Below are 72,089 nucleotides of genomic sequence, written 5' to 3'. Positions count from 1 at the left end.
GCGTACGTTGGTTATGGGTAAGAATGGCTCAAAAGCAATTTCGGTCTACGACCGTTAATGGGATGGCTCAAAAGCAACTCAAGTCTGCGACCGCGAGTAAGATGGCTCAAAAGCGACCCTGGTCCACGACCATGGGTAAAATGGCTCAAAAGCAACTCCGGTCTGCGACCGTGAGTCAGATGGCTCAAAAGCAACCCTGGTCCACGACCGCGGGTAATATGGCTCAAAAGCAACTCCGGTCTGCGACCGGGAGTAAGATGGCTCAAAAGTGACCCTGGTCCACGACCGCGGGTAATATGGCTCAAAAGCGACCCTGGTCCACGACCGCGGGTAAAATGGCTTAAAAGCAACTCAGGTCTGCGACCGTGAGAAAGATGGCTCAACAGCGACCCTGGTCCACGACCGCGGGTAAAATGGCTCAAAAGCAACTCCGGTCTGCGACCGTGAGTCAAATGGCTCAAAAGCAACTCAGGTCTGCGACCGTGAGTAAGATGGCTCAAAAGCGACCCTGGTCCACGACCACGGGTAAAATGGCTCAAACGCAACTCCGGTCTGCGACCGGGAGTAAGATGGCTCAAAAGCGACCATGGTCCACGACCGCGGGTAATATGGCTCAAAAGCAACTCCGGTCTGCGACCGTGAGTAAGATGGCTCAAAAGCAACTCAGGTCTGCGACCGTGAGTCAGATGGCTCAAAAGCAACTCCGGTCTGCGACCGTAAGTCAGATGGCTCAAAAGCAACTCCGGTCTGCGACCGTGAATCAGATGGCTCAAAAGCAACTCCGGTCTGCGACCGTGAGTTAGATGGCTCAAAAGCAACTCCGGTCTGCGACCGTGAGTAAGATGGCACAAAAGCGGGGATTGTCTTTGGATTCTTTTACAACACTGTTGTCTGTATTTTCTTACTGGAGCTAGCATCTCGGAGGTTTAATGGGAACATGTTTTAGTCTGAAATGATATAGACTAATGATTGTTTTTCTGTTGACTGTCATCTGTATTTTGACTGGTGTCACTGTTCTATAAAAATTGACTATTGTCTGGAGTTCATATCTTGACAATATTGGCTGCTGTCTGGGAGAAATGCAGGCTGAAACGGACTGCAAATCGGAGGTCTGTGCACCTAGTAATTAATTATTTACTTATTTACCTTTATGTCAAATCGTACATTTTTCACTATTTACGGGAATGTCATTCCCTCTTACTATATAAGGTGGTGGGGTTTCATTTCAACCCCACACCTTCTCTCTCTTCTTTCTCTCTCTAGACTTCGATTTGGATTATCCTCGGGATGGATTTGGATGAATGCGATGGCACGAGAGGCATGGACGAGGTTTACGTAAACCTAGATAGAGTGGAGCCCTTCCACGACCCTACGACGCATCTGAGCCGGACACACTGCAACGAGGTAAGTAATTTCTCACTTTTATTTGATTCAAACTCCAGGCTTTAGCATTCCTATCCGAACATGATTTGCATGCTAACTTTTAGATTGCCTTAGAGGACTTTAGCTAGAAAACATGAATTTCTTCACTTACAAGTAACACTTGTTTATTTCTGTGTGAGAATGCGCGCTATATGCATGTGAATAGTCACACTACGAATTTATGCATGCTAACAGTAAAAATAACGTGAATAGTAAAAACGTGAATAGTGACAACTCAACTAATGCACGTGAATAGTGAGAACTTAACTAATGCATGTGAATAGTAAACTTAACTAATGCACGTGAATAGTAAAAATGTGAATAGTAGAAACGTGAATAGTGAAAACTTAACTAATGCACATGAATAGTAAAAAAACGTGAATAGTGAAAACTTAACTAATGCACATGAATAGTAAACTTAACCTATGCTCCTTGTCAATGCGGACGAGAGTGGATTAAAGAATTAACTAAACCTTACATGAGCGACCCTAAGGAAGAGACTTTTACAGAAAGTTGGCCCTAATTGACCAGATGTCTCTAGGTTAGATAATGAAAGAATGCCTAGTCTTAACGCGTCCTCATTAATTGCATGCTTTAGGAACTGTATTTAAATTTTCTTGTCTTGTTCTTTCTAGTTTATTGAGATTTCTGGGACCACCGCCGAGATCCACTCGTGGTATGCTAGGCTGGGCGCCGCGGCGAGAGCCCGCGTGCGCGAGTTGGGCTTCGAGCCTTTTATTGCAGCGTTGCCCCGCACCAACGGGGTATGCGACCGCTTTGGCTTATGCGCCTTATGTGAGCGGTGGGTTGACTCGACCCACACTTTCCACCTTTCTTTCGGGGAGATGACCATCTCGCCCAGAGATTTTTCACTGTTGACAGGATTACGAGGGAGCAGCACTCCCGTTCCCTTTCATTTCGATATGATGCGACCACGGGTCGACCTCGCTAGGCTCGCTGCTTTGATTGGACCGGGAGTTCGCCCATGCGCCAAATCTACTCCAGCGAAGTTTATTTCCACCGCGAGCCTTTTGAGTCGGCGAGATTTTTGCGAGACCGACGATACCGACTTGGCGGTTCGTAGCTTCTTGGTATATACTCTGAGTGAGACGATTTTCCACACGAAGGGCGGGAAGGTACACGCGGGTCTCATTCAGGCACTCAGCGATCTGGATGCGGCGGCTTCCTATGATTGGGCGGGGGCAGGCTTAGCCTTTCTCTACAAGTTTTTGGATCTGACCTGCCGGAAGCGCAAGGATTTCGGTGGTTACACCTTCGCTTTGCTGGTACGCGATGCCTTTTTGACTTGCCCGTCTTATCTTCTTTGCGTCTTTCACACTCCTAATCCTTGTTTTTACCGCAGGTGTGGGCATATGAGAGGCATATTCTTCCCAGCCGGTCTCGACCTCGACCGAGAGTACCGAGGCCGCCTTTCATGACCCGATGGAGAGATTTTGACTTGAGCGCCGAGAGGAGTCGGATGGTGCCGCGGCTCCTAGATTGGATCGACTCGCTGACCCTCAGACAGGTAGATTTTGCCTAGTCGTGCGAGATTTTTGTTTGAGTCTTTCTGACTTTCTCTTTGTGCATTTTTTAGATTAAGTTCAGGTGGGACGACCTCGACTTCGGTCCCGATTATACGTATGTATCTATGATCCAGGAGCAGCAATGTGTGCTCACCGGCCCCTGCGTGCAGGCGTGGTATTTGTGGGACCGAGGCATCACCGGAGTTAGTGATGCATATTGGACACCGGGTGAGATCCCCGTCTCTATGTTTCCGGTGCGGACCATGCCCCTATCGGTCGTTCGTCGGGACTTGTCTCGTCGGTTCGTTGGTAGAGCGGTGTGGGTTCACTCCGGGGGCCGCGAGCTTTACTTATCTACTCTACTGAGCGCGAGGGATGCCCCGGCGGCAGCGATGGAGGTGGATCCGGTGGCAGATGTATTTTCGAGGGAGGCTGTTGCGGCAGTCTTTGGTCAGGAGGAGGTCCCGGTAAGTGGTTCCGCCCCCATCTCATTTTACCATTTCATTCATGAGACGTTTAGAGGTTTTTATTATGTGTTTTTTTTGTAGGAGGGATCCTGGAGGAGTGCCTATTTATCCGATTTCTTTGACGACACTCGAGCTCAGACGCCTGTGTGCGAGCAGCCCTACTATGTCGGCGAGTCCTCCAGCACTGCCTAAACCGGAGAGGTCTTCCCTAGGCGTGCCCCTACCAGACTACGGGAGAGACTTTGCCACGATTTGTTATGACGAGTTCGGGGCCGCTTATGCGGGATTCGAGGCGGCTCCTCCCATCTTCTCCTCGAGGGTCCCATTTGATCCCTCAGACGCTTCGCTGACTACGAGGGAGACTTGTACGGATTACGTGGGGCTGTCTGGTTATCTCCGAGATCGTCTCAGCTTGCGCTGCACCGATCACCTGGTATGTATCATTATTTTACTTTAGTGTAGTGGAATGTATGCATGTATGTATGATTTATGTTCGTGCCTACGCTGCTTCTTATTTTTATCTGTTTTTCCTTTCTTTTGCTTTAGAGTGATCTGCATGCCCACGAGCGAAGGCAGAGCGAGTTGGTGCGAGAGGCCGACGCCCGGGTCGGTCAGGTGTATCAGGAGAGAAATGACCACTGGTCAGGGATGATGCGACGGGAGACTGAGGGTCGCCTTGCCGTCGAGGAGAGGGCGCGCGATGAGTCGATCAGACGCCTCGCTTTTGAGGAGAGAGCACGGGTCGCCGATGAGAGAGCACGAGTTGCTGATGAGCGAGCGCGAGCTGCCGAGGAGGCACTATCTGCGGAGCGGGCATCACACTTGAGAGATTTTGAGGACTATTGGGATTTCCCTCCGTATTAGGCTCGTTATGTATTGCTTTGTAGCTTTCATTATTGCTTTGTAGCTTTTATTGGAGTTTCCCCGCTGTATAGCTGATGTATAGGGAGTGGGGTGGATAGTGGGTAGGCTTTTTTGTGAAAAGTAGGATAGGAAATGTATAACTCGTGATTCATATTACCATGCATTCAGTAGATTATGATGATTCCAATCATTCTCGTCAAATATATTCATGCCTTTATTTATTTACAAACAAAAGAAATACTTAGTCTCTTATACATTGTTTTTGTAATTGCTCAAGTCATAACTATTGTTACCAGGACCCGCCTTTCGGTTTTCGGATCCCGGCGATTTTTCTCCTCTCCTTTTACTATCCCGGAATTTTTAAATGAGTGCCCTTTCGGGTTTTCACCCATTGGAATTTCCCTCATTGTTGCATAGGTCGCCCTTTGCGGGTTTTCAACCTATCGGGAATTTTTCTTTCTTTTTCTTTTTTTTTTTTTTTTTTTTACAAAAAGTATTTCTTAAGCCTATCCAGGTTGGTAGGTTCGGAGAATTCCATGCCGTCCATTGTAGTTAACTTCACCGCTCCTTTGCTTAGTATCTTCTTCACGACGAATGGCCCTTCCCAGTTAGGCCTAAACTTCCCCCTTGGGTCGGTGTGCGTCACACGGATCTGTTTCAGCACCAAATCTCCTTCTTTGATAGGGCTGGTCTTGACTTTTTTATTGAAAGCCCGAGCCATTCTTCTCTGGTATAACTATATATGGTAAAGGGCTTCCATCATTTTCTCGTCAACCAAAGCCAACTGCTCATATCGCTTCTTCACCCATTCCGCCTCGGGAATTTCTGCCTCCACTGCGATTCTCAACGATCGCTTTTCGATCTCAATCGGCAAGACTGCTTCTGTTCCATACACCAAAGAGAATGGCGTTGCCCCAGTTGAGGTTCTAATTGTCGTGCGATAAGCCCACAACGCGAGTGGGAGGTGCTCATGCCAATTCCGTTGCGATTCCACCGTTTTTACGAGAATCCTCTTAAGGTTCTTATTAGCTGCTTCTACTGCTCCATTAGCCTGTGGACGGTACGGAGAAGACCTGTGATGTTCAATGCCATATTCTCGGAAAAGATTCCTTACTTCCCCCTGAAACTGGACCCCGTTATCCGTAATCATATGATGAGGCACTCCAAACCTGGTGATCAAGTGTTTTTTAATGAACTTTCTCATCTGCTTGGATCCCAGTTTGCTAAACGACTCTGCTTCTACCCACTTGGTGAAATAATCGATGGCGGCAGCAATAAACTTATGTCCATTTGAAGCGTTAGGCCTTACTTCGCCGATGATGTCAATGCCCCAAGCAGCGAATGGCCAAATAGGTGCTAGCACATGTAGTTCCATGGCCGGAAGATGACTGCAATCGCCGTGGATTTGACAATCATGGCATTTCTTTGCATACTCGTTACAATCTTTTTCCATGGTGAGCCAATAGAAGTCTTGCCTAATAATTTTCTTAGCTAGTACTGCTCCCCCCATATCGGCTCCACAAATTCCTGAATGTACTGATTCCATTGCCTCGCGGGCTTCTCCCGCATCCAAGCATCTTAATTGTAATCCGTCAATGTGCCTTTTGTAAAGCAAATCGTTGTGGATGACGAACTGTCGGGCTAACCTTCTAATCACAGCTTGATCCCTCGGTTCTGACTCTGCCAGATATGTTCCATCTTTCATGAAGTTCACGATATCGAAATACCACGGTTTTTCATCTATCCCTAATAGCATTACGTCCTCGTAGCATGGTTTGTGAGATCTCCTCAATACCAACGGTTTTGAGGCAAGGTTCCGGGGGTTGTCCCAAACTGACACCAAAGTGGCCAAGGCATCCGCCGCCTGGTTCTGTGCTCGAGGAATATGATAGAAACGGCATTCTTTGAATCTTTGTGCCAACCCTTCTAGCTGATCGAGGTACGGACGTAGTCTTTCTTCTCTTACCTCCCAGTTTCCTTATGCCTATTCGATGATCAACTTTGAGTCACCCCAAATTTCGACATATGACGCTCCCAGCGCCGCTAATGACTCTAAACCATAAATGCACGCTTCATACTCGGCCATATTATTGGTGAGAGGGAAGGATAACTTCTTGGCCATCGGGATCCTTTCTCCTTCCGGTGAGGTAAGTAGTACTCCTACTCCGGCCCCATTCGAATTAACTGCTCCGTCGAAGAACATTTTCCACGGTATAACTTCGATTGCGTTCAAGTGTTCATCGGGAAAATCATAGCTTACTTCTTCCTCTTCTGCATTCAGGGGTTGGTTAGCCAGAAACTCTGCCACGGCCCTCCCTTTGATAACCTTCTTCGTTACATATTCAATGTCAAACTCGGACAAAAGCAACAACCATCGGGCTAACTTCCCCGTCAAGGATGGAGTTCGGTACAGATACTTCACGGGGTCCATCCGAGAAATAATGATCACTTTATACGATTGGAAATAGTGCCGTAGTTTCTTTGTTAACCATACTACTGCCACACATGTCTTTTCGATCATGTTGTACTTGAGCTCGTACTCCAGGAACTTCTTACTCAAATAATACACCGCGTGCTCCACACCGGTGTCTCCCTCTTGAGCCAACATTGCCCCAATAGATCGCTCCTCGATCGCTACATAGAGAAGAAGCGGCTTTCCTAGTTTAGGCGGTCTCAGCACTGGCAGATTAGATAAATAGTTCCGGACGCTCTCCAGAGCTTGCTGACACTTATCATTCCAAGTAGCGGGTTGGTATTTCCTTAGCAACTTAAAGATTGGCTCGTAGATTGCGGTGAGTCTCGCTATGAACCGACTGATATATTGAACCTGCCCCAAAAACCCTCTCACTTCCTTCTCATTTCTCTGCGCCGGCATCTCCTGTATAGCCTTCACTTTATCAGGATCCACCTCGATTCCCTTATTTCCGATTACATAGCCTAAGATTTTCCCCGATGAAACGCCGAAAAAGCACTTCTTCGGGTTTAACCTTAGCTTGAATTCTGCAATTCGGGCCAAAAACTTCTCGAGCGCGGCAAAATGCCCTTCTCTTGTCTCTGATTTGACCATCATATCGTCCACGTAGACTTCTACCTCCTTGTGTATCATATCATGGAACAGTGCTGTGGCCATTCGCTGATAAGTTGCCCCGGCATTTTTCAAACCAAACGGCATTACTCTGTAACAGTATGTCCCCCACTCGGTTGTGAACGAGGTTTTTGCTTTGTGCTTTTCGGCCATCTGAACTTGCATGTAGCCCATGAAACCATCCACATTCGTGTGTAAGACGCTTGACGCTGCACTGTCAATCAATACGTCGATATGAGGCAATGCGAACTCATCCTTGGGGCATGCCTTGTTAAGATCTCTGTAATCAACGCACATCCTCACTTTGCCGTCCTTTTTTGCGATTGGCACCACATTTGCGACCCAAGGGGGATAGTCGATCACTTCGATGAATCCTGCTTCTAACTGCTTCTTCACCTCCTCTCTGATTTTATCTGCCCATTCTGGTCTCATACGTCGGAGCTTCTGCTTTACGGGCTTTGCTTCGGGGTAAGTTGGAATGCGGTGAGTTACGATAGATTGATCAATTCCCGGCATGTCTTCGTATGTCCATGCGAATACAATTTCGTATTTTTTAATTATTCTCTCGAATTCTTTTCTCTCTTCAATAGTTAATTCTTGAGCAATTTGTATAAGTTTAGGGTTTTCATTCGTACCAAGATTGAAAGTTGACATTTCTATTGCATTGATTTCAAATGTAGGCATGTTATATGAATGAGAATGCATGGAATGATCATGATCAACATCAAGCAAGTAAGCAAAATCAGAATTCATTTCATTGATAGCATGGGTGATTACATCATCTGATTCAAACAACGCAGTAATACAATTTTCATCATCAGGGTCTTCAGATTTCTCATGAATTTTGGAGGTACTAGGCTCATCTCCCGCTCCTGCAGTTGCTTCAATGGTGATGACTTGCTCCTCGGCATTCAAATCCAGCATCATAATCTCCTCGACAAAGCAGCTCGCCTTTCCTTTGCCCCAGTCGGCAACATCATTGAAGATTTCAAACCCCGGCAGAATCTTCCCTTCTGTGCTAGTCCATGCCTCGGGGGTCCCTGAATACGCCTTTCCATGCCCCTCGTTCACGAAGTACTTCCTTAGGCCCACTTTTCCTTCACCACTCACATTGGACGGACCTCCCTGCTCATATCCCAAACCCCTCCGGGTTTTCTGACTCTTAAAATCCGGAAATTCTGGCAACCCCTGATGGTGTGCTCCTAAACCCATTCCTAGGATGAAACCTCCCTTCATCATCTTCACCACATCGGTGGTCATGCTGGACTCATAAATCTCGGAGACTTGGAATCCGGAGAAAAGTTGAGGCTCAATTCCCAATGCTGCCACCGAGCTCAATTTCTCAGCTCTGATTGTCACTATCTCCTCCCCGAAGGGGAATTTAATCATTTGGTGGAGCGTGGAGGGCACACCTCCCAGTTTATGGAACCAAGGGCGTCCCAACAGTACAGCAAAGGTTACCGGTATATCCAGCACGGTGAACTCAGTTTCTTCTTCATGTGGCCCTACTTTCAATTTGGCCTTGAAGACTCCCTCAATGTGCCTACGGCTGTCATTATACGCTCTAATCACAGTTTCAGAGGCTGTCAGGTCTCCTCTCTCCACTCCCAACTTCGACAAGAGTTTCAAAGGACAAACATTAATGGTCGATCCATCATCGACCATCACGCAACTAGTCTTCTTTCCGTTAATTTCCGCTCGGATATACAAAGGCTTATTGTGAGCCTTCCCCTCTTCTGGGAGATCCTCGTCAGTAAATGTGATCTCAGTCTTCTTTCGGGCCATAATTGCCCTTACTAGCGCTGCCGGCTCAGTATCGGTGGAAATAACCAGATTCTGCAATTCTTTCATCAAGTTCTCATGATGGTACTTAGAATGGCATAGAACTTCCCAGACTGTAGACTTAGCTTATGTCTTCTTCAACTGCTCCAGAACTTGGTCATCGGGCTTAGGAGCCGACCCTTCTCTAATCTCAGTTTCTATCATAGGTGCCTTTCCCTCGGCCACACGACCTGATCTCGTCATTACCGCGATTTCCGGCTCATCATCCGATTCGTCCCAAATGTTAATAGGAATCCTCTGATTGGCATCTTCCTCGTCCGAAGAACTCTCCCAAATGTCCACGACCATTAAATCCATGACGTGAGGAACATTCAGATTCAAGTAAAAGGGATCCGCCGATCCATACAAAGCCCAACCTATCAACTCATCATAGTCACGGAGGGACACTCTGCTCATCCTTCTTGCGGCCAACGGAATAGCACCTCGTTGTATGCACATAAGCTGCACCTTACTGCTCATTGTTTCGTTACACTGTTCATACCGGTGCCTCCACCTCGGGGAATTGCCTGATCCTATCCAGATCTTCCAGGGATCCCGTCCATGGAACATACATCTCATATCTCGCCACAAAAGCATTCCTAAGAGGTATCCAATGACCCATTTCTTCTTCTGATAGGCCCTGGTGCCACAACAAGGCTTCTCCCATTAAAGTTTCCGGGAAATGTTCATGTAATTCACATTGCGGGAATCCGGCGTCGTACATATGGTTGCGGAATAACCTCGCATGCTCAACAGGATCCTGGTATCCACCATACCTAGGCATTGCCAACACTGCCTCGGGCGTTTCATAAGAGGGGGAGTCCGGGGTTTGATTCGCCAACATCCATACCATATACTCTTTGATAAACCTCTTCGTCATTGCCGCCCAATCGGTCTTAACATACATCGGAAGTGACATATACCACATCAATGGTTCACCCATCAACGAATTACAAAACAAGCTAGTGATCTCTTCTTCTTTAAAACCCAAGGGCGACATGGCCGATAAGTAGAAGTGAAGGTGTTCCATCGGATCTTTGTTGCCATTATACTTACTGACCCTCGGCAACGGACGCTTGATACTTTTCTAGAAATAGATCTGACAATTGATCCCAATCATACTTGCAAGAGTCGGGTAATGAGTGAAACCACCCCAAAGGCTCGCCTATCAGAGAATAGTGGAACCACTGAGCAATCTCATCCACTCCGAAGGATTCAACAAACATATCGCGCATATATTCATGCAAGTGCACCTCGGGATTTCCCCCTCCACTAAACAGGCCCAAATTAGGCACAATAGTTCGAGATGACCCTTCTCCGGTCTCTTCGGCACTATCTTCATCATACGGTGCTCCACCATCCAATCCCTCTTCCATCGGTTCATCCTCTTGTTCCTCGCCAAGGAAGGACACATATAGACCATTTCCTATATTGTTCCTTTCGTCGGAATCCAGCAACTCCTCTACGTTCTCTTCGAAGGATTCCATCACTACACGTTCTGTCAGACCAATTCCGATCATGCTTACCCTATGATTAGGCAATGGATTACGCCTAGTGGAAGGGTTCGCTGATGAAGGATCAACTATCTTTTTCTCCTCGATTAAATCCTGGATTTCGTGTTTCAGCCTCTCACAATTCTCAATTGTATGCCCATAACTGCTGTGGAACTCACAATACCCTCTAGCCTGTATCTGCGGAGTAGGTTGAGCTTTGTTATACGGGGTAAGGGCCTTCAACAATCCCTTTTTCTGCAGACGCTCAAAAACTTTTGCGTAAGTCTGATCAAATTTGGCGAACCGACTCTTTTCGATAGCATTAAGATCAAGCACTTTCACTGCTGTGGATTCCGTACTCGCACTAGGCCCTCCGGCACTATATCCCGACTTCGTCCACTTGGTATAAGCTTTCTTCGGCTCTCCATCCCCTTCAACAGTCAAGGCACAACTATACATCTGATTGAAATCAGTAAATGGCATATACCGCAACTCATTCTTGATATATGGCAAAGTGTTGCCAACCACCATTCGAATCTGATCCTGCTCGACCGGCTTTTGTTTCATCACTGTGGCCTTAACCCTCCATCTTTTCACAAAATCGGAAAAGGATTCCCCAGCCTGTTGCTTAGTGCTCTCTAACTCTTTCAAAGTGACCTCCAGCATGGTGTTAAAGCTATACTGAGCGATGAATGACTTCGCTAATTCCTTCCAATCCCTCTTTGTTACCACCGACAATGCATGAAACCATGTGAGGGCAGCCCCCTCTAGGTAGGTGTTAAACAACCCTAAGACCTGATCCTCAGTCAGGATCGTGTGCTTCATCACAGCAACATACTGATTCATGTGAGCGGTGGGATCTCTAGTTCCATCGAACTTTTTCATGTCGGGGAGACGAAATTTTAAAGGCAAAGCTGTTGCCGATAAACAATTCTTCAAGTTATAAAAGTCCTGACTTCCGGAACTTCCTCCGCGCAAGTCCTGCACCTCCTGCGTGATGTGTTGCTTCCATTCCTCTTCCTTAGCTTTCTCTTTTTCCAGCTGTTTTCGGATATAATCCTGATAATCCTCCTCATTCCCAAAGCGAGGGCCATCGTTCACCTCATTCTCAGCACGCTTACTACCACTCTTGTTGTCCTTCAGTGCTAGCTCAGCCAGCTGGGCCAAAATTGCGGCCAGCTGATCATTGATATTGTTCACAGAATTTTCCAATTCAGCCACTTTCTCGTCGGTCGCAGACATACTGACGGAGGACTGAGTATACCTAGACGAAGATGATTCAGAAGCCACAACTACCGATTCGGAACTGTCTACTCGTGGCTGATCAAACTGTCTGACAAGCCGATTACTCTCGCGAACCCACAACTGCTTAATGATGACGTCTGCGCGAACGGTATCCATTAGTATGTATGCATGATTTTATATGCATGATTCGTGGTGTGTGCGTTTATTTATTTACGGATATATAAGATAAGAAGAACAAACGTTAGTCTAATTACATGTATCACAACATCTCTCTTCCACCCTTATTCCTCCACACACTCGTTGGTCCAGGTCTCTTTCCTAGGATTTTGGTTTTTGGCTCACATTGCGGTCCAGGGGACGCGTGATGCCGTCGATTATTGCGGAAAAGTAAATCACCCATCAGACAATACAATTCATTTTTGACGTATCCACGTTCAGTGACTAAGAAATCGACCAAGTTGGATTGTCCTTTTAGAATAACTCGTCTTTTGTCCTTTTGCGAGACGCATTAATTCGGGTTTTGACTCCCTTTGAGCGCATCTCGATTTTTAAACGTGGTACGAGTTATTCTTCTAGTCCAATTGTTCGTTATCGTCCATGACTCATTCCCTTTTATTCACGTGGATTCGTGTCTCGATTTTTGGATTACAACGGGATCTTTTGGATCTATCGAGAGACGTAACCATGCGTTTATTTAGTGATGGAATCACTTTTGAATTTAGGGAACGGACCCATCGCGTAACGTGTTTGTTTTTAGCGTTTAAGATTCCGTTTGCTCATTTTGCTACACGAAAAGACGGTGAGTCTTATTTTGAGCGCACGGTAACCTTTCGGCTAGCAACAGTTCGTTGTCCCTCCCAATCCTACGGGATATATCATCTTAGTGTGGCTATAGAAAATCAACCTTTCGTTAAATCGCGTGTTTGTTCGAAGCGAGGATATCACCGTTTTCTTTCCTTTAGGCGCGAATTTAAGCAAACACGTATATCGGGCCATATTTCTTGCAGTTTTGGTAACGGTCGAAATGATCGAGTCGTTAGTCAAAACCCGCAGTCTCGTCCATATGGCGCAATTATATGGTTTGGCTTAATTCGGCTTCGAGATTTTAAACGGGGTATACTCTCGTTCGAGGCACGCATTCAGCGACATTGGTTTATTTTCTTTAACTACCCTCGGGATTGATATATATCGTAGTCTCGGAATGATTTTGGTCGTTTAGTTCATTTTTCTTTTCTTTTATTTTCTTAGTCATCTTTACGGACACATCCATTTCTCTTAAGAACAACTCGAGGCATAACGTAAAAGCTCGTCTTTTATTCGGAAGGGACGGGCTACTTGTGCGAAACTTTTTTCGTTACAACAGGGTTGTTCGAAACAGAAATGTTCTTCGTTTTCGTTTCGTCATGATCTCGTTTTATCCCAACTTATTTAAAGAATGTGAATAACGGCTACTGTTAATATAGTCTTTTGTATCGAGATGTAACTATCCTTAACACCGAACCGATTTATACTAATACGTGCTTACGTCATAACACATTTCTTGAACATGTGCCTTCATCGGGACATCGAAAGGGACAAGGCGGGTCGCACATGTTCATTCATATGAGATGACTAAGTCGTCTTTAGTTCAAATTGTTTCGATGTTTTAGGGCAATTAGTATGTCGATTCACGAGTATATATTAACACATCGTCTCATTTTCTTTACCTACTTTAGGATTAGACACGTATCGTGGCGGTTTCAAAACACGAATTGATTCATTTATCACATCAAAAATAGTAACGGGTGATCCTATGGAAACTTCTAAGGCTACTATATGCTGACACGGCTGACCGCGGGACCTCACAGGACCGCACAAATTCGCCCCTAACGAATGGATGGGGACCCTTTGGCGCCTTACTGTAAGGGGGAACTTACACTAGCCTCTTTCGAGCGACGAATGGACTCTCGCTAGAGGTTTCGCGGAAATTACCCAAAGGGTTTGCAATAATGCACATGAATGCATACGAAAAGAAGTAAAACGATCCGTCCCCGTTAAGGGCTTAATACACGCCTTCCGGAATCAAATTTCTCGCTTCCCCAGCAGAGTCGCCACTTGTTAGACGAGGTGTCGCGACCTAATCTCCCGGGCGGACTGGGGGGTGGACAACCTCATGGCGATGTAAGCGGTGATTGGCGCCGAAAGCAACCAATCATGGAATCAAGCTGCTCGGCAGGACCGGAGCTCGGAGATATGGAAGAGTCGCCACCCACGAATGGGAAAATGAACACCGATCCCTTACGGGAGACCGGTGTGGGTTCGGGAAACTTAGGTACAAGCCGAGAAGGCTAGCTCCTTTCCAGAGAAAGGCTACTAGGCACCCCGACATCGTCCGGTTATGAACCACCGGCCTCCTACTCAGCATGTTAGGCGATAACAGACTAATCGTATACTTCTTTAAGTTTAAAATTCATTTGAAACCTTTTCTTTCTTCTTTCAGAAACCGTTTTGAGCATATATTATTGGAAAGCCATATTAGTAAAGAATCACGCCCCGTAGCTATCGAGCTCGCGCTCCACGTCGTCGGGCGTTCATGCGTCCTGACCGCCAAACGCGTGTTCTGCGCTGCCGGGCGCACACGCCTCGTGGCTGACGAGCGCGCGTCCCGTGCCACCAAGCTCGTGTCTTGCTCGGACACCGAGCGCGAACCATTCGTGGTTGGATGCATGCGTCCGACAGACGTCGAGCGCGCGCTTCGCGTCGTCGAGCGGGCGTCCGACTGTCGTCGAATGCGCGCCAGCCGCCGCTAAGCACTCGCACCATGCCGTTAAGCATTCGCGAGCTATCCGATCGACAACAACGACCGACCATAACTTATTTATTTTATTTATTTATTATTATTATTTTTTGTTTTTGAAACTTTCAGAATCAATCGCTTCCACCGTCTTGTTTCCAGGTTTTCATCACAGGTCCTCCGACTCGGTGTCTACACCTGTGCTGACTCACAACCTGAGATCTTATTGTATTCTGCAGCATCTAAAGCACAGTGAAGCATATTTATAGCCGAAGCATTATTTTAAAGTTTTCTAAGGTCATCTTCTGACCACTTAGTTTCACTCTTAACAACTTTCTCATTGTTAACAGTTTTATATGGCACATATGGCCCTTGAACAATCGTAAGCCATGCACTCATGTTTGTGGCTTAGATAAAGTTCTCCATCCTATTCTTCCAGAATGTATAGTTTGATCCAAAGAATAGGGGAGGCCGACTGATTGATATTCCCTCAGGGAGTATCTGTGTTGTTTGGTTCCCGGGAAGGAAACGAGTGCTGTTCTCACCCATTTTTCGGGATCAGCTCAAGATTGTTAGATCTTTGAGTAGTGAGCTTATGCTCTGATACCAGTTGTTGGTCCCGTGTGATTAGTTCCAAGGGGGGGGGTTAGGAACTAATATAACTTGTTCGCTAATTAATTTAGCTGACTTAGTTATTTCAATAAGTTGAACAACTCAGTTTTGGTCAGCTTGGGTGAGCCTAGCGTAAGGCAGCTTTAGTCAGATGCTGACTAAGACTGTTTTACTTGAGAGATGGGAATTGACTCTCTCGTAGTCAGTTTCCAACTCAGCACTTCGATTTACTCAGTGTTAGTTTCTAACAGTTTATATGCTGAGTAAATACAACAATCAACACAAGCACAGATATATATATTTGAGAGAGTTAGAAATTACTCAGTATCACTTATCCTGGTTCGGCCTCTCTGCCTACGTCCAGTCCCCAGAGTCCTCTGGGCTTTTAGAATCCAATACTGAGCTCTTTAAAGGTAGAGCACAAACCAATTACAGGCCATTGAATATGCAAGAGTACCGTCCTCTATTCTTCTACTCAACTCCTACTAAGTACCACAACCCGGTACTTAGATTTCTCTACCACTGAATGTTTACAACCAAACACTCAGCACAACACTCTCAATATCTCAATTGATACAATTTGTTCTCTTTCAGAAGAAGAACACCTTAGATGATTACAGACAATCAATCTAGCATTTACACAGGAATAGAAAATGAGTGTAAGATCTTTTTCTTGTTTTGAAGTGCTTTGAACTTGTATTTTTCTCGTATTTTTGTTATGTGCTTCGGCGATGATCCAAGGAGTTTGATTGTCTTTATATAGATGAAGACCTAGAGAAGGATCATTTGAAATGATTTAGCCGTTAATTCCAAAACGACTCTTTTGGGAGACAGATTCTGGTCAGCTTCAGATTTTGCAGGCCAATCCTATCCTCTGAATTCTTCAGGCGTCAGGCTTGTCTTGTTCCTGCAGACGTTGTCTTTTTGTGGCAGTTGTCTTTTAGCAATAATCCATTGACCCATACATCTCGGAATGTGTCTATTGCGTATTTCCGATGATTCAATTATTGGTGCAGAAGGTTTGCAAAACTTGTCTTCTAGTGAACAGATCTCTCATGCTGTCCTGAAGATTTACTCAGTTTCTGCTTTATTCATTGTCTTTGTTTATTGTCAACTTCTATGCTGAGTTCTGTTTTGCAAGATAACTTTTGAGAGGGCTTTTAATGCTGAGTTCCATTTTTCTTTACTTTGTTGAACTTCAGACTTCTATTCTTTGATACTGAGCTTTGATTCTACCCAGCTTGTTCTTTGATCTCATGCTGACTTCTTCCTGTCTTACTTTTTATATCTTTTTGTATTTAAGTTTATGCTCAACATTGAACAAACAGATTAGTACAATTAAATCAAAGCACTTAAATTTAATTGTCCCTTAATCATGGATGATTTTGTCAAATCAAAATCTTGTGGAATGGTGTTTCAACAAAGATCTTAGCTGATAGGCTCGCCATTATTGCTAGCCGAATTGTTACAGAGAATCAATTTGGATTCATAAAAGGGCGCCAAATCCATCAGTGCATTGCAATCGCTTCTGAAGGTGTCAATCTCTTGGATAAAAAATGTTTTGGTGGTAACATGTGCCTGAAGGTGGACATTAGGAAAGCCTTTGATACGTTAAACTGGCAATTTCTACTTGAAGTTCTTAAGTCGTTTGGTTTTTCCTCTCAATTCATTGATTGGATTCATGCGATACTCTCTTCGGCTCATATCTCGATTCTCACTGCTAATAGATCTGCTGGGTATTTCTCTTGCTCTCGAGGAGTAAGACAAGGAGATCCTCTTTCTCCTCTTCTATTTGGTTTAGCGGAGGATTTCCTTAGCCGTTTTATCAATGCTCACACCCTGCGTGGGTTACTGTCTCTGATGGGTTATTCTACTTCTTCTGTAATGCCTTCGCACTTGTTTTATGTAGATGATATTTTAGTTTTCTGCAGGGCAAGCATCTCGAACTTACATGCTCTCATGGATATTTTTGATTTATATGGCTCTCTATCTGGACAATTAGTGAATTGGCAAAAGTCTGAGATTTTCTTCGGGGATTCGATCTTACTCAGACGTCGGAACAGATTGGCAGGTCTAATTGGAATCAAAATTGGATCTCTCCTGTTTAATTACTTGGGCGCTCCTCTTTTTCAAGGGATCCCAAGAGCTAAATACCTTGCGGCGACTGCGGATAGAATTATTATCTCTTTCTCGCGCTGGGCGGGGACGTCTCTCTCTATGGCTGGTAGGCTGACGCTTGTTAATTCAGTTATCACTAGCTCTCTGATCCACACCTTTATGGTTTACAAATGGCCTGTGAGTTTGCTAAATAGACTCAATAGACACATGAGGAATTTTATTTGGACGGGTTCAGTTTTGTCCAAAAATCTTGTTACTGTTCCTTGGAAGGTTTGCTTAAAGTCCTTAAAGGAAGGAGGGTTGGGTATTAAACACCTCTCAACCCTTAACTTGGCTATGAGTGGTAAATTGGCGTGGGGCTTTCTTTCCTCTAATTCTTTATGCTTTAATTTGTTGAGGATGCGGTTTCTAAATAGGGCTGGTATGCCAAAGTTTCGGTTGCAGCGATCGTCTGTTTGGTGGTCTATCAAGGCCGCCTATCTCAAGTTACGGGAGAATTGTTTTTTGTCATTTGGATCATCTTCTGAGTTGTCATTCTTGAATTCGGAATGGATTTTGCCTCCCCTGGATGAACAGCTTGGGATTTCTATGTCAGACCGTTTGAAGCTCACTGATAGAATCTCAGATTTTTATGAAAATGGCAACTGGCGGGATCTTCCGATGTTGGCTAGTCCGTTGCACCAGCGCATCCGGAATATGCATGGAAATGGCTCTGAATATGATTTATGTTTTTGGATACCTACGAGCAATGGCCTCTTCACGGTAAAGTTATTCTATCACTGGCTACGTGCTCCTCCGACTTTGCCTTTGGTTTTTCAGTCAATTTGGAAACCTTTTATTCAGCCGTCGCACTCCATGGTTTGCTGGCGTGCATACTGGGGCGCTTTACCAACTCATGATGCGCTCCATGCTAGAGGTCTACCACTAATATCTCGCTGTCCGGTCTGTTTAATGGCTTATGAGACGAGTGACCATTTGATTGTTCATTGCCCCTTTGCTTCCCAAATCTGGTTCAACATATCGGCTTTATTTGGTAGAAGACTTGTACTTGATTCTTCTCTATAGACCCTCTTACAACACGCCTTCTCACACAAGTTCAGTTCGCAAGTCTTTTCCCTCTGGCAGGTCGCGCTTGTCAACGCTGTTTAGTTGATCTGGTCTGTAAGAAATGCTGCTATTTTTTAGAGCAAGCCACCAAACATTCATGAGGCATTACGTTGTCTTTGGTCTGCAATTCGTAGCTCTGATAGAATCAGCAACGGATCGGTTTGGAATTCTGTTGTGGAGTTATCTATTCTCCACAATCTCGGGTTAAACACTCGTCATCATAGGGCCCCTCGAATCATTGAAGTTAGATGGCAGCCCCCTCCGTCTGATTGGATTAAAGCTAACACTGATGCCTCCGTGATCTCGGGTAGAGCTGGTTGCGGTGTGGTTTTTCAAAATAGTCAGGGGCATCCCCTTGGGTCATTTGCCTTCCCCCTTGATTGTGCTTTGGTACACATGGCGGAATTACAAGCCGCTATTTTTGCAGTTTCAATTGCGAGGTCGCGTGGATGGACTCGTCTCTGGATTGAAAGTGACTCGACTTACGTTATTCGAATTTTCCGTGCCCGTGCGCAGATCATTCCCTGGACAGTGCGTGTGGATTGGTTAAATTGTTTAGATTCAATGACGTATATTCAGGTGGTTGTCTCTCATATGTTCCGTGAGGGAAATCAAGTGGCGGACGCTCTTGCTAATTACGGACGTCTGGCCTCAGATTTACAAATGTGGAATACCCTTCCAGACTTCTGCTCCCTTCTTGCTAGAGATAATGCCCTTGGTAGGGATATGTTTAGATTTTCTTAAAACACTCTTTGTACTGGTTTCATATTTTTTTCATCTCTTCATTTATATATTTGGTTCTTTGCCTTTTCGGGGTTGCCAACCTGATTGGACTTCCCATTGGGCTAGATCCGTATTTCAATTAAAAAAATATATAAAAAAATAAATATATTATTTATACAAAAGAATATAAACCTACTAATAGGTTTTGTAATTAAACCTAATGGAATAAGAATAGTAGAGGTATAATTCTAGTGGGAGTTGTGTAGTGCGAGGCATGAGAATGTGAGGGTAAAGGCCTAGGTAAATACTAACTCTAACAGGATGTGCCTAAGAGGGAAACATGTATGTGGAACCTATAATGGTGAATTGGAGACGGATGAGCATTTATTCTTTTCCTGTGGGTACGCTCAAGATTATTGGAATACCCATGATATACTATGGGGATTATCGTGACATGAGATTTCTGAGGACTGACTGGTTTGGTTGTGCCCTGATAAGTCTGAGTGGGTACTAGAGGCAGTCGTTGGGGGTCCTTTGCGTTATATGGGTGCTGCGAAACAACCTAGTTTGGAACCTGAGGCTTCTGCCGGCTAGGATACCAGTTAATGATGCTGCTCGTGTTTTTCTAGAGTGAAGGGAGGCACATGTTCGAACAAGGCCGACAATCGGTGAGGAAGGAATTAGACAGACGGTGAAGAACAATAAAGGTAGTGGATGGAAGAAGCCTTGTAATGGGACATTGAGATGCAACATTGATGCTGCTATTTTCCAGCGCGAAGGTTGCAGCGGTACTGGTGCATTAATTCAAAGAGAGGAGGGGTCTTTTTTGGCCTGTCATTAGTCGATATCCGAAGGTGTGTTTGTTCCATAACTAGCAGAAGCGGTAGCACTGAGAATGGCGCTAAGATGGATTGTATCGATGAACCTTAGCAACATGATGTGTGAGATGGATGTGAAGGTTGTGGTTGAGGCATTTAACCGAAAGTTTGAAGACTTGTCGGAATTAAATGAGTAATATTATGGTTTCTTTCTTTAAAAAAATCATTTAGTACTTTAGTTAAATGATACGAGAGAGTTAAAAAAAAAGCTTAATACAACTTTAGCCCCTTGTACCTATCTAAAAAAGTCATTTGCTCCCAGTACTTTGCAAAAATTCTATTTACCTCTGAACTTGGTTAAAGTGATTAAGTGACTTTTCAAAAAGTACCTATCAACCCTCTTAAGTTATTGTTCTAAAAGGGGGTAAATTACATACGTGGTGTACAACCTTTATCATGTTTCACACTTTGGTGTACAATCTTCAATTTTGCACACTAAAATGTACAACCTTCTAGTGACCTCCCACTAAAGTGTACAGCAAGTAAAAGTGACTGGTCAACCCTGTTAACCACTTGGTCAACGTGACACCTCATCAATTTTCAATCCATACAAATTAAAAGTGGTCCCACATATTATTAAATTACATTTATAACCTTAATAAAAAAATTAATTTAATATATTTCTCATTTTTACCCTTCCCTCTCTTCATCTTTTTGTTCTCTTAAAATTTGAGATTTCTTTCTTTCTTTCTCTCTCTAACCTCCTCTCTCTCTCTCGCACAACTTCTCTCCTCTCTCCTCCTCACTCCATCTCTTCACATTTTCCCTATCCTTCCCGATCAACTCATCTGCTCTTGCACGACTACAGATCTTTTTGAATCCACCGGAAATGCTCCAGACTATATGATGCTTCACCTTATCTGGAAAAAGTCATGGAAGAAAAAGTCATGGAAGAAAAAGTTCAACCAGATCTTATTCTGAGAAAAAATCCCATATACTTGTCGATTGAAATTGTGTCTTTTTTCTTGTGATTTTGAAATTCTAAGATTATTAGAACTCAAACACAAGGTGAAAGAGAGAGGATGAAGTTGAATTAGAGAACAGGAAGAAGATGAAGTTGCTGGAATTTCCTTGTTTAGAAGTGTAAAGATTTGATTTTTATTACCTAGAATTGAAGCGCTAATTGGATTGACGGTATAATGAAATTGCAGGAGGATTTGAATTGCTGAACGCAATTCTTAAGTTTCTAACAGACTGGTTCGAAGTATAAGATTAGCGAGGAAAGAGGGAGAGTGTCGATCGGAATTGATTTTGTGGATCGAAATTGATTTTCTGGGTATTTCCATAGCTAAATTAGAGAATTAGAAAAGGATTAAGGGCAGAGATATGGATTTAGAAGAAATTGGTATATATGGAGGAGAGGAGAAGAAACATGAAATGAATCTTGGCGCAGAATATTCGAGTCCGCCATGGATATATACCAGATTTAATCTTTTTTTTTAGATATAGGATTTGATTCAAAATGGTGAAGATAGTGAACCCATGAAAATTTGAACTAGGAAGAGGTTAGAGAGAGTGAGAGAGAGGGGAAAGCTAGAGAGAGAAAGAAATTCAAGAGAGAGAAATAAATAAATTTCAAGTAAGGGAGAAGAAGATGAAAAGAGTGAAGGGTAAAAGAGAGAAATAAATCAAATTAATTTTTTAAATAAGTTGTGGATCCCACTTTTTAAAATGAGTAGGCTGAAAAATAGTGATGTGGCATGTTGACTTCGAGTTGACTGGTCACAATTACCTGCTGTACACTTTAGTGAGAGGTCACTAAAAGGTTGTACACTTTAGTGTGCAAAATTGAAGGTTGTACACTAAAGTGTGAAACAGGGTAAAGGTTGTACACCACGTATGTAATTTACCCTTCTAAAAGGTGAACATTAACTAGTATACTAGGTTTGATAAGTAATAAATTGATCAAGTAAATTACAGTGTCCATATAAATTGACACAAACAGAATTATCACTTTTTAATACAAGAACATGCAGCTCATGAATAACTTTCATTTCAAATTTATTTGTGGTTGAGATCTAAATATCCTAACCCTTAAAGGTAGACTATGAAGTAAATTTACCTTAAAATACAAATGCACATTTAAAAATAATGAGTTTAAAACAAATAAAAATAGAACATGCAGAAGCAACAACCAAAACAAGCAGTTTATAATTATTCATTTATAAATACATGCATAATATAAACATGAAGTCCAAGGTCTCTTCCACTAAAATCACTCGAGCCAAGTCTCATGTATTCTCAATATCCTTCGAACACTTACCAAACAAGTCTCATTGCATTAGTTCATGAGAAATTAGTAAGAATAAGGAAACAGATTTATACAAATCACCCTTAGAATAAGGCTTTTCATGTTTCTAGACTGAACATATATATATATACCTAATGATTTATCCACCTTATAATCCAAGTTTTCTCGCAATTATTTGACTGTTATATGAAATGATCATTTTTATATATTTTAACATTTCATTAAATAATCTTTTAAGATGTTATACATTTATTGAATAAGTAGGAATAACTATCAAACCACTAATCTATGGTTAATTTGTATCTGAAATTGATTATTACTCATTAATCAAGGCATAAATTGCTACTGTGGAGAAGGAATCCATAATAAAACTAGAAAGAAAATAAATGAAGAAAGTAGACGATAATATTTAAAGATCAAGTTAATGATATCTGTTACACCATTCAAAATCCTTTTATATGATTAGAAAACTAACTAACTTAATAACTTAATATTAAAAGAAGTAATGATGTTTAAAAAAAAAAGGTAACGATGGTTTAGCAAGTGGTTCACACCACTTGCCTGGTGAATTAAGCTGTTTATAAAACACGACTTTAACCACCAGTACACACTATCAATAAAAGCTAAGCATAATTATAAAATATTCATAATCTAATGAGATATTTCCTTTCTAGTTTTTGTTACATTTAAGATCTTCTGATTCCATGTCATGTACTTAAACTATCCATGTTTTTGCATCAAAAGTTTTCCTCCCATTTTTTGGTGGATTTGACAAAAAAAAAAAAAAACTAATTTTAAATCATAACTTCAAGCATCTTCGGTGTAGGTAAACTATCTTAGAGAAAACCCTGCAAGACATACATTTTTTGTATGAAAAATGAGATTTAAACAACATTCTAACATGGTTATTCTTAGAAGATGCTTAGGGTTTTATTTTTTAGCCTATAAATATGTAGCTTTCGATTGCAAAAGCAATTAATTTAGTTAATATTAATATTCTTATTATTGAGATATTTCTCTCTAAGGTTCAATCTTTCGTTAATGGCTTGTCCATTATTAAGAAATTTTCTTAATTTCTTCAAGTTAAGCTTGAGAAATTATTTTTATTGGTTAAAGGTCAAAATATTCACATTTCTTTCTGTCAACTTACTCTCGATCTATATCAAACATAATTTAATTGATTTTTTTTTGGTGTATAGAGTGAAATCTGAAAAAAAAAATACTATTATATAATATAATTAAAAAAAATACATAAGAGCAACTCTAGTGGGTGTTGCAAGCTTTTTGCTTGCAACATCCAACCACTAAAGTGCTTGTTACAATTGTGTTCTCATAATTGGTGAGTTACCAACAGAGGTAACAAAGGAAAAGTGGGACCAAAGCATTAAAAAATTATTGAAAATGTAAAATAGTGGCAGACAATCACTGTTTGCTATTTTATTTTTATTTTTAAACGCATCTCCACTATATTTAACTAGAAACCTTCCTTTTTATATATATAAAAAAGGGATAAGGTACCATAATAGGCCTAAGGTTTTTGGAGAAGTACCAATTTAGGCTCAACGTTCAAAATAGCACCAATATAGGCTTAACGTTTACAACATAATATCAATTTAGGCTTAACGTTTACAATATAACATCAATTTAGGCTTCAAGTGCAAAATAGCACAAATATAGGCTTAACGTTTACAAAATAATACGAATTTAAGCTTAACGTTTACAAAATATATCCAATTTAAGTTAAACGTCATAATTAAATTAATCATATTATATTCTTTCCCTATTAACTTTATATGTTATCTTTTTATTTAGTTCTATATTATTATTTATTATAATACAATTAATTAGTATTCTTGCTAATTAAGATCTTATATTTGTTTTTAATCAATGATTCCATGACTACTAAATTTCATTGCTCATGTAATATATGCAAACTAAAAGTAATTGAATATCTACAATATTTTAACTAGTGTTCGAAATATTGTGGATATTCAATTACTTTTAGTTTGCATATATTACATGAGCCATGGAATTTAGGAGTCATGGATTGGTTGATGAAAAACAAATATAAGGTTTTAATGGGCAAGAATAATAATTAATTGTATTATAATAAATAAGAAAATAGAACTAAATAAAAAGATAACATATAAAGTTAATAGAAAAAGAATATAATATGGTTAATTTAATTATGATGTTTAGTTTAAATTGGATATATTTTGTAAACGTTAAGCTTAAATTCGTATTATTTTGTAAAAGTTAAGCCTATATTAGTGTTATTTTGTACGTGAAGCCTAAATTGATGCTATATTGTAAACGTTAAGCCTAAATTGATATTATGTTGTAAACGTTAAGCCTATATTGGTGCTATTTTGAACGTTGAGCCTAATTTGGTACTTCCCAAAAAACCTTAGGCCTATTTTGGTACCTTATCCCTATAAAAAATCATCGTTTTTTCTGAAGTGACTTTGAATTATAGTGGTTTGTTTTTTTAGTCTTTCTTGTGCCTTAGGTGGCAGTGCTTTGAGTTGCAACCAGTAATGGCGCTCTAAGTGTATGTTATCAATGATACACTTCAATTAACTCATCCCATTATAGAATTTTGAATGTTTGGTTTGGAAGTTGGTTAATAAGATTAGTTTAGTTCAAATTTGTATATTAATTTGTCCATTTAAATGGAGGATCAAATGAGTCCAAAACAACACGTATAAGTAAAGTGATACGTATCAAATAACTATCAATTATATATTGATACATGTAATTTTTAACTGATTTAATCTTAAATAAAGGGTGTTACCGTACACCGCCCCTTTTTACAGCCCCCGCCCCCCCTACATACCCATTATGCCCTTTTCATTATTTTTCAAAAAAACTTTGAAATCACCATCCTCTCTCTCTCTCTCCCGAACAAAGCACATAACAAAAAATTATGGATCCGAGAATGTCGGAACACGAAAACTCCGAAGACGAGGTAATAATCTAATGTATTTTTAAATTTTTTAAATTTAATGTACTTTAAGTTTTGGTTTTTTTAAATTTTGTCAGGGGCGGGTCACGGATCCGCCCCGCTTCAGACGAGGGCGGGTCCAGGACCCGCCCTGTTACATATGAAGACGGGTCCAGTGACCCGTCTATACTAAAACTAGGGCGGGTCCTGGACCCGCCCTAGTACTAAGCGGGGCGGGTCCGTGACCCGCCCCTGTCTAAAGGGAGGTGGGTTCTGGACCCGCCTCCCTTTACATGTTGGTGGGTCCTGGACCCGCCTGCCTATGTGCAGGAGGTCCTTTTAGTGAACTTACTGTTTACTGTCATTACTGAACTTCAGATTACTGTTTAATTTGAATTACTATTTACTGTCATTACTGAACTTTAGATTACCGTTTAATTGGAATTACTGTTTCTTGTCATTACTGAACTTCAGATTACTGTTTAATTGGAACAACTAAAATAAAATAAACATACTAGTAATACTGTTTAGTAAAACTGAAACAACTAAAATAAAACATACTATTAATACTGTTTAGTACAACTGAAACAACTAAAATAAAACATACTAGTAATACTGTTTAGTACAAATGAAACAACTAAAATAAAACATCACTAATCATTTGGCCAAATGCCAATCATGCATAAGCTTATCCACTTCCTCCGCCCACACCTCTGCCGTCTCTTCATCTACGCGTCGAAGAGCTGCTAACATGCCAGTGCCCACAGTAGTCCACCGATTAACCCACTGTGACGCCAACATCCATGGTAACATAGTCATCATCGTCACTCATGGACCGCTGCACTGTCACGTGCGCCCTTTGAGCATCCGCCATAAGCCTCTCTGCTCCTCGTTCCCTCCGTCGAGAGGCTGTGACGCCACGTAAGGAAGGATGGCAATGTCCGGAACCCTCTCCAATGTCACGCTGGAAAATAAACATTCAACACCAAGCTAATTTTATAAATATAATCCGCTAAATATTTCTAAAAACAACACGCTAAAGTTCTACGAAAAATTACGCTAAATATTTCTACAAACAACATGCTAAAATTCAAAAAACAATATGCTAACTATTAATTTTTTTTTTAGTTTTTCGTTGTCTGTCCCGAAAATCGGGATAGAACATAGCAGGGCGGGTCCAGGACCCGCCGTCATTTAGACCATGGCGGGTCCAGGACCCGCCGTCATTAAGAACATGGCGGGTCCAGATACCCGCCAGTATTAGTAGGACGGCGGGTCCTGGACCCGCCATGCTTTTACTCATGGCGGGTCCTGGACCCGCCATGCTCCTACTCATGGCGGGTCCTGGACCCGCCATGAGTAATTACAACATAATAATCTGTCCCGATTTTCGGGACAGAAAACAAAAAAAAAAATTTAAACATGCATTTAAGTTAATTCACATACCGGAATGAGCCCTACTGCTTTTCCTTTACCTCCACGTCCAACCATAATTAGTTCGGGTTCTTTTTCGGGTTTGAATTAATGTGTTTGGGAGTAAGAATGTGTATTTGAACTTAATTTTTCAAATATAAAGGGGAAGGGTAAAAGTGTAATTTGGAGGCGGTATGTGGAAAATAAGGGACGGTATGAAGCAAATCACTAAATAAATGGCAACTTAAAGGTCCAAATTGATATGCAAACTTGATATTGGATTAAATAGATCTTATTAGTCAATTTAATAAACAAACCAAATTGATCCTCAATTCATATAATTTTCAAAAGGGAAATTTACACACAAATTTAGATTTGAAAAATTATTTACAACTATGTCAAGTACTAATTTAAATAATGTTAAACTAAAAAAATCATTATTTTTCATATATTTTAAGAATTAGAGATCTAAAATATATTTTTTAGAGTTTAAAATTTATAAATTGATGTCTAAAATTTATAATTAGGAGATAAAATCATATTTTAATTTTGATATATAGAAAATAATAATATATTAAAAATTAAGTTTTGTAATTTGTAATTTTATCCTTTTCAAAACTACATAAATTTGCAAGGGGAATTGTTAAGGGGAATTTACAGCGAAATTCACAATTTAAAACTTATTTATAATTTTGTCAATAAATATTATGAAATATGTCAAGCTTTGCAGTTAACCATTTTCACCGCCATTTCACTTGTTAAACCACTTAGATAAATTGACATTTATAAAATAAAGATTTATACTTTTGATATTATACTAATTAAATTACTAATATTGAATAAATAATAAATATTATTATATTTATGAGTTTCATGTAAACAATGGGAAAATTACACGGAAATTCAACTTTTAAAAACTATTTACAACTATGTCAAGTCATAATTTTGGATTATATCAAACTAGTAAAATCAGTATTTTTAATATATTTTAAGGATTGTAATTTATAAATTAGAAGTCTGGAATATATTTTGTAGGGCTTATGGTTTATGAAATGGAGTCTAAAATTTTTAAATTATGGTGTAAAATCATAATATACAGAGAATAATGACATATTAAGGACCCGTTTGTTTTATCTACTGTTTACTGTTGCTGTTTGCTGTTTGCTGTTTGTTGTTACAGTTTGCTGTTGCTGTTTGCTGGTTCATGTTGGAAAAAGCTGCTTTTCCAAAAAGCAGAGATTATCTGCTTTTGTAAAAAGCTGCTTTTCAGGTGTAAAATACAAAAAGGAGGTCACTAACCAAACACTTAATGCTGTTTTTCAACTGTCAAAGGCAAACAGGAGAAGCCTAACCAAACACCTAAAACTCTGCCTTTTAAAATGAAAAGGCAAACAGGAGGTGAAAAGTAGGTAAACAAACGCCCCCTAAGAATTAAGTTTGGTGATATGACTTAGTTGTAATTTTGTACTTAATTATGATATTCATGTATTTGACCCTATTGAAAAGGGCAATTTACATGAAATTCACAAATGGGAAAATAAATACAAATCAATCAAATTTAAAAAATTTATCCATTATCTAACAAATATGATGAATTTATTATGTAAAATGTCAAGTAATAACTGATTTTAGAGAACGTAAAAGGAGTTGCTATAGGTAACTGCCAAATTAAAAAGGCATTATCCTTTCATTGATATAATTAAAATAAAAGTTTGACTTAAGTGTAAATAATTTGAAAAGCTTGAATTTCTATGTAAATGTTCCTTGGGAAATTTACACAGAAATTCACTCTTGCAAAACTATTTACAATTATATCAGGTTACAATTTTGAAGTATGTCAAACTACTAAAATCATTATTTTTAAAGATCAAAGTTTATAAATTAGGAGTTTAGAATATATTGTTAAGAGTTTGGTATTTATGAACAGGGTTTAAACTTTTTAAATTAGATGTAAAAATCATATTTTATTTATATATATAGAAAAAAAAATGACATATTGAGAATTAAACTTGATGAGATGATTTAGTTGTAATTTTGTAGTTAAATATGATATTCATGTAAAAAGCCCTAGATTTTATATTGTTGTAATTTAAACTAACATGTAAATGGGCCTAAGCGTAAATTGTCTTAGTGTCGGCCCCGCCCAAATCCTGAACCCGCCTTTTCTCTTTGTCCGAGTTTTTGAGAAGATAATGGAGTAAAATATGGCTACTCTTCCGTCCTCCTCCTTTCTCACCCTCCAATTTGGCAACCATAACTTATTCCTCGGTCATCTTCTTCCTCAAAGGTGTTCCCTCCTTAACTTTTCTTATTCAAATTAATGTTTAACTTTGTTTCCCTCTTCAATCACTTGAGTTCCTCTCATTGCTTCTTTCTTGCTGTTTAGGTGTTATCAGAGTAACAGGAGTGATGGTAGCTTCAGACACTACGCCATTAAATGTAGAGCCGCTAAGCTTAAAGAGGTTTCACCACGCGATGCTGCTTCCTTGGTAAGAGAACCTCACAAGTATTTCGATCAGGTATTAATTACAGTTCGTTCGGGAGATGGAGGCCACGGTGCTGTTCTTAACATGCCGACTCAGAAAGCTACTAAGTCAAAGGAGAAGGATAAATCATGGAAGAAAAGCTCTTATAAAAGAGATTTTGATGGCTCACTTATTCTTCCCATGGGTGGGCATGGTGGAGATGTAGTGATTTATGCGGATGAGGGAAAAGATTCGTTGTTGGAGTTTCATGTGAAAAGCCGCTTTAACGGAAAGCGCGGTGGAAATGTTGATGCTATGGGTGTTTTAAACTCGCAGTTGCGTGATGGTTTCGCTGCCCCAATTTTGCGTATTCCTGTGCCTCTAGGTTTGTGCATTTCTATGTGTTCTATTTTTTCTGTTCTAGGAATTTGGTCCTCTATCTATAAGTTTGTAATGTAGAATTCACTAACTGTTTTATCAATATTAACACGATTCAACTAAAATGGAGGTGAACTTTGATATGTCTGTTCTGTACTTTTTGATCATGTTGCAGGCACAGTAGTCAAGCATAAAAGAGGGAAACAGCTGGCTGATCTAGCACAACCAGGGGATGAAATTCTTGTTGCAAGGGGTGGGCAAGGAGGGGTGAGATGCTCTGGCTTTGGTGTGAAAATTTTGAATGAAATTTAGTCAACGGTGGTTTGTTTGTTTATTTATTTATTTTTCATTCCTTTTTGTAAGATATATTTGCAACTTTACCTTTGTATTTCGTGCTGGTTGAAGATGGTAACATTGGGTTAGAAAGATTTAAAGAACAATTGGAGTTTTAGCCTATTTAAGATCCATATTACAAGTGTTGTCCTGAACTGCTGACATGCTTTTGAGATATTGGTAATGACTGTACAGTGTAATTTTAGCATGCAATTTAAGTTCTCTGTCTTGATTTTGTGGCAGATCAGCTTGTTAGAAGCACCAGACCATCGAAGAAAAAAATTGATGGCATTAACCACGAATGTCTTAAGAGATGATAGTGATAAGGTAAAGAGAAATGTCTTTGATTTATTGATGTGCATCTTCATATGCATTTGCACTGTAGCTGGTCAAATATTTCCGGGTTTAGCTCATTCAAGCTGCTTTTACTTATTCTAAATCAGATATATGTTATTCGTTCCTGATACAATTGGATAGGTCAACTATTTGGTATTATTACTGTATGTAGATGACCTCTCACATCGTTCATTTTATGAAACAGAATTTCTGTTTCACCTCATCCAGCAATGTCACTGAATTATATGCAGCTACACTGTTTTGATTTTAGTCAACAAACATATGAATATATATCTGAAGTTTAAAACTAATAGTTCAGGCATTTCTTATATCGAGAAATCAACCTTGTGAATGGATTAGGTTGATGATCGATTTGATCTTAAATTTTGTTCATTATTTCTTGTACCATTTAGTTAAGTTTTAATATATGGTATATTTTTGCAACTATCCACCCTTAGAGCAAATGGATTCCCCCTCTTCTTTTTTGATCCTTGGCCAAATACTATTTACTTAATTCAGAATAAATAGAAAGTAAACTAATAATAAGAGAAACACAACTAGATACTCTGAGGACAACAAAAACTTTTATATTTCCTGGTAGCAGTTATACATCCAGTAAGTTTATGCATCTTTTGTGTTAGTGGAGAACCTCACTTGATAACGTGTTTTATTTAAAGAAACTCCTCATTTCTCCAGAAGAATATCTAATAGGAAATTGTGTGAGTGGGACTGATAGAAACAATAAACACTGAACCGAAACACGACAGAGATATAGAAGATTCATGTGAGAAACCTTTATTGAATTAGGAAAATAGAGAAAGCAATGGAGGAAAGAACAAACACTGCCAAGCAATGCCCAGGGAGACTCTCTTCTCCTAGTTGACATTAAGAGCCAAACAGCAAAACCAAGATAATCCTCCTTCTCCCACTCTACATGATAAAACCGTTACTAACCGCCTACATTCTCCCCCATGCATAACAACCATCCAGCTCATCTACATGCCACATCACCTTTTCTTCCTAGAATACACATTCCAAATAGTTGGATTGTCAGTTAGTTGAGGGATTACAGGCCTGCTGTCGCAATTTAAATTCTGATCTCTATCAATGACATGATTGATAACTTTCTTCTTCAATATGCATGCCAAACTTTCATGGCTTTTCTGCAGGTTTTAATTCATGGTCAGCAGGGGGAGGAGATTAGTTTGGAGTTGATTCTACGCGTTGTTGCTGATGTTGGTCTTGTTGTGAGTGTTCCTTGTTACTTCTCTTAAGTTTGCCCGCATATCTATCTATCTGATATTACCTGTTTCAGTAAAAGATACAATTGCTTACACTTGAGTAAAGTTGTGAATTGCCCAAAATTTCAATTAGATAAGTATTATGAATTGCGATCTTCTGATTCTTAGAGATATACTAGGGTCTACCAAATGCTGGCAAATCAACTCTTTTGGCAGCCATAACACGTGCCAAACCTGATATTGCTGATTATCCTTTTACAACATTGATGCCAAATCTTGGGCGTCTGGATGGTGATCCAACTCTCGGCGCAGCAATGTATTCATCTGAAGCAACGTTGGCAGATTTGCCTGGTCTGATAGAAGGTGCTCATTTGGGGAAGGTATTATCATGTCCAAAGCTAGTTCAGCAGCTTACTAAAGCTTCTAGTTGCTAAATGAAACCTTCTTGTCACTTAGGGTCTCGGCCGTAATTTCTTGAGGCACCTCAGAAGGACTCGACTATTGGTCCATGTTGTTGATGCAGCTGCTGAGGACCCTGTGAATGATTATAGAACTGTCAAAGAGGTACATCTTCTACTAAGTAAATGTCCATTTTTCTTAACATTCCACTTATAAGCTGTCAATTACTGTTTTAGTCATCAATGATTTTGTGTAATTCATGCAAGTGAATTGACATCACTTGTTTGGTAAATCTCATTAAATTTAGGTCATAGTCAATAAAGTCATTTTAGGTAAGAAAGCAAGGGTATACTTAAAATTTCTTTACATTTTTGTCATCATGATTATTTTAAGCATATTTAGTTGGTATGCTAGCATGCTTTTCAATTAGATCTAGAGATTGCAATGGGTGGGGTTATACAAGGCACCTGATTCTTCATATATGGCTTAGATATTTATAAACCAGTTTGGGATGGCTATAAAGGGCGGCCCAGTGCACTACGCGTCCCCGCTAAGCGAGGTTCTGGGGAGGGGTCTCACCACAAGGGTGTATTGGGGGCAAGCCTTCCCATGTCAATTTTTTGGCAAGAGGCCGCTGAAATCCGTGACCTCTCGGTCACACGACAACAACGTTTATCGTTGCGCCAAGGCTCGCCCTCCTTTGAATAGATCACGAGTTTGATACATCTGATTCCTATTACCAGCACTTGGTTACATAAACTAATTATTGAATGTATGAGTTTGGATCGGTGTGGTAGTGTTCTGTTAAACAAACTTGGTAATTGGTAGGGCAATTTTAGATACGTTAGTTTTTTCCATCCATAGTCGTATCTGATTATGATCATTCTGCTTAAATTCTCTATTTGTATTTTCATATAATTCACATTTGTCATGGTTCATGAGAATTCCAAAGGAAAAGGAAATAGTGGAAGAGAACCCAAACCCATAAAATTTATCTATGAATGCTGTTACGAAAATTTATCTGCCTTCCTCATGGTAGCCAATGGAAATTGTCTGTCGTATGTTGCTTTGTCTTTTTCTTTTTACTGCAAGTCAATGGACTGCTCAAATAAATTGATTTGCAGGAACTGAGGATGTATAATCCAGAGTACCTCGAAAGACCATACATTGTGGTGTTAAATAAGATTGACCGTCCTGAGGTATGTACATTTGCCGATTCATCTTGTCATTTTGGATATTGACCATTATTTCTGCAATAATTATTTATCTGCTGCTGATGAAGTGATAATACAAAATGCTCTCTGCTCTTGGTTTAATTTTAAGAAGTACATTGCTTGCTTTTCTAGGCCAGGGATAGGCTTCCATCTTTGACTGAAGAAATATCAAGAATTGGTAGTGATAAGGTAACTTCTGATCCTGAAATCATATTTGATGATGCATTTTTATGGTTATTGATTGGCACTCTGATAGAGAATAGTCTAGTCTATAGTAGGAATATTCTGGAAGGGGTGAGGTGTATGGGATAAGGGCATTTGGGGTATAAGATGTTAGTACATGTTTCTAGGGTATGAGTCATTAGTATATAAAGAATAGTTAGAGAGGAGGAAAGGGGTTTTTTTACATTGTTGTTTGGCTGCTCATTGCTGTGGCTCTACCTAGTAGAGAGGTCCATTGTTTATCATTGTTTATCTTCTATATATCAATATATATCAGCATTTCTCTTTTCTATTTTCATCTTGGTGTTTTGAGTTTCTATCATTGGTCCGACCTGCCGGATGGAAAAAGGCTCAAGAATGGAGACATGGGTAGAAACTCGGTTCAGCGTCCTTGACAAGAGATTAGATGGTTGGCAAGATAGCATTGATGGGTTGCAAGATAGCATGGATGAGTTAGAAATGAAGGTTAAGCAGTTCAGTGAATCCCTCACTGAATTTCAGAGGGAGTTTAGACACTTAGTGTCACGGACAAGCACGCAGGAGAAGAAAGATTTGGTTGTGGATGAATATATCTCTCCTATTGCCCTTCATCCTGATGAAGGAAAAGATGTGAAATACTGTTCACGGCAATACCAGCATTCCCAGACAGAGTTTGCTCTTGAAGGGTTTCAAGGGAGTACATTTGCAAGAAAGCACCCAGCAAAAAAGTTTGACATGTCACCAGAGGCAGAACAAAAGTTATTAGGTCAAGCTATTCCTATAATTATATGGGCTGGGCCTTCTAACAACATGGGTCAAAATAACCCACAAAAGAAGGAAGTGGAGCAATTTCAGTGTAAAAGCATAGCCACTCCAGATAACGCTCTCGCATATCAAAATCCCTCTGTTTTTGGTCCCCCAAAACAGGGGACCCTTCAAATTGTTGGTGACGCTTTGACAGAAGCAGCAAGTATGAATCAAAGTGTCAGTCTCGCTACGCAGCCAAAATCGGAGCGACGACAGATGATACGGTTAGGAAAACAGGGGATGGGAGAAGTTCACTGGATTCACAAGGGTGAACAACGATACGCCAACAATAATGGAAACCGACAGGAAAAGGTACGCTCCATTGTTTCTGATGAACCTCTTAGGGTCTGCTTGGATTGGGGTTAGTGGAGGTTAATTAAAGGGAGGTTATTTTTCTAACCTTGCTTGGGTAGGAGTTTAAATGGATGTTATTTTTCTAACCTTGCTTAACCTTGCTTGGGAAGGAGTTTAAGTTTAAATGAAGGTTAAATGAGGTTAAATGGAGGTTCAAAAACCTTCAATTTCAGTCCCACCAAATTGGTGGGATCTGGAGGTTCTCTAACCTCCCCTCCCTTTCCCTCCCTTCCCTTCCCCTCCCTTCCCCTCCCTTTAATTAACCTCCCTTTAATGAACCTTGTGAAACCTTCGTCCAAGCGGACCCTTAGGCTGTGGTGGACACCAATAACGCAGATTGAGGATATGATTTCATCCTGTGAAGAAAGAAGGTTTACAGGTGACTTGACAAATGTGATATGGACTTGTTATCATTTAACAATTAAGTTGGGAGGCCTAAACGCACCGTTTAAGAGACCCATAGAAACCAACCCACCTATCTCCGATACGGGTCAAGGTATTCGGTTCAAAATGAGGGTAGATGACTCTCAATCCAAGAGTACCAACCCAAGGCAATTTTACTCTGTTTTATGTTACCGAAAACAGAGTATCAAGTCAATTTGGAGAGTTCCCCAGTTGCGTCAAAAGAATTTGGAAGATGGTATAGATGAAGGAGATTATGTCGTGGGCTACATTCCTGGTAGGAGCATTGGAAAGGATGATGGCCATTTTAATGATTTGGTGATGACAATTCTGGCAATGAGAGACGAGGGCTTAAGGCTCATCCACCTATCTGACGGTAAAGCTGTTTTAATTTTGGTGGGTACAAGGGTAAGCCATGAATTCATTTTGAAGAAGTGGGAAAACCTGATTTCTAATTGTCAAGTAGGAGCTGGGATTTTGATTAATGTTAGTAGTGGAGCACATAGGTTGCATGACGAATCTATAGGTCCCACCATTTTTTCACTCTCTTTCATGTGGAATGAAATTTCTACAGACTCATATCAAAACAGCCTACCCAGAAGAACCACTAATCAAATCCAGCCCAAAAAATATCTCGTTAGTGTTGCTTCCTCTCCTAAGCATCTGATCTATGTTCTAGAATTTTTTTGTCCAAATAACCCAAGACAAAGAATCAATCGGAATTCTAGAGTTCCTCTTATGGATGTTCCAACTCATAGCCTAGCCATCGATTTATTACGAATCATTTCTAATGAAGAATTTAGACTTCTGGAAGATAAGGGTTTGGCGGTTGTAAATACTTTAGGAACTGGCAATATTACTGAATTCTTCCGCACACAGGTTTTCGATGATGCTAACCAAGCTCAACAGGTTGTTGAAGAAGAGTATACATGCTGGATTAGAAAGCAGGGTGGATTGTCACTTAATACTTCCATTTCGAGCAAGGCAACATTAAGACTCACTCACACTATGCAATTGGTTGATGATGGTCTTCTAGTTGTCGTCAATAAGCAACAGATTGAATCGTTTTTTTACAGTCTGGAAGTTTCTGTTTCCTTATTACTGCAAGGAACAACAGTGTTTCAATGGTTGATTGCATGGAAGATTAAAAAGGGTTCCACATTCAACAAATATTCCTCTTGACTCCAGTCTTGAGGACAAGACTGTTTGAAGGGGTGGGTAATGATAGAGAATAGTCTAGTCCATAGTAGGAATATTCTGGAAGGGGTGAGGTGTATGGGATAAGGGCATTTGGGGTATAAGATGTTAGTACATGTTTCTAGGGTATGAGTCATTAGTATATAAAGAATAGTTAGAGAGGAGGAAAGGGGTTTTTTTACATTGTTGTTTGGCTGCTCATTGCTGTGGCTCTACCTAGTAGAGAGGGAGGTTTCTCCTGGGGGATTAGAACATCCGTTCTGTCCATTGTTTATCATTGTTTATCTTCTATATATCAATATATATCAGCATTTCTCTTTTCTATTTTCATCTTGGTGTTTTGAGTTTCTATCACACTCACACTGCAAATATATTATCTTGTGCTTGTCAGATCTCTAATAGCAATAAAGATGATAAAGCGATAGAGGAATATCCAGCCCCTCTTGCTGTTGTGGGTGTCAGCGTTCTGTAAGCCCCCTTTACTTTTTTTTGTCACTTTCGCTCTTAAATTCTTTCTAGACATTCGGGGACTTTTAATCTACACGAAAATGGAAACGGACACTGGGAAATGTTATTTCTAGAGAAACATAGCTAGGAAGCAGAAATGAAATTGGAAACGGATACAAAAAGCGGAAACGGTGAAACGTTACTGAAGAATAGTTTTCATGCAACATAGCTCTTAGTGAATGCATGCTAATTATACTGAGTCTTGGTTTAAAGTGACTATCCATTAGAATTATGGCTGAACCAAGTCGTTTTTCACATATTTTCAATTCTTATTTTGTCGAACTCATTTAGAGATTCTTTCATGCTATTCAAAACCACGGCTCCTTTTTTCGTTTTTGTTTTTTGATGTATATATTATTTCTGCATGTGCACACGTACATTTCCTGCTTGTTTCTCATTCCTGGCTCGTGTTGTTGGGAGGGAGGTAACTTGTATTAGCCTGGTTGTTTGTTCCTTCCTGGTGTTGCCACTAGTATATATAATTAATAGATTCACAAAATTAAGTGGGTAAATACTTATAGTGCACTTGCATATCATCCTCATAGTTGGGTGTTGACAACCATTCATACCAATGTCAAGAAACATGCATATCAAGTAATATACAAGATCAATGATGCGACTAACAGTTCGATATTTCAAGGAAGAAGGAAAAGCCTTAATACATTAATACATCAGGGGGCTTTGTACTTGGACAACTAATCCGATTGGCTCCCTGAACTTTGGAGTTGTCTTATTAGCTCCCTAAACTTGGTTAAACTGACCTATTGAACTGGCTTAGAGTGACCTATTGGCCCCTCGAATTTGCTTAAAGTCACCTATTGTCCCCTTGAACTTAATTGAAGTGGCCTATTAACCCACTGAATTTGCTAAAAATGACCTATTGGTCTCCTGAACTTGCATAAAGTGATACACCCTTCAACTTGGTGAAATCTCCACTTATTTTGTCACATAAGACTTGGGGGGTTAAGCATATCATTTTAAGTAACTTCAAGAGGCTAATAAGTCTTTTTCAAAGTTGGGGGTGCCAATCTGCATTTATGGCCAACTTGGAGGTGGTAGGGATGTATTAGCCCAAAGGAAAATGATTATGAACTCGTTTAAGCTTGGGCACAAATGCATTGGTTATTTACTTAATGCATGATTTAATTGATAAAAATAGGCGTTGCTGTAAAAGCTAACCTAATACTGTTGTTTATTATCTGTTCCTCCTGATGTGTTTTTAAGGAAAGGGATCAGGGTAAATGAGATGCTAAAGGAGATGAGGTCCGCCTTACAGAAGTGCAGAGATTCTAATGAGCTATTACAACCAAGTACAACAGTATGATTTGACTTGGAACCCCTCAAGTACAATGCATGAAACTAACTATGATTTTGGCTTGGTGGATAAGACCTGGAATTATGCCAAATCATTGTTGGGTAGAGGCGCCAAACTGCAGATCTCGAGACATTCATAGCTGTAAACATACCTCAGATATGATTGTTAGTTCATATTGGATTTGGCTGGTTTGTTAATAGCTATACGACTCTGCTGTGGATACTTCCAAAATATTCCACTGGTTTCTGTGCAGTTCTAGGTTTCGTATTATGTTAAACGAATTTTGAGGTTGAAACTTAAGTTAGAATGTAATTTTTCCTCGATGTTTCTTTGAACCTGGTCGGGAAACCAGAGGATTTTACACAAGGTTTTGTTATTTCAACTCCCAAAATGCCATTTTGTTTGGGTAATTTACATCCATGAACCCTCAATTTTGCTGTTACTTTCATTATAACTAGGGTTGCAAAAAGGGCGGGGATTCCTTGTTCTCATTGGGGACAGAAAATCTCAGATTAGAATCCCTGCGGGTTGGGAATGAGGATTGTTTTGTCCTCCGTAAGCAGGAATGGGGCAGGAACAGAGATAAGTATCCGGCTTTGTGGGATTTCCGTACTCGTTTCCGATATGCTCCCACAGAGATTAGTGCACATATGAGATCCCTGTACTTATTTTCGTGGGACTCTCGATAGTGCCCCCACAGAGATTAGTTCACATAGGGTGTCACCACACTCTTTTTTGTGGGATCCTCGTACTCGTTTTCGATGTGCCCCGGCTAGTTCGTTTGACATTTTTTTTTGTTTTTATATATTTCTTTTTAAAGTTGTTAAGTTTGGTCAATTTTATTCTTTCTTTCCGTCAATCGACTCATATTCAATTTTATTCTTTGTCGTTATATTATGCCAAATGCTAAAAAAATGAAGAAATTTTATAGGGCAAAGTACCATAAAAAAATGTCGGTGTTTGCTCCATTTGCAAATAGAGGTATGTAGTTTAAAAGTTTTTGCAAATAGATGTATGTGATATGTTTTTTTTTACAAAATAAAGTATTTTAAATTACAATGTTAAGTTTTGATGACCATCCAATTCTTTCTCCGGATTCGCCACTAGGAAAGATGTTCACTTTTTAAAATATCCCATATATGTAGGTGGAATCGAGGAAGGGGTCAAATTTGTCCCGACGAGCTTGGACTCTTCTTAAATTCATTACTTAGATTTTTTTTTTTTGTTATTTTTGGAATTACAGTGATTCCATCTGTCGGTAAAAACCGATGTACAATTTATTTTGTATCAAATGGCGGGTATCTTATTAGTTCATAAGAACAACGAACAAATTAATAAAAAATATAGAGAAAAAATCTATGGAACGTCTCGAAATAATACCTGGAGCGGGAGATTCAATTAACTGAGATTCAAAAGCTGAAACAAAAGCATTTTTAAATTTTTTTAGTTACATTAACATATTGATATAACACAGAGTCCAAACTTAAATTGTAACTTTATAAAAGGAACCGAAATATCAATTTAGTTTATAAACTATAAAATGAATAAAAAAAACGTAAAATGTCCATTATATAATTTATTGTTTCGATTTAGGGAGTTGTTCTTTGGGCGGTTGTGTTTTGTAATTTTTTTAAAGATAAAAATGCATGTGGTTGTAATCAGAATTTAACTATGTAATTATTGTACTTTGTTTTGTAAATAAAACATATCATAACCTTCTATTTATAAACGTTTAAACGAGATGCTTCTGTTTGCAAATTTGGCAAACCATAAGCATTTTGTTCGTACTTTTCCCAACTTCAGGGGTGGATCCTGAGGGGGCGGGGAGGGTCGGTCGACCCTCCGGCCTTCCGGAACACCCTTGAGGAACAGTGGTTTTGTCACGAGCAGTCCCCAAGATAGTTAAAATTAGTACTTATAATATAGGATGTGATTATATAACATAAAATTAAATTTACATAGTTGGTCTTAGTGGTAATTAAAGGAACCTACACATGAGTAATTTGACCCTAATGAGTGATAAAGTACAGTATATTTTTTTAAAAAAAATTCACGTTTAATCATATATTTGTGATCTGTTACTAATGGATAATAAAATGACACACATATGTGAAGTGTAGATGACAAGATTCATGACCGAGAAAACAATTTGATGAATAATTTCTCCAATTGACCAAATTTGTCAACGTTAGGGGTAAAATTGCTATTGGCTGTCAATGCTAAGGGTAAAATTGCACCATTTTAGACGTTAGGGGTAAAATTGTTCTTAGGTGTAAACGTTATGGTATTTTTGCATTTTATCCTTACTTTATATTGAAACTCAGTTGTTTTGCAGCTTAACGTTTCCAATTAAGATCAAATTTACCCTTACATTATTAAAAATTTGAAAATTTTGATTTAACTACTATGAATCAAAGCCTTAAATCATTATTAAGAAAAAAAATCTTTATGTAGTGGAGTCCCTCCGGACTTTGAGCTCTGGCTCCGCCACTACCCAATTTTATATATATAAAGAAAAACAAAATGAAATGGGAATGGGGACAATTTCTTTTCCTATTTATGATTTTGGGGCTGGAACGGGAATGGAAATGGAAAATGTAATCCTCATCTAACCATGTTTCGTTTACATTCCTAATTATGACTTTTGTATTTTAAAACTAAATATTATGACATTATCTTTAAACCTTTTCGGGGGCGTTTGGTATTCTATTGGGATAAGAATAGAGATAAAGGTTGAGATAGAGATAAGGATAAATGGTTGGGATAAGGATAAAAATATGATAGTCTAGAATTATTATTCAATGTTTGGTATGTGGGATAGAGATAGGGATAAAATAATACATTTTACTATTTTAATCCTGTTTAAACTACATAACATTAATTGGAGGGATAAGATGAACTTTTCCATCCTATTAAAATCGGAGGAGCTTATCCACCTCATTATACCACTCCCTCATGGGTATAGGATTTGAGGGATGAGAAGTTTATCCCTCATCCGTCTCACTCTTCTATCTCCCAAACAAACACGGGATAACTTATCTCGTATTTTTTATTTTTATCCCACCTTCTATATCCATTCTAACAAACACTCCGTTTAAGTATTGTTTGGTTAAGAGATAGAATACTACGTTTAAAAAGAGAAAAATATAAAATCTAAAATAATGATTTAGAAAATGGGAAAGGAAATAATTTGAATTCTTGCATTAACAGGTTCTGGCGATATAAGGAGACTTGTGTCCAGATGTAGTTCTGGTTTTGAACATATTATATGAATGTAGCAAATAAGACAGACGACTAAATGGATTTTGAAACGCAGTTATGTTCACTGTATCAAGTTCAAGTGCATGAACACTAATTAGGAGACCTGCTTGCTGCCATTTTGATTTGCGGCTTATAAAGTTCATCTTTTTCTGGTCAACTGTATGGAAATGTGAGAAATATCAGGTGGGTCCCTAAATCAATGCATGAATATTAATCTAAAAAAGTAAAAATCAACTTATTTTTATATTTTATGTATTATAATTCGGGTTTTTGGGATAAATTTTTTTGTTGTGTTCACTCATGTAGGGACTCTATACGGTTAGATGTACTATTTCTATAGTGGACTCAAAATTTATTTCAATTTATTTTAATAAAATCATTTAATTTTGAGTTTTTTTTTATTAGGTTATTTCAATAATTTTTATAGTAAAAAAATATCAAAATATTGACATAACTAACATGTCAGTATAAATCAATTCAGATCTTTAACCGAAACAATATGTGACATCCACGTATGCATCATCTGCTGCCACTTGTCAATTATTTGTATGAGAAAACAAAATTTAGTTTTTTATTTTATAAAAATAAACGACACATGTCCTTTCAGTTAGAGATCTGAGTTGACCCATGTCGGTGTGCCAGCCATGTCATTCTTCTAATGTCTTTTAACCATTGAAATCATCAGAGTGACTTAATTGAGACAAAACTCAAAGTTGAGTGATTATTTCAAGACAACCATATAAGTTTAATGACAAATGGTGCATTTAACTCAAACTTTATTGTAAAGTAGTAGTTTTGACCCAATAAAAGTCACCAAACTTGTTTTTGATCAAATAAAGTCATTAAAGTAATAAATTTGTGTAATAAAGTAATTAATATTGGATTCAACAATTTGAACTATCGAAAACCGTCATAATTGCCAAGTCAACAACACTACACGATATGTGTGATGCATGTCGCCATATGACATTTTTTTTAAGAAGAAATGGATCAATTTGGGTTACAAGTTATAATAAGAGTATTCATTTTTGTAATTGTCATTGTCCTTATGTGGTTATCACGTGGCAACACATCTAAAATAAACGATTTTGATCACATGGATCTTAATGACCATATAGTATTTGGTCATTCGCCGTTAAATCTAGGCTTATTAGAATTCTAAGGTGAAAATTCAAAGCATCTTACAGCTTAAATTTAATAAGCCTAGATCTAATGGTGAATAATCAAATTCATTTGGTCATTAAGGTGCATGTGAACATTCCTGCTAAAATATATTGTGAGTTGTTATTAGTATTTATTAGATTATGTCAATATTTGTAGAGTTAACATATTTTGTATTTATGGTATCTTGACATATTTTCTATTTATGGTATATCACCATAAATTGAAGGTTGATTACGTAATTATAGGTTTGATTTTAGCTATTCTTAGCTAGCAAATCTCATATACATTTCAACCATAGTTAATAGAATTCTCAGGGAATTAATCTCTTTCATGATATCAGAGCTCTAGGATATCATTTATTTTTTTCTCCCTCGTAGCAGCCATCCCTCTTCCACCACCATGACTGGCCCAACAACCCCTTCCTCTTCCTCTCATGTTCACCTCGCTCTTGATGTCTCCAATATCAGCGCCTTCATCAAGGTTACTCTTGAGATTGAGAAAGACCATTATACCACCTGAGCTGAATTGTTTAATATTTATGTGAGGCATATCAGGTGCTTGATCACCTCATCCCACCGATTGATGCCAAAGAGATGGCTATCGTTTCCATGTTAAGGACACTTATCCCACACTCTGGTCCCGTGTCGATGTTGCTGTTCTCCGGTGGTTATATAGTACAATTTCTATCGATATTCTCTATACCATTACTGAACCTGAATCAACAACTGCTTTGGCTTGGAGTCGTTTGAAATAAAATTTCTCTAATAATAAAAATTCACGGGCACTATATTTTCGACAAGGACTTTCTAAGTATAAATGGAGGACTTTAATGATGCATCTTTTTTACTGTCGGCACCTCAAATCTATTGCCAACCAATTGTCCAATGTCGGAGAACCGATCTCCAATGACATGCTAGTTCTATAACTCATCTATGGCTTAACCGATGCTTATGCCAATGTTGGATCACAGATTCGTCATGGCGACACTCTCCCTCTGTTCTGCAAAGCTCGATACATGTTGGTTTTAGAAGAAAAACACAGGCGAAAAGGCCGATTCTTCCAATAATACCTCTACTATGATTGTCACAAATGAACCAATGTCTATTGATGTTCTATCCAATGATCGTGGTCAATACACCACTAGAAATCGAGGCACTAGTCGTCGTGAAGTGAGAAGTGGCGGGCACAATAGCCGGAATAAAAGTCACGTCGGTGATCAGTTCAGTGGCCGCTCTAAGTAGTACTTTTCACAAGGTTATCAACACGCGAATTTTCAAGACTAAAACTATTCCCCTTCATAGGCTTAATGGCAACCTTGAGGCAGCCCACCTTGTCCGTACCCCGCGGTCACCACATAACATCAACATCAGACCATCACAAAGGCCCGGTCTCTTGTGCCCTAAACCTCCACAACAACATACCCATATTGTGCCGCTTCCTCTTACTCTTCATCTTATGCTCCAACGGATATCAATAAGGCCATGCACACTCTATCCTTTGCTCCTTCCTTCTCCTCAATGATTTATGGACACCAAGGAAACCTCCCATATGACCGGCAATGAAGGTATTCTAACGTTTTATTTTCGTGTGAGTACTAATCATAATATAACTGTTAGAGATGGCACTAATATTCTAATTTTTGGTTGTGGACATGCATTATTACCCCTTCCCTATCCTCCCATCACCTTAAACAATGTTTTACATGCTTCTAAACTCATTAAAAACCTTGTCTTTGTGCGTAAGCTTATTGTTGATAATAATGAATTTGTTGAATTTGATCCATTCAGATTTTTTGTGAAGGATTTTCAAACGGGGATGCCTTTAATGAAATGTAATAGCTTGGGTGATTTCTATCCCGTTACCACATGACATTTTCTAAACACCTCCTCACCATCTACTTTTGTAACTTTATCTCCTGATTTATGGCATGACCGCCTAGGACATCTAGGAGCTCATATTTTTAGCTCACTTCCTTAGATTTTTTTTATTACTTGTAATTGTGAATCATGTGCTTTGGAAAAACAAGTTAAATTACCTTTGGCTACTTCTTATTCATTAACTTACATGCAATTTGATATCTCTGATGATAAAGATATTTCAGAATCAGTTCAAATACTTAATAAAAAGGTCAAATTCTAAATTCGAATACTTAATAAAAGGTCATAATTTTTAAATCGAACCAAATTTTAATCAAATGTTTTTAGAAACCAAATTTTAATCAAATCTTACTATAGAGATTTTCAAAGTCCAACTATTATTAAGTAAATATATGCATATGTATAAAGAAGTATTATCATGTATTTATACTGCCTGTGTAGCCCGGGATGATGACTGCTTGGTTTTGGCTTTAATTATAAATTATTAAGCTAGTATTTGTCCAATTTTCTAAGATTTGAATTAGCAACAAAACTAGTCAATTTAACTAAACCATATACTTATAAGAGGTTCCGAGAGGAAACCCCACTCTTTTCCCATTTTCTACATTTCCCTTATCGTCTAGTGTTGAATATTTTTGAGCCGGATCATGGTTTATGTACAGATCTTCAAGATTCTTTGAACACAGTTCATGTACCACATTTTCAAGATATTTCATTTTTTTTTTGAACTAGATCGATTATTTTCATAAAATTAGATACTTTTATCTTTGGTTGAATATTTCCACAAAATTAGATATTTTCATCTTAAAAGTTCTTTAAACATAGTTCACATATAAGATATTTAAGATTCTTCATTGAACACGGTGTTTGTGGTGATAACTTTCTACAGTTGATATCTGCATATAGGTAGCTAATGTGTCTTGAATCTTCCATTGTGAAGGTATATTTACTTTACTGGCTGCCTATCAGACGTGATGTCTTTAAACTATTCTGCTGTTTGTGTAAATGATGATATACCCCACACAGATACCAACATAACACGGTATGGTTCTCATGGTTTGTGTAAATGATGATATACCCCACACAGATACCAACTTTCTACAGTTGATATCTGCATATAGGTAGCTAATGTGTCTTGAACCTTCCCTTGTGAATGTATATTTACTTTACTGGCTGCCTATCAGACGTGATGTCTTTGAACTATTCTGCTGTTTGTGTAAATGATGATATACCCCACACAGATACCAACATAACACGGTATGGTTCTCATGGTTGTGTTCGTTATGGTCATGAACATCGTCTAGTTTTGCGAGAGTGTAAGAGAAGTAGGCCCCATTAGTCTCATTTGAAATGATCCCACTTCACTCTAACATAGATGATTTATTTGCTCAGCATTTCTGGCGCACAATGTATCATTAAAAGCATATAGCTTAACCTTTTTGCTATTTTTGTCACTGTTTACATCTAGGAGTGGACTTGGGTTTAACCCCCACAGTGAACACACAAGGTTTATGCAATTAGGTTGTCACTTTGAACCTAGATCTTGGGATATTTAGTCAACTATGTAGGGTTTTTCTTCACATAACGCCTTTTCTTATGGGCTTTAGTCCCATTCCTTTCGATGTCTTTTCAATTTGATCTCGATTTAACCTTTAGGTTAGCAGATCCGCTGTATTATCTTTTGATTCTACAAAATCAACAAGAATGACACTTATTGAGATCAATTTACTAACGATGTTATCACACGAAAGCTTTTCTATCCGATTTCATCATTCAGAAGCTTTTTATACCGCATATTCACCAATTGATATGATCTTTTTGCTTCACTCTCATCATTGTGACATGCTCGTTTTAAGGTGATTTGATTTCTACATTTTCTGTTACTTTCAGAAATTAAATCTGGCCAACTAATGTTCATCTATCAACGTGTAACTCGGCTAGATAACATCACTGCTCAGATTTGTCAATTTATGTCATGTATCTTGTGTCATGTGAAAGGAAAAATGACAGTGTGTGGGGATCTCCTTTATGAATTTTGAAGATTTTTAAATCAAATTGGTTGATTTTTTTTTGGATCGAAGCGATCTTATAATTATCATTTATCATTTAGGTCCGTCCTTTTTTTATGGATTTTGAAGATTCTTTTTTATGAATTCTGAATATTCTTAAATCTGATTGAATTTTTAAATAAAAAGGTAAATGATTTGATTTTTTTTATCAAATCGTTTATGTTAAAGATAAAAATGAGTTTTTAGGACAAAGATTTTTTAGGATTGAATATAATCTTATTATTGATCTATAAATGTAAGGATATCTCTGATGGTAAAAATATCTCTGAAGCAGATCAAATACTCAAATAAAAAGATTAGATTCTAAATTCGAATACTTAATAAAAAAGATTAGATAAAGATATCTCTAATGATAAAAAATATTTTTGAATCTGATCAAATACTTAATAAAAAGTCAATTTCTAAATTTGAATACTTAATAAAAAAAACAAAGTTCTTTAAACAAAGTATAAAAAGATCTGATTCTAAATTTGAATCTGAATTTTTAAAATTAGAACCAAATTTTAATCAAATCTTTACTATAGAGATTTTCAAATTCCAACTAGTAATGATTATTGAGTAAATATTTTAGATATATATTCCAAAATTAGCACATAAATATTAATATAAAAAGAAAAAATCAAGCACATAAAAATAGATTATGTTATTTATATATTTTATATAATTATAATCCCCTATCCTTAAATTTCTGAGTCTGTATCATGTACAAGTTTTTATAAGGGCTTGAGTTCTTCATATCAAATAAAAAACTTTTCATATATGTATATTTTGTCATATGTATTATTGACTCCATATATATATTATAGGAACCGTTTCTTTTTTACAAATAAGAACTCCACTTAATAAATTTATTAATGAGATTTATGCATGTCGAAATATAAAATAGATTCCACATTTGACATGAAATTTTAGGATCACCTATAATTTTTTGTCATCACAAAAGTTATCATTTATCAAAAATATATGTTGTGTGAACTAGATTAACACAGAAAATTAAAAACTTCCTTTTTATATAAGGGACATGGATTTATGGAAACCATGATTTGGGAACAAAAGATTTTCTTAGTATGATATAACAAACATAATAATTATATTAAACAAATCATATTAAATATATTACGTTAAACGACTAATGATCATTTAATTTTATCTTGAAATTGAAAAATTAAGAAATTAAAGTTTTCTTTAAGAAAAAACTAAAGTTATTTAAAATACATTTTTATATGGAATCACATTTTTTATTTTTGAAATCAATATTTCTCTTTAAAAAAATCAACATTTCTTAAATTTGTTCTCTCTAAATAATCACATTCTCTTATAAACAAATAATATCAATAAAAAAAGTTAGAGTTGTCCGATGGACTTGTGAAGTGGACAAAAGTTCCATAATCGAGATCTGGACATAAATTTCAGGTTGCCTAACGAGAAAGATCTTAAATGGAAATATAAACAAGGTGCGTCTTTTTGCCATGAGGATCTTAGGTTGCTTCATAACTGAGTCAAAGACAAGTGGGAGGTTGCATGTCACACAAGATATTGATGCGCTACACATGGCACGTGGACTACACGCGTTGTATGCTACGCATCAATTCCTTTTGTGACATGCATATCAAAGACAAATGGGAGGTTGCATGTCACACAAGGCATATATGTGCTACACATGGCACATGGACTACACGTGCTGTATGCCATGCATCAATCCCTTTTGTGACATGCATCAAAGACAAATGGGAGGTTGCATGTCACACAAAGTGTTGATGTGGTACACATGGCACGTGGACTACACGTGTTGTATGCCATGCATCAATCCCTTTTGTGACATGCATCAAAGACAAATGAGAGGTTGCATATCACACAAGGCGTTGATGCACTACACATGGCACGTGGACTACACGCGTTGTATGCCACACATCAATTCCTTTTGTGACATGCAAAAGTGATATATAGTGTTGCCACTCATCCTTATCTGCATAAATTAAATATTTTTTACACTTTTTTATTCTTTAATTTTTTTAATGTTTTTAATTTGTTTTTCATCTTATATTTGAAACTAGTATCCACAACATTATTTTTGGTTTTTAATTTTATTTTTCATTACAACATATCTTAACCTCTCCAATTTTTCATTGAACTCTATTGTTTCAATAGATATTTAATTATTAAATTTTAGAAAAATAATAATAAATATTAAATTAATTATTTTATTGAATATATAATTTTGTGAAATTATTAATAAGTACTGAATTAATTATTTTATTTGGTAAAAAATTATTATTTGTATATTAATTGAATTTACGTATAAAGTTATATGATAAGTGAACTCTATCAAATCTTGAAATAACAAAGTATTATAGTAGAATGTTTTTTTTATGATGTTTTTTAGGTTTAAATAACATATTTTTGTAACTTGGGTATGTCAATTTATAATGAGTTATATAATGAGACGAAGAGGAAGTATTTATTATTATTTCTTTTATAAATTGTACTATATATTAACATTATAACTATTTAGTAACCTTAAAATGTTTCATCATAAAATTAAAATGATTTTAAAATTATATTCACTTCACGGAAAAAAGCTTCGCTCGGTGGCGGTGGGACTTCCTATGCTGACAAAGTAGGGAGGCTCCAAAGAGGAGCACGTAGGAATGTCGGTTGCTTGCTTGTCACACGTATTTTGGCTTGTCATGGTAGTAGCCCGACTATTGATCCAACTTTAAGAAGTGTCTCTTTTAAATTCCAACTATTATTAAGTAAATGTTTTGGATATTCCAAAATTAGTGCATGAATAATAATATAAAAAGTAAAAAACAAGCATTTAAAAGTACATTATGATATTTATATATTTAATATAATTATAATCATTCATCTCTAAATTTTGGTCTCCCTATTTTGTAAGGGTTGACTTTTTTATATCAAATAAAGGATTTTTTATATATATTTTATCATTTGTATTATGACTATATACATGTCATAGGAACCCCACCTATAAGTGAGGTTTTTTTTAATGACACATATAAGGTGATAATTTCACATGTCGAAATATGCATAGAGATTTTCCATTTCACATGAAAATTTAAGATTAACTTATAATTTTCATCTTCAGACACAATAAAAAAGTTATCATTTATTAAAGTCATATATTGTATGAGTTAAAAGAATTCGTACAAAAACTTGAAACCTTTCTTTTTGTACAAGAGACATACATGGAAAACAAAAATTTCGGAATAAAAGATATGTTTCTTATTATATATGTTATAACGAAAATAATAATTATATTAAATGAATCATATTATTGTTCCTATTTACTATTATTTTCTTTATAAATAGTATTGTCTATTTATTAAAGTAGTAACCTTAAAACTCTCATCATAAAATTATAAAATTTAAGAATTAGAATGATTTAAAATTATATTCACTTCATAAAAAAAAAGCTTCATTCGATATGCCTTCTTATACTGACGAACATCCAAAGATTACTTTTTTGTTTACTTATCATACAGGTCTTGACTTGTCTCCTTCCGTGATACACATCTGATAGTAGCTCGACTATAGCTCCAACTTTAAAAAGTATCTCTTTTATTATTCAACCACATTTTTCATTTTTTAAATCAATAATTCAAATTAAATTTTTTTATTAGTTTTGTAATACTATCGGTAAAAGATAAAAAGATTAATTTTAGAGTTAATGCATGTTTACACTCACTTATCAAATTTTGCCTATTGAAACATTAAATTTTTAAAATAACCTAATATATACTTATAGTAAACCCCTACAAATGAGCAGAAAAGGAAGGAGAAAAGAGACCTTGACTAAGTCATAATCAGTGAAAGACAAGAACAAGCAAAATCAATTTTTAGATTTAAAAACTCATTATATATATATAGTTGGTTTTAAAAATCTATCACATACTTATAGTTACATACTTATAGTTGATTCATTCGAAACTAATACACGTAAAATTAGTTGATCTATCATGTTAGAGATGCAGTAAACCTTAATTTTATGTTACTGTAATGTTTTTTCAAACAGTAAAAATAAAGTAGAATGACGTAGTGTAAGTTTGCCGATACATGATCTATGATTATAGTGTCAGAATTTGACAGTATTATTAAAATTTGGTAGCTTCCGACACTGAATACGAAGTTCATGGAAATCGGTAGCCCCACGTATCAACCAACGGATTATATCGGAACCTGATAAAAAAGATATATATATATAAAAGTAATATTTCGGAACCTGATAAAAAAGATATATATATATAAATATTGGGGAAACCCGATGTGTTCTTATCAAGAAACCGTTTAATCCCCCAAACAGACCGCCTCCAATAGTAAATAGCCATTATCCAACCAACATGAACTTGTTCAGATTGCCACCTGAGCTCCCTCTCAGACAGAACACCTTTTGCCATCTGTGTCTTTCTTACATATCTCCCTTGCCACCCTCTTTCTTCCTCCTTTCGCCACCTATCACCTGTTCCTCTTTTTCTAGCCACGTCCCTTTTCCTTTCTTCCCTATAAATACCCCCCCTCTCCCCCCGTTTACCCTGACAATCATCACCATCATCATTAATCGCTATCCAATTTCTTCTATTCAGACCAGACCACCTTAAAAAAGCGAAGAACAACGATACAATAATTAATTATGGGTCCTCTTGGCGATAAAAAGCAGGTTAAAAAACCGGCACAGGCTAGCTCGAGAAAGGGGTGCATGAGAGGGAAAGGCGGCCCGGAAAATGCACTGTGTACTTATAAGGGTGTGCGTCAGAGGACTTGGGGGAAATGGGTTGCGGAAATCAGAGAACCTAATCGTGGCGCTCGTCTTTGGTTAGGTACTTTTGATACTTCTCTTGAAGCTGCCATGGCTTACGATTCTGCTGCCCGGAAACTCTACGGTCCGGAAGCTAAACTTAATCTGCCTGATCACAATCGGTTTCCTCCTGCTTCTGGTATTACCCTATCGGAAAATCAAAATCAAGTCCCGGTTAGTTCAGCCCCTTCTCCAATTATAAGGGACACTGATTCGAATTCAAGTTCGAATTCGATTCCCGACCCAATTACGGCGGCTGAGAACGAAGACAATAATCAATCGGGAATGGAGGAATTTTGGGCGAACTTGAATGTTAATCTTCCGTTGCAGGATGATTCAATTTGGACGGAGGCGGCAATGTCGATAGATTTTCCGGCGATGGAAGATCCGGGAGTATTTGCGAGCAGTTTGATGGATGGAATGAACGGGGACGCGTTGCAGACACCTTGGTGTGTGTGAAAACAAAATGCAGACTGATGAGTACTAATCTTCTTGTTGAAGCAATGGGCTTGGTTAGATGCCAGATGGGTTGAGCGTGGCTATCAAACTGTGCATTTATCTGTCACGTGATGGTGGCCGTTACTACTCTTTCTCACGTGCGTTTATCTGTCACGTGATTTGCTTGCGTCAGCATATTGTATATATATATTTTTTTTTTTTTTGTGTGCAACGTATTGGGTAGAACTTAGAAGTAGTATACTGTGTAGAAATTATATATATATAAATGTTTAAAGAGATAATAAATATAATGTGTGTATACATATATGCATATGTATAAAGTAGTCTTTTCCAAAAAAAAAAATAAAAAATAAAGAAGTATTAGCTTTGTTCAATGTTTTTAAATTTTAATTATTACCAAGAAAAATTTAATTATTATAGAAAATAATTCAAATATAATATATGCAAACATGCAAAAAGATAAAATAAAAAATATGAAAAAGTACAAACGTATGTATATGCGATCATGGCGAACATGAAAAAGATAATATTGAAACTATTGAAACAATATTCATGAAAGAAAAAGTTTACAGAAACTATTGAAATAATATCCATGAAAGAAGAAATTTACAGAAAAGATATGAAGCTTTGTAAAGAAGAAGACTTTTGGATTTCCAAGAGAAAAAAGAAAGGTGAAAAGATTGCCTGACAAATAAAGACAAATGAAGATAACATCTTATTTTTCGTAAAAATAAAGAGAGGTCAATTTGACCCTTAAGTTGCCAAGGGTATTTTAGTCATTGCACAACAATGAGGGTATCTTGGTCATTTCGCTAGTAATGGTAGTAGAATCAGTCCATTCCTTGTGATGGTCATTCACTTATTCAACCAATACCCTAAATGAATCACTACCACTCATTTCAATCAGAGTTATTTCATGGTTCAGATTTAGATACATGTCTTGTCCTTTATTTCCTTAGCCAAGAAGTTTGCTTGACCAACACACCTAGCATAGTATAAATGTAATAGTTAGTAAACTTTATCCTTCAATGAGAATATAATTAATCTTGTGATTCACTCATTCAAATTATTATAAAAGGCTATGCTTTTATTCACTCGGTATGGTGGGTCTGATGATCACGTCCAACAGTCCGTACCATCTTCCCCAAAATGAAACACCAGCGCTATCTCTGGTCTCACAGGTCCTCACCGGGCCAAACTACCACCAATGGTCTAGGGTTGGTGCGACTTTTGGCGGATCAATTAGCTATAAAAGATAATAGAAATCTGACGTACATGTTATTTTGGCCATATTTGCCTGAAATTACCAGAAAACAAGCCTAAACAACGAAAAGTTAATAGCACGTTTCCAATTTCTAACTAACTCACACAAAAACATATAAATGCGAGAATTGCTCGCTTATTCACGAAATAACGCTAAAAACCGTCCTAAAACCGTACCCAAAGATAGGGGTTTTTGACCCCTATCACATCTATAGACTTAAATTAGCTCTAAACCTTCTAAGATTTAATTGAGTAAAATTAAGACATGCCTATACTGACTTAGTTCAATTCTAGACCTTCCAAGATCTAATTCAGATGAGCCTAAGTCAGTTTTCAGAAGATTGTCAATGCTTGACACATATGTTTACTCAGTTTGATACATAGTCAGTTCAGGTATCAGAGTTATGAAAAGATGTATCAGAGCTAATGTGTACTGAGTATATGCCTTTTTAATTTTGTTTGTTTGTTCATTTAAGACAGATCAGCACCAAGCACAACAAGTAAGTAAGCATCACATAAGATTTGTCAGTTTGAATAATGGATGCATAAATATATATATATATATATATATATATATATATATGGTCAGCATTAACAAAATAGAACACGCCAGATAAAACTACAAGTCAAACACTAAGACTAGTCAATCTATTTCTTCCTGTTGACTTGAGCTTGGTTAGCTAATCCTTTGCCTTTGGCGATTCTTTGTTGCTGACCCTGAGTTGCGGAACCAGATGCCTCTCCCGTTTTCTGCTGAGTTCCAGTAGCTTTCTTTTCTTTCTACCCCGTTTTGCCAGAATCCGGTGAAGGAGGAGTAAATGTCCTGCGAAGAATAGCACGAGTCGATTTTGACGAGTACGCTTGGAGTTGACTCGTACTCTCCCGAAGACCGTCGAAGACTGCCATGCCATCGTCCAAAGTGGAAGCGGGTATCCTAATGGTGGCATTGAGCATACTGAGAAGATACTCTTGAGATTTCCCGATCCAAGTTATAGTGTCAGTCAGCTTGCCATATGATTGATGATACATTTTGAGCAAAGCAGCATCATAGAACTGACATTGAGCATTGGTATGCCGGACATGTTTAAATGTGGCTTGAGAGTACTGCAGAATCTTATTTGTCTTTACTTGGCCAGTGTCCATTTCTTCTTTACTCAAGTTGAGTAGGCGAACGACTTCACTAATTTGCTCAATGGAACACTGGGAGGAGGAGGAGATTAATTCACGAGCTCCGGTCAGCTTAGAGGTTAGCTGGGTGAAAAGCTGATTAACCTCAGCAGAGGTTGCATAGATGGAGTTCGCATCTGACAAGGTATTAAGTTGACCTTGAATGGAGTTCATATGATTTACCATGGTCAGCTGGAGTTCAGCCAGCTTCACTATAGATTCTTGCTTGGGTTGTTGAGATTGAAAAGATGTCCTGACACTCAATAAGTCCTTGAGACCCTTGATTTCAGTTAAAAGCTGAGTGACAGAAGAGAGTTGCACTACTAGAAAATACTTGTTTACTGACGGAATATTTTGACGGAATGAAATCCGTCAAAAAATTTTGACGGAATTTCGTCAAAATGTATTCCGTCAGTAGTTTTGACGGATTTTGTTGACGGGATGAATATTCCGTCAAATAATAAGGCAGGAACATTCCCTCCATTCTTTTTGATAGAAATTATTGACGGAAAATATTTTCCGTCAAACGATTAGTGGCTTTTGACGGAATTCCGTCAAAACCATTAATATGTTAAAATGAACACATTTTCAAAATATTAAATCGAAAATCTTAAATATTTATTTTTATTTTGGTTATGGATATATAAATGAAAATATTTCTACTTATATATATATATATATATATATATATATATATATATATATATATATAATGAAAAAAATAACCCTTTAACTGTTTTATAACATAAAAGTAATAAACTAATAAATTTAATATTGAAAAAAACAAAATGAGGTTTGTTAAATTGAACTCTTTATAAAAAATTTTTTTTGACATTTTAATAAGATTTAATATTGAAAAATAAAATGGGATAGAAAACAAAAAAAAAAGAAATAAAAATGGTAGAAAATGAAATGAGATTTGCTGGAATCATTTTGATATTAAAAGACAATTAAACAAAAAAAATAGTTAACATCTTAATTACATTTAATATTGAAAATTTAAATTGGACAGAAAAAAAAAAAAGAAAAAAAATGGGTAGATAGAAATGAGGTTTCTAAAATTATAAAAAGATGAATTACATTTTAATGAGATATATTATTTGATAATAAAATTGGATACCAAAAAAAAGAATGAGTAGAAAAATAATAAGGGAATCGTAGGGATCATAGTCTACTCCTAATGTAGGGATAGCACGTCACACCATTACACTAGAAGTAATTACTGGTAAGATATTCTCTTTTAATTTTAATAAACTAATTTGTGCGATCTCCATGGATTCTCAATCGTTGATCTCCCTATTGACTAGACGACTATATATTCTTAAGTTCTAGAGTTTTCTTAACCCATTTGTGCGTCTTTCTTTTGCCTCTCCCTTTGCTATCCAGTCCGAACCCTAGGGTTTGTTCCCATGGCCGCCGTTCACCTATACTCGGCAGTGACTTTTCCTTTCAAACGAAAATGGCGATTTCATGTACGACGGTGAAAGGCGATCCCCACAAAGATTGTTCTTCTTCCGGCGGCGTAGCGCGATAGTTGCATTCCAGAGGTTGTTGCAAGTTCTGATGTTATCTCCTTGTGAGGTTTGTATGGTTTACCCGTTAACATGCTTCTGGGATAAATTATTCAATGATGAACAATATTAGCAATTTTCGAATTTCAAATTTTTGTGTGTAGAGAATCAGAACTTGAAATGCTTATGGCTACTTTGAAGAGATTAGAGGATGCAATGATTTCTTGAGTTATTTCATAAACCCCTAATTTCTTATTGCAATATAACAGAATGACCCTTAGCTAGCAAAGACTCAATTAAGTGCCAGATTTTAGAATTTATGTATGCCTGTAGTTCAGATGAAATGAAATATGAGACTATGCATGTTTGTCATTTATTTTGTAAGAAGTGAATACGAGTAATTTGATATCAACTAGTTCTTAGAAGTTTGGATTTATTTGTTCTTTGATTTTATAAGCCTGTGCTAGTGCTACTTCTAATATACTTCTGATTTTATAAGGGCGTTTTCTTTTTTGATAGCAGTGGTATTTATTTCTTCAATTTTCTTCTTCGCTTCTGATAGTCAATTCGTGGCCTCTGCTAGTCAATTCTTCAGAAATTCTTCTGCATATTGCGTTATGTTGATTCTTCGAGACAGAATTAAAGCTTATCCTCTTATTTTCATATGTTTGTTAATTTTGTGTAGTTCTAATTGTCTTGTATGTTCCTCTTAAAATGTGCCCTTAAAGAAACACACAATATCTTAGTGACTAGGAGATAGACTTCAAACATGAGCATAGAACTCCATGACTCAGAATTATTAATCAGTTTCATGAAAGACTAATGATGAGCTTTAGTTTTTCTTTTTTGCATGAATAATTGGATTTTAGCACTGAAAGCTGTAGTAGGATGATGTGGAAGTTCATGGATAAGCCTATTCAATAAGTCTCTTTATCAGAATGGTATATGCTATTCCAAAAGTTATTCTTGAGCTGTAACTTATGAATGAACTTTTTTTTTACTGAATTCTTAGGTTTTTCTTTCATCAAACTGAAAGTTCAATACTTTTCAGTTTATAAATATTTATCCGCCTTGGATTGCTATTTCTTATATTGTCTTTAATGTTTATGACCTCTTCCTTCCGTCTCATTTTTCCTCGTGATTTTGGAAGCTTGTCTTTTCTTATAGGCATGGTATACAGTTGCCTTTTTTGGAATTCAACAAGTTGTTTATGCAACAGGTGCGATTGATGCGGCAGATGAATTCAACTGGGGTTCCTTCCTTCTATGTCTAATTCTAATGGATCTCATATTGCATCAAGTAAGACTTATTTTAATTCTATTGTCGGTATTTAAAAAAGCTAATCTGTTTGCCATGTGTTCATTTGCTTTCTTATTCATTCAAAATGAACTATGTTTTATGAAGCTCTGCTTGTCTAGTGCTTGGCTTTTCAATATAGGATGATGCCATGTTAATTGAATTCCTTTCTGGTTATTTCAATTCCGATTACCTTTGACCACTGATTCCAATTTCCCTATAGTGCATAAGAATTTAGTATGCTATGCCTAGAGCATACAGGATCTCAACTCTGGGGAACTTAATTTTTCCCTTGGGACTCCCAATCTGTTCGTTTATACGTTTCTTTGGTTTACCATTTCATTTGAATTTTTGGTTATAAAATCAAAAGATTTCTCATTATTGTTATGTTAGTGTTTTTTTATGTTAAATGCTATTTAGATATATTGGAGAAATATCCCAGATCACCCTTGCAAGCATCAGACAATGACTTCCTAGATTCTCGAGAAAGAGAATATCAAGGTTTAACTTTTTTTTCTTTAGCGCTTTCATAATGTTAAATGTTCAAATTATGGCGTGTATGAACCTGATTGGATGCCTTTGCCTCTACAGGAGACAACAAAAGGTTGGACACTATCATTATGATGATTTTGGAAGTGAATAAATATATCATGGGTAAATTCCTTATGACTAATACAATTTTTTTCTTTCCTGTTAATTGGTTTTGTTGATGTACAACATGTCTAACCTTAGTAATAGATATTTTAATGATAAAGTTAATATATTGTGATGGAGAAAATGTGTAAAAATCATGTAAAATAATAAATTTACTTCATTACGTCATACTCCAATTGCAGTAATATATGAACTTTTTATTTAATATATTAACTTTGAGAAAATGTCTACTTGGCTTATGTTTTTCCTTCCATTACTTCTATTGCAATAAAAAAACATGGTTACTGAAAAAGTTACTTATCCATGTTTGTTTTGCAGGTATTAATCTTTGTTGATAGGTAATGTTGACCTGCAACATTTATCAATGGTCACCGTATTCGTGTATTGGTTATCCTTTTTTTGGGACAATTTTATTTTTATTTTTGGGGACATTTTTTCTGTAACGAGTCTCGGTATATATAATTAGCTCCCTTCAATCCAAATGTTTATAACAAATAATATTTATTTTTTCATTTATGAATTATAAATCAATATATATTATTAATTATTTTAAAAAATTTTGATTTTAAATTTACTGACGGAATCTTCCATCAGAATAAGTATCCTGACGAAAATAAAACGTCAGAATTTCTTGACGGAATGTTTCCGTCAATGTTCCGTCAGCACATCATTCCGTCAATATTTCGTCAAAATGATTTACTGATGTGTGTTTATTTGACGTTTTCCATTCCGTCAGAGTTCCGTCAATAAATCAGTTTACTGATGGAATTTTGTTGTTTACTGACGGAATTTTCCGTCAATAAACAGATATTTTCTTATAGTGTGAGTTGGCTCAACATTGACAGACCCAGCAACATCGGCATTAGATTGATGAATATCTTGAAGTAAGGCTTGGGCTGAGTCAATGATTCTTCGTCTAGACTCAGTAGCATGTAAGTAAGCATAATATTCATCATGTTGTGGTTCAGAGGCCGGAAATGGAATAGTACCGGATGGAGGAGGAGTATTATGCTGTCCAGAAGCAGATGTGCCAGCGTGGTCAGCGGCTGGACTTGTGTTCTGATCACCAGCAGGAACTGACTGGTTATCATTTTGCGATAAAGGAGTAGGAAGAGGTGGATCGGCAGAGATATTGACCTGCTCGGAGTTAGTCTGAACCTGAGTAGATGTTGGAGAAGGAGGTAATTCAGAGCTGACTTGAGCAGGATTTTCCTTTGCTCGCTCGGTGTCTAGAGTAGCAGGAACTTCGAGCACTTGCTCAGTGGAGGGTTGAGCAGGAGTGTCGGTAGAGAGAGGACCTTTGGAAGCATTTTGGTCGCCTTGTTCCTCAGTTTGAGGAACAGAGGCTTGCTTTTTCTTGATTTGATCCAGAGTTGGTTCGACAACGGTGTTGAAGAATTGGAACTGGAGTTTGGTGAGGTCAGTTATTGGTTCCCTTAGGGGAGAATCGTCCAGAAGGTCAATAACTGGAGATTTTTGAGCCTTTCGTTTGAGTTGTTTGCCTGTGCTGGTCTTATTTGTTGGAGGGGAGGGATCAGCAGCAATGGAGTCAAGAGACTCAGAAGAAGAGTTCAGCCCTAGGTCAGCATTAAGATCTCTCACAACTTTGTCTTTTGCTGTTGACTCAGCGTGCTTTTCAGTTGGCTCAGCTTCAACTGACTTATTTTGCTCAGCAACCACTGTCTCACTTGGCTCAACATCATCTGTCTTTTCAGTATCAAACTGACCTCCAATATTACCCAGTTCTTCCTCATGGTCAGTAAGAGTCTTTTCAAGGTCAATATCTTGACTTCTCACAAAGTGTGAGTCTTCAGAGATTACGAAGTCAAGAGGAGGTGCATCAATCGGCTTTAACCCAGAATTTTTCTTCTTCTTTTGCAAAGGTTGCTCAGGGGTTTCCTCACTTTCTTCCTCAGGCTCAACTTGCCTTTTTCGTTTCTCTGCCGACTTAGGTTCCTCTTGACCTTGAGTTTGGTCAGCAGCAGCTTTGCTAGAGATTATCCTCAGCTTCCTCGGAGCTGTGTTGACATCCTTAGCGGATTGGTCAGCTTTTCGCTTTTTATCTCGCCTTGTTCGGTCAGCGTGTTCAACCATTACCTTATTTCCCTTCTTGGTTGGCACATCCTGTGCAGCTTCAACCCCTTCTTCATTTTCTTCTGCACCTTTCCCCTTTTTAGATTTAATCGGCTGGTTATAAGCTAGCCCAAACAATAGTGCTGCTGTGATTTCTGTACCCCAAGTGTAACCCCCTTACTAGGATCACATGACATCTCATACAACATCAGTTACAGACATGCTATCAAGTCTCAATCATATAAACTTCAATCTCATATAAACTTTACATATTATACATCAGTGAAAGCATTTACAATTTACAATACATGTTTAAGTCATTATCCTACATAGAAGATTTACAAAACAAAAGTATATCACAATACTCCAAAATGCCTAGACGAGAATGGACTGACACTGTCGGCGCGACCTTAAACAAGAAGAACTCCATATAACCTGTCAAAATCTGTTGGCAAAGGGTGAGCTGTCTACTTAATAAACATATTACGCATATATGTATACAAAAGTAATGTAAAGAACACAGATCAAAATATATCATCAGTACCAAGTTAGAATTTTCAATAGAAAGATATTCACTTGTTTCACTTAGTATATTAATACTTATTGTAGAAAGGCCTTGCTATACTTAGACAATATATATAAAATGGTCCTTGGGCCCAATCTGTATTCCGACTCACTAAATTCGGAATACAATCATCTGTGCTACGGAGGAGTTACACTCAACTCACGTACTCATATATCTCAACACATGTGCTTCCGGCTCATAATATTCGGATAGCACTCTCAACTTGGACCATTTCACATATCCATCTAAGCAAGCTCATATTCATTTATAATCCAACCATTATCCAGTTTCAGTATGTGCACAAGGCTCAACATGCCGTATTTACTTATAACACTGCAACATACTCAATCATATCACTTTCTTATCTATCACAACGTATCACAAACACTCAAAATATTATTCACACCATTCACATCAGATTCAACAACATATCACACTCAACAATTCACAAGCCACAATACATTCATACACATATATAAGCAATATGCTTACCGTCGCACTCAGTTCGATCTATTCTACACGATCGGGTGTGCGTTCAATTGCATCTTGTCCTCCTAATGTCACATAACATTTATACAATTAGTATTAATATAAACTTAATGAAAATGTAAACTAATGCATGCTATATGATTTACAAGACACTAAATCCACAAAGTTCATGCAATCTAATCCTTTTATCTTAGATCATCACATGACCTACTTGCACACATTCTGCCATAACTTTCTCTATATGAATCCAAATGCCTTGTTTCTTGAACCTACTGAAACTAGACATATATGGGTATAACATATCCAAAATTCACATTAATATCACTTCTACACAATATATGGAATGCAAAATGATTCTGTCCTGTTTCCAGCCAAGAAACAGACTACCCAGATTTGCATCTACCATAATTCACTCAACTTAGCTCACACTAAAAACAATGGATTGCCAAATACTTTTATAGACATCTACTTCAAGTAGTTAATAACACTTTTGTATAAATAAAATTTCCAAAATTTTGACCCTAAGGTCCTCAAAATGCTACATTAACATGGCTGCCTCACATGACATTCAATTTCGAGGCAGTCATGTTCCATCTAGGTTTTCTTCATCTATATATGAAATTAAAGTCCCACATTTTACAGAGGGTTTCATAACATATATAGTAACATATTTTATTCTTTATGTATCTTCAAATTAGAACAATATCAAGATGAAAAACATTCTCCAAGATGACTGAAAACATTACCCTATATTTCTGTTTAGGGCACTTGATACATATCTTTCATTTGAACAGCCTATAACCACTTTAAACAACACCAAAACTCAACAAACTCAATCACAACTCATCCACAATAAATCCTATGATCATACCTAGGTATTTCAGAATCTCAAACTCATAGAAAATGAGCTAAAACAGCATACTAACCTTCAACTTGTGTCTATCACCTAGTATGCTTCCTAACTTGACTTGTTTGGCTTGAAAATGGAAGAAATTGGAAGAGTTTTGTTTGGAGAGGTTTAGGGTATGCAAGAGGAAGCTTTGATGCATATATGGTCGAAAGGTTTGGCTGAAATAATAAGATGTAAGTTGTATACATCCTTTTCAAAATGAAGAGGCAAAATTTGTCTTACATTGGGTGCCACCTCGTGCTTGCTCACAAACCTCAAATTCAGCCCTCTAAAAGTATAAGTTAATCAATTTAGGACATATGAATTCATTCATTCATTCATTCATTCATTTAAGTCCTAACTCAATTAACCAATCGTTACATCTTAACGACACATTAATCGCCTACTAATCGCACGGTAATCGCATTATGCATATGAAACTTCTAATGACAATACGATGAATCTAAAATGTATGTATTCAATCATGAAAACATATATGAATGTGGGAAGACTCATATGTTAGGGTTTTTGGGATGTTATACCAAGTCTCAACTTCTTCGACCGTGCTCACCTGATGGTCCTCAAGAATTCTTGTGATGAGGGAGCCCAGCCTGAGTTTCCCTGTGCTCCGTTGGAATGCATCGACAAGAAATACGGGCATGTTGAGTGGTTTGTAGGTCAGCATGTGCCAGATGAAGCACTGCTCGAAATTGGAGGCTGATGAGGTGGAGTTGACCTTAGGGAATATGAAGTTGGTCAGGATATAATGAGCCATTTTTTGATTCTGACCCATACACGTGCTGGCTATTTCACCTTTGTGGGTTTTTGGCTTACAGAACTCAACAGGATAGTCAAGTTTGGCATTTGTGGTTCTGAATTCTGTACCTTAGGCCAACAGCTTTAGCAGAGTTGCTAGATAGGATGGAGTAATCGTGATGTCCTTGCCTTTGACCTTGGTGATAAGATGGTCAACGTTGTCCTCATCCACTCTGAGATTCAAATAGAATTCCTTTACTAATCGAGGGTAAGTTTTACCGGGGAGAGAGAAGAGTCCTGACCATCAATTTTTGGAGATGCACTCACAGAATGGTTGTTTAGCAGTTACAAAACCTGGGGAGAACCACCGGCAATGAAGCACCTCACAATTCTTCACACTGTTGTAAACCTGAAGAAATACCTTTTCCTTATGTTGCTTCTTCTTCTTTTGTTTCTTCGATGAAGTTGATTGGTCAGCTTGGTTTTTGCTAGGAGTGGTAGCCTTGTTTTGGTCATGCTGACCGTGTCCTTGAGACTCACTTGATGTCTCGTCGTAGTCCTGCTGAGCAGGTGAAGGAGGATTTTCATCGGAGCGGTTGTCGTCGTAACCGACACCGGAGATATTTTGTGAATCGTTAGACATGATTCCTTGAGAAATTTTGAGAGGTTTTGGGATTCAAGAGAGAGAGAGAGAGAGATTGAATGCCAGAAATTTCAGATGTAAAGAGGGATAAGTGGGAATTCGTCCACTATTTATAGAAATGCCGAGATGATCTGATACGTTGGAGTGGCGGTTTGACCTCGAGATGATCAATCGACAGGAATCCTGGCATTTATGACACATTCGACGCATGTGTTTTCTAATAATTGTGCTTACGTCATCCTAGGTGTCTATTTAATATGCATGCTAGCATTAATGGTGCAACAGATTCTTACTCAGCGTCTAGAATGTTAATCGTTTTTGTCTTTCTGAGTGGTCCGTTTTTCGTAGAGGAAATATTCATGTGCTTAGTAACTCAGCTTAAGATAATCACTCAGTATGTATGTCTACTCAGCATAGGGTGATATATTTCATATTTAGCTCAGCATGCAATAGTTACTAATTTAGCACAAATCACTCAGCATGGTAATCACTCAACATTTAATTTAAGCATAGTATTTTATTGAAGAGGATTAGACATACCGATAGCTTCCCTTAGTATGTTAAATTGCTCACGAGCCAAAGGCTTCATAAAGATATCCGCAAGCTGTTCATCTGTTGGGATGTAGGTCAGCTTGATCTCCCCTTTGAGTACATGATCTCTAATGAAGTGATGTCGAATGCTGACATGCTTCATCCTGCTGTGTTGGATTGGATTTTTGGACAAGTCAATGACACTTTTATTGTCGCATTTGACTTCAATTGTGTCAGTTTGTACTCCATAATCCTCCAGCTGTTGCTTAATCCATATGACCTGGGCCACACAGCTTCCAGTAGCAATGTACTCAGCTTCAGTTGTTGACAGGACCACTGACGATTGAATCTTGTTGAACCAAGATACTAGACAGCTTCCAAGGAAGTGACACCCTCCTGAAGTACTCTTACGCTCTAGCTTATCTCGCCCATAGTCAGTGTTAGTGTATCCAATGAGTGTGAAGTCATTTGTATTTGGATACCATAAACCTTCATTAACTGAGCTCTGCAAATATCTGAAAATTCTTTTTACAGCTATAAGGTGAGATTCCCTGGGGTCAGCTTGATATCTTGGGCAATAACATACTAAGTACTGAATGTCAGGTCTACTAGCGGTAAGATAAAGTAGAGAGCCAATCATACCTCGATATAACTTATTGTCTACTGACTTACCTTTCTTGTCAGCACAAAGGACAGTGTCAGTACCCATTGGGGTAGATATGGGTTTACATTCTTCCATATCGAATTTCTTTAACATTTCTTTGGCATACTTAGACTGACTGATGAAGATGTCGTTCTTCCCTTGCTTTATTTATAGTCCAAGGAAGAAGTTGAGTTCCCCCATCATTGACATCTCGAACTCAGTTTGCATCTGTTTACTAAATTCTTTGCACATAGATTCATCAGTAGCACCAAAGATTATGTCATCTACGTAAATTTGTGCCAGCAGGGTATTTTTACCCTTTTTTTTTAATGAATAAGGTTGTGTCAACTTTACCTCTGACATAGTTCCTGGTCAGCAGGAAACTGGTCAACCTCTCGTACCAAGCACGTGGTGCTTGTTTCAGGCCGTACAGGGCCTTCTTGAGTTTATAAACGTGGGTTGGAAATGTTGAATCTTCAAACCCGGGAGGCTGACTAACATATACCTCTTCGTTTATAAATCCATTAAGAAAAGCACTTTTAACATCCATTTGATATAGTTTGAAGTTCATGAAACTAGCATATGCACACTATTCGTATAGCCTCTAACCTAGCAACGGGAGCAAAGGTCTCACCATAGTCAATGCCTTCTTGCTGACTATAGCCTTGGGCTACAAGTCGGGCTTTGTTCCTGACTACATTGCCTTGCTCATCTAGTTTGTTTCTAAAGACCCACTTAGTTCCTATGGTCTTTTGATTCCTAGGTTTTGGTACTAAGTCCCATACCTCATTTCTCTTGAATTGATTAAGCTCTTCTTGCATAGCATTGATCTAGAATTCGTCGTGCTCAACATCGGTGAAATTCTTTGGTTCATGTACTGAGACGAACGCAACATTGCTAAGATATCTCCTGAGTTGATTTCTTGTCATCAGGTTGTTCTCAGCAGCATCAAGAATGGACTTCTCCGAGTGTCCTCTTGGAATTTTGATTTCTTTGGGTAATGTTGAGTTGTCAGCAGCTGGTGTTTCAACAATCTCTGCAGTTTTAGATTGGTCAGCAAAGGTAATTTCGGGTTCGCTTTTACCTTTGGTCAGCCCGTGTGGTAATGACTCAGCGGCTCCATTTTGGTCAGCGGAAGCTGAGCTTGGGTCATCTTCGGTAGACTGACTTAATTTTCCTGTAGGGTTAGTTTCATCGAACTCTATATGGACAGACTCTTCTACAACTTGAGTTCGTTTATTGAACACCCTATATGTTTTACTGTTAGTTGAGTACCCTAGAAAGATCGCTTCGTCAGCTTTAGAATCAAATTTGGCTAGGTTGTCTTTCGTGAGTATAAAACATTTACAACCAAAAGCATGAAAGTATCCAATATTGGGCTTTCGTCCTTTCCAAAGTTCATAGGGGGTTTTCTTAAGAATAGGTCTAACTAAAGCCCTATTGAGTATATAACATACTGTGTTGACAGCTTCACCCCAGAAATACTTTGGAAGCCTATTCTCACTCAGCATTGTCCTAGCTATTTCAACTAGAGTTCTGTTCTTCCTTTCAACAACCCCATTTTGTTGAGGAGTTCTAGGAGCAGAAAAATTGTGGTCAATGCTGCTGACTTCACAGAATTCATCAAACTGTTGGTTTTTGAATTCTCCGCCATTATCACTACGGATGTGTGCTAATTTTAAATCTCTGTCATTTTCAAGTTTTCTTATCAATGTTGAAAATATCTCAAAGGCTTCATCCTTGCTACTCAGCAAGAGAATCCATGTATACCGAGAGAAATCATCTACAATGACTAAGGAAAATTTCTTACCGCCCAAGCTGAGTGGTTGGACAGGTCCGAAAAGATCCAAATGTAGTAATTCCAATGGACATTTGGTTGAGACAATATTTTTAATTTGAAAAGACTTTTTAGTTTGTTTACCTTGCTGACAAGCATTACATAATTGATCTTTCTCAAATCTAAGTTTAGGTAATCCATCAACTAATTGCTTTCTTGCTAGTTTGGCAAGGAGGTCCATGCTTACATGACCAAGTCTCCTATGCCATAGCCAGGAGTTGTCCTCCTTTGACACTAAGCATATATTTTTTGACAAATTCTTTTCTAAACTCAACATGTAGACATTGTCAACACGAGGGGCAGTTAAAATCAAATTGTTTGTTTTTCCCTCGAGTATCCGACACTCAGTGGCATCAAATACAAACTTTCTTCCGCTGTCACACAGCTGAGCCATGCTCAATAGGTTATATTTGAGGCCGCTGACTAAGGAGACTGACTCAATAGTAGGGTTACCTCCGATAGTACCTGAACCTACTATCTTACCCTTCTTGTTGTCTCCGAAGCTTACACTTCCACCTCGTTTATGCTCAAGTGTGATGAATTGAGTTTCATCACCGGTCATGTGCCTCGAGCATGCGCTGTCAATATACCAAAGCTTTGACTTCTCCACGCATCTCAGGCTCACCTGCATTTTGAACTATTCATCTTTAAGTACCCAATTCTTTTTGGGTCCTCATTTGTTAGCATGAACAGGTGAAACATCATATTTTAATTTGTGAGGACATATGTTTGTGGTGTGACCAGCTTTACCACAGAAGTCACAATAGGTTACCCTTTTAGGGTGATTTTGTTTCTGGTCAGCATGATTGTGCTGGGCATGCCAACATACCTTAGTGGTATGGCCTTTCTTTCCATAGAAGTCGCATTGGACATTCCGCCAAGTATACCAACACACATCTATGGTGTGTCCGTTTTTCCCATAACAGTCACACTGAGTGAACCGTCTATGCTGACCAGTACCTTGATACTCAGCATTGGGATAGAACCATTTCTTAGCCGATTTACTCAGCTGGTTTTGTATGGTTGTGATGTCCTTTCTCAGCTTCTTTGACTCAGTACTTCTGAGACAAAACCATGCATGACTTTTAGATTTTCATATTGCCTGGTGTTGTCTTGGAGAAGATATCGGAGGTCACTCAGTTTGACCTCTTCAATCTCATCACATCGCCTGCTGAGTGCCTTTATTTTCTTGTTACACTTTTTAGTCAGTGTGTATAAATCACTCAGGGCATTAACCATTTCATTTCTAAGCAAGAGTAAGGATGTTACCTCATTGGAGTGGTCCTCTTGGTCAGTGTCATCTGAGAGGTCAGCTTGCTCAGATCGGCAGTGGTCAGTAGCGTCGTCGGCCATGAAGCATATATTTGCTGTCTCATTTGCGTCAGCTTCTGATGAGGTTGACTCATCACTGTCACTCCATGTGGCCACCATAGCTTTTCTGCTACCTTTCTTTTCTTTCTTCAGATTTGGACAGCTTGATTTAATGTGCCCAGTTTGGTGGCAATCAAAGCACGTGACAGGCTTGGAGCTGTCCTTTTTGTATTTGTCACTGGGCTCAGCTTTGTATTTGTCGCTTCGTCTAAATGGCCTTTTGCTGTTCTTATCATTCTTTCTGAACAGCTTCTTCATTTTACTGGTAAACATGGCCATCTCCTCATCATTTGATGATTCAGCTTCGGTTGAGTCAGCTTTCATGACAAGTGATTTTTGTTTCTTGTCCTCTGACTTTTCTTTAGCTTCAAAGTTCTTCATTGAGATCTCATGGGTCAGCAGAGATCCGATCAGCTCGTCATATTTGTACGTGGTCAAGTCATGAGCTTCTTCCACAGCTGTTTTCTTAGCTTGCCAGCTCTTGGGTAGACTCCTCAGGATTTTCTTCACCTGCTCTTCTTCTGTGAAGATCTTGCTGAGTCGTTTAAGCTCATTTATGATATTTGTGAACCTTGAGTTCATCTCCAAGATGTCTTCATTCTCATTCATCTCGAACAGCTCGTATAATCGCATATGTTGGTTCACCTTTGACTCCTTGACCTTGCTGGTACCTTCATAGGTCACTCCAGCTTCTTCCATATTTCCTGTGCTGACTCACAACCTGAAATTTTGTTGTACTCTGCAGCATCTAACGCACAGTGAAGCATATTGATAGCCGAAGCATTATTTTGTAATTTTCTAAGGTCATCTTCTGACCACTCAGTTTCACTCTTGACAACTTTTTCGTTGTCTACTGTTTTGTAAGGCACATATAGGCCTTGAACTATTGCAAGCCACGCACTCATGTTTGTAGCTTGAATAAAGTTTTTCATCCTGTTTTTCCAAAATGTATAATTTGATTTGAAAAACAAAGGAGGCCGACTAATTGATAATCCCTCAGGGAGTATCTGCGTTGTTTGATTTCCAGGAAGGAAAAGAGTGCTGTTCTCAGCCATTTATAGGGATCAGCTCAAGATAGTTATATCTTTGAGTAGTGAGCTAATTTTCTTTGATACCACTTGTTGGTCCCGTGTGATTAGTTCCAAGGGGGGGGGGGGTTAGGAACTAATATAACTTTTTCTTTTAATAATGCTGACTTAAACAATTCTTTAAGTACTTAACTCAAATTTCAGTCAGCACGACCGAGAGATGTAAGACAGCTTTAGTCAGAGGCTGACTAGAATTGTTTTACTTGTGAGTTGGGAATTAACACTTAAGGTCAGCTTCCAACTCAGCACTCTGATTACTCAGTGTTCAGCTTATACAATTTATATCCTGAGTAAATTAAGCAAACATCACATGCATATATATTGAGAGAAAGGGTTAGAAATTACTCAGCAATATTTATCCTGGTTCGGCCTCACCGCCTACGTACAGTCCCCAGAGTCCTTCCGGGCTTTTTCAATCCAATACTGAGCTCTTTAAAGGTAGAGCACAAACTGTTTACAAGGCAGTTGAATATGCAAGAGTACCTTCCTCTATTCGTCTACTCAACTCCTACTGAGCGCTATAACCGAACACTCAGATTTTTTTCTACCGCTGAGTACTAAAACCGAGTACTCAGCACCACTCTCTCAATTTTACAATTGATACAATCTTGTTCTTTCTAGATGAAGAACATTTTAGATGAATACAAATTCAATCTAGCTTTTACACAGAAATAGAAATTTGGTGTAAGATCTTCTTTCTTGTTTGAATGTGCTTTGTATGTATGCTCTTTTTCTCTTGTAGTTTCGGCAAAGGATCCAAGAGTTGTACTTGTCCTTTTATAGTTGATTCTGAAGCTCTAATCATTTGATTCCGGAAGTATCCGTTGGATTCAAACGGATCTATTGCGTCATTCCCTTGGTCAGCATTCAGAATTGCAGGCCAATCCTGTCATCTGAAATTAGCAGGCGTCAGGCTTGTCTTCTTCCGGCAGGTTCGTCTTCTAGCGCTAATTCATCTTTTAGCTAACGGCCAGTTGACCCATGCATCTCGAAACTGTCTCCGTGCGTAATTCCAAAGCTTCTATTATTGGTGCAGACAGTTGTCGGATCTTGTCTTTTAGCAAACGGATCAATCGCGCTTTCCTGACGAATACTCAGCTTGACTTTATTGACGTTGCTTTTGTTCTTTGCTTCTGAGTCATATTCTTACTCAGCTTCTGTGGTCAGCTTCGTCTGCAAGCTTTAGTTTAGAGGAAGACTTCTCTTCTTTGATACTGAGTTGCGTTCCACTCAGCTTCTTTGGTCAGCTTCAGCTTCAAGCGTTTGTTCTGAAGATGACTTTTCTTCTATTATGCTGAGTTGCACTCCACTCAGCTTGTGCTGTGTTCTCATGCTGACTTCGTCCTGTCTTACTTTTTATTTTTGTTTTCATTTATACTTACACTCAACATTAAACAAACATATTAGTACAATTAAATCAAATCACTTAAATTTAATTGCCTCTTAATCATAGATTAACTTAAATAATTTTGTCAAATCAAAATCATGTGGAAAGGTGTTTCAACATGGAGGTCTCTATTACTTGGAATACCCATTACCCAACACTATTTCTGTTTTTTCAATTAAAGCCATTATGTGGAATTTACGTTTTGGTCATCCCTCTCGTGAGAGGTTGAAGGGCCTCAATCTATCATGTGATGATTTTGATTCCCTTAAAGAAATACCATGTGATATTTGTCAAAAGGCTAAACAGAAAAAAACACCATTCTCATTAAGTCACAGCATAGCAAAAGAATGCTTCGACTTGATACACGTAGACATATGGGGTCCAACGTAGGAGTCACACTCAAATAAAAGATATTTTCTAACCATACTTGACGATCACAACAGGTATACATGGGTCACATTAATGCAAACAAAGGGGGAATCAAGCACAACATTACAACAATTCTGCAAGTATGTCAACCGACAATTCAACAAAAACGTAAAAACAATACAGACGGACAACGGCCCTGAGTTCATTATAAAGGATTTTTTTGCAGACAATGGGATCACACACCAAACATCGTGTCCAGAGACACCACAACAAAACGGCAGAGTGGAATGAAAACATCAGGATATCATGAATACCACAAGGGCACTCATGTTCCAAAGCTTAATGCCTAGGGATTTTTGGCCAGAAGCAGTTAGTCATGCAGTCTACCTCATAAACAGATTACCATCAGCGCCAATTTAGGGGCAAACACCTTATGAGCGCATATATGGGGAAAGGGCCAACTTAGAAGATTTGAAAGTTTTCGGATGCCTAGCATATGCCTCAGCGTTAGACAGACACAAAAGTAAATTCACAGAAAGAGCAGTCAAGTGCATATTCCTAGGATACAGACATGGCATCAAAGGCTTCAAACTTTTGAACCTAAGCACTAACATTTTTTTCTTTTCCAGGCATGTGAATTTTTTTGAGGAATTTTTTCCTCTTTCAGAAGGGAATCAGAAGGCGAAAATATCATGTTGCAGTGAGGAAGAATTGGACTCACTTCACAGAGTATGCATAAGTGAAGATGAAGATGAACCATTCATTACAGATTCACAACAAGCAATACCAGAAACAACACAACATGTTGATGAAATACAAGAAATTGAAGAGATTTATGAACAAACAGAGGCAACGACACATGAAGATCAACAAGGCAACACAAGACCGCAGAGAACAAGGAAACGTTCGACCTATCTCAGGGATTATCATCTAGCATTGGTGCAAGGCTCCACTTTGCCATGCCTTACTAACTCTCCACATGCCTTGTCCAAACACCTTTCTTATGATATGCTCTCTCCAGCAAAAAGGGTTTTCACAATCAACCTCACATGCGACTGGGAACCTGCAACATATCAAGAGGCCAAGTCAGAGAGGAACTGGGTAGATGCAATGAATAAAGAGTTAGCTGCTTTGGAAACTAACCAAACTTGGAACTTGGTTACCTTGCTTGTAGGCAAAAGACCCATAGGCTGCCGATGGGTCTAAAAAATCAAACATAAGGCTGATGGGAGCATTGCAAGGTTTAAGGCCAGACTAGTGGCAAAGGGGTACACCCAGCAAGAAAGAGTTGATTTCACAGCCACCTTCGCCCCTGTAGCAAAATTTACAACCATCAGAACTCTCTTAATAGTGGCTATTGCAAAGGGTTGGCACATACACCAATTAGATATCGACAACGCATACTTACATAGGGAATTAAGCGAAGATGTCTACATGACGATGCCACTAGGGATGACTCCGCAGAACCCACGACAAGTATGCAAACTCAACAAAGCCCTTTATAGGCTTAGGCAAGCAGGCAGGTAGTGGAACGCCAAGTTAACAGCCACCATTAAGGAGATGGATTTCACTCAGTCAGTTGTTGACCCATCTTTATTCACAAAGGGAGAAACAGAGCAGGTAACCATATTGCTGATATACGTTGATGATTTAGTTCATGCAGGAAACGACATGCAAGCGATCAACTTGGCCAAAAGACACCTGAGTGATGCATTTAGCATCAAAGATCTCGGAACTATACATTACTTCCTGGGCTTTGAGTTTTCCCGCAGCAGTCAGGGGCTCCACATGTCATAGAGAAAGTATGTATTAGAATTATTTCATTGACTGCAAACCAGCCTCATCCCCAGCCTTACCAAACTACAAGCCAAACCACAATGACAAAACACTTCCAGAAAACACATCATATAGGCAGCTCATAGGAAATTTTCTCTATCTCACACACACGAGACCAGACATCACATATATAGTAAACCAATTATCTCAGCATCTCACGCAGCCAACCATATAAGATCAAAATATA

At 38.1% G+C, this 72,089-nt stretch overlaps 2 protein-coding genes and 1 long non-coding RNA gene across 6 annotated transcripts; all 3 read left to right on the top strand.

Moving 5' to 3' along the window:
• Positions 1 to 28,897: 28,897 nt before the first annotated feature.
• Positions 28,898 to 38,309, top strand: LOC136200907 (probable GTP-binding protein OBGC2). The gene is made up of 11 exons (XM_065991412.1): positions 28,898 to 29,029; positions 29,129 to 29,592; positions 29,761 to 29,852; positions 30,162 to 30,245; positions 31,424 to 31,501; positions 31,675 to 31,875; positions 31,952 to 32,059; positions 33,019 to 33,093; positions 33,241 to 33,297; positions 36,461 to 36,537; positions 37,801 to 38,309. The coding sequence occupies exons 1-11, from the start codon at positions 28,947 to 28,949 to the stop codon at positions 37,898 to 37,900; spliced, it is 1,419 nt and encodes a 472-aa protein (XP_065847484.1). The 5' UTR covers positions 28,898 to 28,946; the 3' UTR covers positions 37,901 to 38,309.
• Positions 38,310 to 50,714: 12,405 nt separating this feature from the next.
• LOC136234983 (dehydration-responsive element-binding protein 2D-like) lies at positions 50,715 to 51,908 on the top strand. Its single transcript, XM_066024487.1, has one exon. The coding sequence runs from the start codon at positions 50,911 to 50,913 to the stop codon at positions 51,532 to 51,534; it is 624 nt and encodes a 207-aa protein (XP_065880559.1). The 5' UTR covers positions 50,715 to 50,910; the 3' UTR covers positions 51,535 to 51,908.
• A 3,414-nt stretch (positions 51,909 to 55,322) lies between these two features.
• On the top strand, positions 55,323 to 57,890 carry LOC136200828 (uncharacterized). 4 transcript variants are annotated; one of them, XR_010673540.1, is made up of 5 exons: positions 55,323 to 55,545; positions 56,695 to 56,774; positions 57,165 to 57,272; positions 57,363 to 57,425; positions 57,744 to 57,890. It is a non-coding gene; the product is annotated as an uncharacterized lncRNA (long non-coding RNA). The 4 variants fall into 4 exon arrangements; XR_010673538.1 differs by adding an exon at positions 56,345 to 56,416 and having other exon boundaries at positions 56,695 to 57,272; XR_010673539.1 differs by adding an exon at positions 56,312 to 56,416 and having other exon boundaries at positions 56,695 to 57,272.
• The last annotated feature ends 14,199 nt before the right edge of the window (positions 57,891 to 72,089 follow it).

Source organism: Euphorbia lathyris, chromosome 7, assembly GCF_963576675.1.
Source record: "Euphorbia lathyris chromosome 7, ddEupLath1.1, whole genome shotgun sequence".
Classification (NCBI taxonomy): domain Eukaryota; kingdom Viridiplantae; phylum Streptophyta; class Magnoliopsida; order Malpighiales; family Euphorbiaceae; genus Euphorbia; species Euphorbia lathyris.
The sequence above is the reverse complement of the archived record's forward strand: the minus strand, read 5'-3'. Positions and strand labels throughout refer to the sequence as shown.

Bases quoted from the DNA above. Each gene is read 5' to 3' on its own strand.
- LOC136200907 (XM_065991412.1), top strand. From the start codon at position 28,947: ATGGCTACTCTTCCGTCCTCCTCCTTTCTCACCCTCCAATTTGGCAAC. The intron at 29,030-29,128 runs GTGTTCCCTCCT...CTTGCTGTTTAG, and splicing joins GGTCATCTTCTTCCTCAAAG to GTGTTATCAGAGTAACAGGA. The intron at 31,876-31,951 runs GTATTATCATGT...CTTGTCACTTAG, and splicing joins AAGGTGCTCATTTGGGGAAG to GGTCTCGGCCGTAATTTCTT.
- LOC136234983 (XM_066024487.1), top strand. From the start codon at position 50,911: ATGGGTCCTCTTGGCGATAAAAAGCAGGTTAAAAAACCGGCACAGGCT.